Source organism: Schistocerca americana, chromosome 4, assembly GCF_021461395.2.
Source record: "Schistocerca americana isolate TAMUIC-IGC-003095 chromosome 4, iqSchAmer2.1, whole genome shotgun sequence".
Lineage (NCBI taxonomy): Eukaryota > Metazoa > Arthropoda > Insecta > Orthoptera > Acrididae > Schistocerca > Schistocerca americana.
Window position 1 is genome coordinate 547,086,236 of NC_060122.1, and position 72,089 is coordinate 547,158,324.

Consider the following 72,089-nt stretch of genomic DNA (forward strand, 5'->3'; position numbering starts at 1 on the left):
TACACAATATTTCAGAATATACATTATTATATTTTTTGGGTACTGTGTGGTAAGTTCGTGAAAGCGCTATATACAATGGACCTCGCCAAAAATTTGTGTAACTGCTGTTGTAGTTAAAACCGACTCTGTAGAAGAAAGCGAAACAACACATCATAGCACATCTACACCACGATTTATGTACGGTTCCGCGTCCAGTTGTTTTCTAGTAAAAATATAACTTAATGGCATGCAGTATAGTTTTAGTTTTTGCGATACTGTGTGGTACCAGTGACTGAAAGTTTACGTACAATTGACAGTAGTAAAAACAGTCAGTTACAACGTATCTGAATGTCCGATTTTGATCCTTCTTTATTGTTATTGTAACCTTGATTTGCTTAAAACGAATGAATAAATCGTTTGGGATCATTGGTATACAGGGTATGAGAAGACCTCTCCAGTTGCTGCATCTCTGAGGACAATCGCTTCGGCGATGTTATTTCGCATAGCAAACGGGTAACATTAAAAGTTTCGGATGATTCAAATTCAGCCCCTTATCTCCGATTCTTCCGAACCAGGGCAAACCCCTCCCCCTCCAAATCCCCTCGAGCCTTTGAAATAGGACGTCAAAAATAAATAAAAAATCATTTTTTGAAAAATGTTCATTTCTAGCGCACATCTTTCTGAAGAGTTTGATATATAAAACATGTGTGTTTGAGGAAATTTAAGACTTATTGTTTAATCTTAAGAGTGTCTAAGTGCAGTGCCAAGCCTCTTCACACAGCATTCTTCAATCGCCGTTCACTGTATTTCTCTCTGTGGAATTCAAACGTATGTGTTTTGTAATGGAAGCCATCAAGCCTATATTCAGGACATTCGAAATTAAAATGGCCTGTGGTGCCTCTCCTGTTCCAGTCTGTCGATTTGACGCCCCACTCCCCTTAAAAAAAAATCGTAATTAATACTGGGTGGGATTATTTGTAACCGGGAGAAGAGGAACTCTTCACAAAATTCGCACTCTTGATTGCCTATTAGCTAATAACTTTCTCTTTTGTGTAAAATAAAACTCATAAAATTAAATAATGGAAACGTAAAATCAGTAAAGACAAGAGAAAAGCAACACAGTACACATTTCTTCAATCCTTAGGTCCCAGCATTTTTTTCTATCTAATCTTGCTACAGCTTTACATGGAGTGCTTTCCGTTTTGCGAAAGAACGTGTTATCTCATCAAAGTGCGTCAAACTTTTTGCTACTTGAAAAATCAAAATGTCTTTGTCTAATACTGAAAAAGCTGTTAATTCGAATTGTACCCTAAACTGGTGTGATTCCTCGATCTGATTATGTCTATTTTGTCACAGTTTGCTAGATAAAACGAACAGGCCTTTCTAATATTGCAGCAATTGTAACATACGCCAAATAAACGAGATTGTTTTGGCACAAATAGTCATTTTTTTAATACGTGACTTACATAAATAACACGACAGAATATAATTTACGCAGTGCCAATATCAAATGTCTATTAGGCCTACTGCAAGCAGTATGTTTTATATTAAGAAATAGTTTCACATTTGATTCATACGCTCCAGTTTCTCAAGTATGAGATCGAAAAGTAGTAGTAGGAAATTTTTTTATGAAACTGGAGTCGTCATATTTTTCCATACAATTTGTGTGATGTCCCCGTTTCTTCTCCTTCCTTGTTCTAACCAACAATCTTGTTATCGGTAATTCTTGAACTACTGCTGCCATTGTCAAAACTTATTCTCCGGTTAACTTCATTATCCGTGCCAGAATCACGGCTTCAGTTATCCCGTGTTTATTCTCCGGTTAGGGGTTATTACGTTTTCGTACAACTTGTTTTCCGCGCTATTTCGAGAACAGAATTCAAGCGTCTGATAACCGGGGACTGTACAACTGGCCCTTAGTAATGTGGCCACCTGGCAAAAATGTTCTGCCAAAATGTAAATTTTTGGATACACCGAGAAGGTAATATGTGATATTTCTTACCAGTTATTCCTGTTAGTCGTTTATTTCGTAGCCTGAATTCGCTAATAATTATAACAATGCTGATCATGTGCACACCCAAATGGTTCAAATGGCTTTGAGCACTATGGGACTTAACATCTATGGTCATCAGTCCCCTAGAACTTGGAACTACTTAAACCTACCTAACCTAAGGACATCACAAAACACCCAGTCATCACGAGGCAGAGAAAATCCCTGACCCCGCCGGGAATCGAACTGTGCACACCCAGTCAACCACATAAACAAACAGCGATTGGCATTTACCCGTTCGGGTTTATTCGGCTCAGCCTGTAGAGTCCCGTACCCAGATGTCTACAGGAAAGTTAATTTCTAGGTGTGACGCGGATTCCCCTGGCACACACACGTCATGTACTATGCACGCATTTAAAAATCAACTTACGATTCGTTCAGAATTGTTCAAAAACAAACTGGGATACTTTTCAAAATCGTATGACTAATTGATAGACCAACTTACGCTGGATGCTAAGCGCTTTGTGAAACTACATATAGGTTTTCCGTTAAAATCGACTGTGATGGAGAAAAAGACACCGCACATTTTGAAAACACAGTATTTTTTTCTCGCAGTCGCTTTTAACAGAACATGTTATTTAAAAAAAAAAAAAAAAAAAAAGAAAGCTATGCCGAACTAACGTACGTGCATAATTTCCGTCCCTTTCATTTGCCTTATTTTGGCACCGTACACAAGGTAGTCGCTATCTTCAAACCCATTTGCCTTATTGTGGCAGCGTACACAAGGGAGTCGCTATCTTCATAATTTACGCCCCCTTACATTTGCCTTATTTTGGCAGCGCACACAAGGGAGTCGCTATCTGCTAACCCATTTGCTGTATTTTGGCAGCGTACACAAGGGAGTCGCTATCTTCAAACCTTGTTCCACGAAGTCTTTCAATTTCTCAGAGGTGATAGTCACATGTAGCCAGGTCAGGACTGTAAGGCGGGTGTTTCAGTGTTGTCCATCCGAGTTTTGTGATGGCCTCCATGGTTTTTTGACTGACATGTGGTCGTGCATTGTCGTGCAACAGCAAAACATCCTGCTTTTGCCGGTGTGACCGAGCACTACTTAGTCGAGCTCGAAGTTTCTTCAGGATCGTCACATATGCATCAGAATTTATGGTGGTTCCACTTGGCATGATGTCCGCAAGCAAGAGTTCTTCGGAATCGAAAAACACCGTAGCCATAACGTTTCCAGCAGTTGGTGTGGTTTTGAATCTTTTTTTTCTTGGGTGAATTTGCATGATGCCACTCCATTGATTGCCTCTTCGTCTCTGGTGAAAAATGATGGAGCCATGTTTCATCACCTGTCACAATTCTTCCAAGAAATTCAACTCCACCATTCTCGTACTGTTCCTAAAGTTCGCTGGATACCGTTTTTCTTGTTTCTCTGTGAGCCACTGTCAACATCCTGCGAACCCACCTGGCACAAACCTTTTTTAACGCCAACACTTTTCGTATTATGCAAACACTTCCTTCCCCTATCCCAACGTTGCGTGACAGTTCGTTCACTGTGATGCGTCTGTCAGCAGTCACCAATTCCTTAACTCGCTGCACATTGTCTGGAGTGTGTGCAGTACGAGGCCAGCCGCTGCGAGAACAATCCTCAATATTGCCGTGCCCGCTTTCATCACGTAACCTGCTTGCACACCGACTAACTGTACTGCGATCGACAGCAGCATCACCATACACCTTTTCAAACTCTTGTGGATGTTTCCCACTGTCTGGTTTTCACAGCACAGGAATTCTATGACAGCACGTTGCTTCTGACGAAGGTCAAGTGTAGCAGCCATCTTGAAGACATGCTGTGACGTCGCCACTCACAGGAACAGGTTGAACTAAGCTTGAAAACAAGCGGGAAGGATGTAACCACACACTGTAAAACTTTCACACATGCAGAATGAAAACTGCATGAAGGGTGCTGCTGAGGAAATGTATCAAGTCCTACTCCTGAAGGAAGTTTCGGCAGAAGACGACTTCATGAAATGGTGCCAGTATATTGAGACAATGCATCAAAAAAGAATTACACGCAAGAAGTTTGAACGGATTCCAAACGTCGTATCGATGTCTGTGACGGAGGAAGAAACAGATTTCACTTCGTCGTCAGATAGTGAGAGAGGAAGTTAGGAAGGCACTTGGATTTCACGACGAGCAGAAAACAGAGACATTTCAAGAGGTCATAAAGGAGGAACAGACATTGAACCCAATCTCTCGTCCTTCATTTCCCTTTAAAACGGTAAAAAAGTCGAGACACAGGCGAAGTTACGTTCCTACAATGCCGCATGAGGAACCTGTTTGGGCACCAAGGAAGACTGATGTCTGGAGAACCCAGGATAACCAACCAGTATGTTTCCACTGTGGACGACCGGGACATGTGGTGCGCTATTGTCGAGAAAGGCGGCGGATATTTGATGACGCCCGCGCCAGAAGGCAGCAGACCGATCTTAGCCGACGCCAACTCCGGGACGACGAAGACGAACTTAAAAGATGTAGGTGCAGGACGACGCAGGTCACCATCGCCGCAAGCTATCCGCTGGAGAGGACGCTCCCCAACACGCCGATCAAGGTCTCCATCGCCGTTTAGAAGCTCCAGCCGACCACCTAGCCGCCGCAACCTGGAAAACTGAAGGGTGCGACCTTCCTTGGAAGTGACGCCGCCGAAGAGAAAAATCCTCCGCCGTTGATCACTACAAAAATGATAGGAAACTACGTCGATATTCTCATGGATGGCCGACCAGCCCAAGCTCTTGTGGACTTTGGAGCACCATAGTTAGTCATTTCGGAGAAGTACCGTCGCTAGTTGCAGAAAACCGTATTCGTATACAGCAAAACATCTCTGCTGAAGGTGGCCAATGGGAAATATGTAAAACCTACAGTAGGATGTGTCATTCGTGTGGGTATAAGTGGCCATACACAGCCCCTAGAATTCATTGTCTTGCAAGAGTGTAGTCATGACGACATTCTCGGATGGAACTTTTTGAAAGCTTCTCAAGCAATTATAGACTGTGGTCCCTAGAAGATTATGCTAGACGAGATGAGGTACTGTGGACAGGAAGATGTGCATCCACGTGTGTGGAGACTATGTGTGCTGGATGAAGTGATCATTCCTGCAGTCAGCGTTAGAAAGGTAGCTGTCGTATGTCATGCCATGCATCAACCCACGGATCTTGTAGTGGAATGTAAGAGAAGCATACCACTGAAGAATAACTTGGTCATCCCAACCTCTGTAGTCTCGTTTAAGAACGGATTCGGTGAATTGTGGATCGATAACTGTCGCGAAGAACTGCAGATCCTTCCAAGACGCATGTACATAGAAACTGCTGAGCCGTTAACTGCAGAACAACTGAGCGTCATAGAAACCTCCCATGCCGAGTCTGTGGGCGAAATTAGCGCTAGCTCGACTATCGCCAGATCTCACTAAGGAACAACAGAAAAAGCTACTTGCCATTCTTCAAGAGTTCTCTGAATGCTTCAATCCACAGGTGAAGAGAAAATTAGACAAATCGACGTTGAAGCACTGGCTTAGCACTGGAGACAACCAACCAATAAGCCAGAGACTATACCGTGTGTCAGCAACGGAATGTTGAATAATTCGCGACGAGGTAGAGAAATGATGAAGAATGACATCATTCAGCCTTCGCAGAGCCCATGGTCGTCACCAGCAGTTCTCGTCAGGAAGAAGGATGGCAGTTGGCGCTTTTGTGTTGATTACAGGAAGCTTAATAAGGTAACTAAAAAGGACGTTTACCCTCTTCCACGAATTGACGATACACTACATTGTCTGAAAGGGGCTAATTTTTCTCAACTGTGGACATGTACTCGGGATACTTTCAAATCCAAGTAGATAAGGCTGATGGTGAGAAAACTGCATTCATCACTCCTGAGGGCCTGTATGAGGTAATGCCGTTTGGTTTGTGTAATGCACCAGCAACTTTTGAACGAATGATGGATAATCTTCTGTCACCTGAAGTGGACGATGTGTCTTTGTTATTTAGATCACATTATAGTGTTCTCAGAGACATTTGATGAACACATAAAAAGACTGAGGGCAGTTCTTAAGTGTCTCCAACAAGCCGGACTGAAACTTAATCCAAGAAATCATAATACTTGGGCACCTTGTGTCAAACGAAGGTGTGCGGCCAGACCCAGTAAAGGTGAGAGCTATAACGGAATTTCCTATTCCTAAAAGTATTAGAGATGTGAGAAGCTTCCTCGGATTGTGTTCTTACTACCGTCGTTTTATGAAAGACTTTTGTATCAAAGCAAGGCCACTCCAAGAGTTGTTAAAACCTGATGCTAAATTTATCTGGAGTGGTGCTCAACAAGATTCTTTCAATGAGCTGCGGAAAGCTCTGACAACTGACCCTGTACTTGGTCTGTATGATGAGCGAGCACTTACAGAATTACACACAGATGCCAGTGGGTAGGGATCGGCGCTGTTCTGGTGCAGATTTCGGATGGAAAAGAGAAGGTTATAGCCTATGCTTATAGGACACCTACAAAAGCTGAGAGAAACTACTCAACTACAGAAATAGAATGTCTTGCTGTGATCTGGACCATGTGCAGATTTCGACAGAATCTCTATGGGAGGCCATTCACAGTTGTTACAGACCATCATTTACTTCGTTGGTTGACAGGCCTTAAGGATCCAACAGGAAGACTCACCAAGTAGGCACTACATCTTCAAGAGTATGACATTACCATAGTGTACAAAAGTGGAAGAAAACACCAAGATGCTGACTGTCTCTCAAGAAACCCTGTGCAAGACCATCAAGACTCTGATGACGATAGTGACTGTCTCGTTGAATTCCAGCATCTCTCTGCTGAGCAGAAGGACGCCAAGGTATCTCAAATTATGCTTGCCTTAAATCGGTCCGAGGATGTGAAAGGACAATTTCAGGTAGTTAATGGATTACTTTGCAAGAAAAAATTTGATCCATTTGGAAAGAGGTGGCTACCAGTGATTCCTAAACACATGAGCTTAGATGTTCTACAGAAATTCCATGACACACCTGAGGCCGGATATTTAGGATTTATTTAGACATACGATAGAATTCGCAAGAGATTTTTCTGGCCAGGTTTATTTAGGAGTGTCCGTCACTATGTGTCGTACTGTCGAGAGTGCTAGAGGAGAAAGGCAGTTCCTCAGAAACCACCTGGCCGACTCATACCAATTCCACCAGCCGAAACGCCTTTCCAGCGTGTTGGGATTGACTTCCTTGGACGATTTCCAACGTCTGCTAGTGGCAATAGATGGATTATTATTTGCACTGATTATCTGACACGCTACGCCATTACAAAAGCCGTGAAAACAGCCGAAGAATTCGAGGTAGCGAAATTCATCGTAGAAGACGTTGTATTAAAACGCGGTGCCCCAAGGTTGTTAATTACGGATTGAGGGAACGTTTTTCAATCGAATCTTGTGACAGAGATAAACCGTCGATGCTACATTACTCATCACTCGACGACCGCCTACCATCCGCAAACTAACGGGCTTATTGAACGCCTTAATAAGACTTTGGCCGACATGCTATCAATGTTCGTCAATGTTGAGCAGAGCTAATGGCATGAGGTGCTACCTTTCGTGACGTTTTCCAACAACACCGACAAACAAGACACCACAGGATTTACGCCATTTTTCCTAGGGCATGGACGTGAGGTGACGACGACGATGGACACTATGTTTCCGTTACATCCTGATGACGTGGACGACGACTACATCGGCCAGGTGTTAACCAGAGTTGAGGAAGCTCGACAGTTAGCTCGACTCCGCACGCTGAAGGCTCAAGAAACCGATCGCCGAAGGTATGACGCAAGCCACGCAAGCCATCATCCTGTTGTCTACCAGCCCAGTGACCTCGTCTGAATCTTCACTCCTGTTCGGAAGGTTGGTCTCTCAGAGACGCTCCTCAGGCGCTACTTTGGACCTTCTAAGGTTGTAAGACAGTTGTCTGATGTTTCTTATGATGTTGAAGATTTCGACTCCGACACAAGACGACGAAAGATCAGAGATACGGTCCATGCCCTTCGAATGAAGCCCTTATAGGATCCTGCAACCCAGGGTAAATTCGAAGCTCCAGCGACAGGCAACAAGCGGAAAGGTGACGACGAACGTAGCGGCAAGGGAAGTTCTAAGAAGATCACCGCCAGGGCGGACTTCAGTCATCGGGAGTCAGAGTATGCAGGACCGATGTCTCGTTCCAGGGCTAGCAGGATGTAACACCGAGACGCTGTTCTCTTAAGGAGGGAGAAATGTCGCAGAAGAAGCCCAGTAGCGCAGTCGCTGTAGTATAGTGGTTATGATACTAAATTGTTGCATGGAGGGTCGTGCAAGTGCTGAATAAACCTTCGTTAAGTGAAGTTAGTGTTCGTCATTCATCTACTTACATCTTCCTCTTCGTGACAATATTACTCTATACTCATGTGGCCAGAAATCTACATCTACGTGAATACTCTGCAATTCACAATAAAATGCTTGGCAGAGGGTTCAATGAATGACCTTCAAGCTGTCTCTCCAACGTTCCACTCTCGAACGGCGCGCGGGAAAAACGAGCCCTTAAATTTTTCTATGCGAGCCATGATTTCTCTTATTTTATCGTGATGATCATGTCTCCCTTTCCAAGAGGATGTTTTCGCAATCGGAGGAGAAAACTGGTGATTGAAATTCCATGAGAAGATCCCGTCGCACCGAAAAAAGCCTTTGTTTTAATGATTGCCATTCCACTTATCATGTCTGTGGCACTATCTCCTATACTTCACGATAATACAAAACGAGCTGCCCTTCTTTGTACTTTTTTCGATGTCATCCGTCAGTCCCATCTGATGCGGATCCCACAGCGTACAGCAATACTCCAGAATAGGGCGGACAAGTGGGGTGTAAGCATTCTCTTTAGTAGATGTCTCTTGTCTTCTTTACATTTAACTTCACTATATTAGATTCAGCCTTTGCATTTCCCTTTTGAGATTTTCTAGCTTCAATGCCACGTTCAGGCTTCCAACATTCCACTCCCCGACTCGTAGAACGTAATCTTTTCGTTGATTATTCAATCTTTTTCTCATGGTCACCTCCCTCTTGGCAGTTCCCTCCAGGAGATGGAGAGATCATCGTGACACTTTTTCAATCACAGGTCACGAGTTCTGTAGATACACGTTATGTGTCTTTAATGCAGTGGTTTCCATTGTCTTCTGCATCCTTATGCCTTTGATCATAGCTGACTGTTCCACCTTTAGGGGCAGTTTCCCATCCCAGGGACAAGAGAGCGCCCTGAGTCTGCCCCTCCGCCCTATTTGACAAGGCCGTTGACAGAATGTGGGTGACTTCTTATGCCGGAAGTCTTCGGTCGCCAATGCGGATTATTAATCAAAATTTAGGCCGTGGCTGGTTTCAAATTTGTCGTAGATCGTTCAAGGACTCTTCGAAATTTTTGGAAACAACGTTTCCCCTTTATACCTGTATTAGTATAGATATCTCATTACTGAGACTGTCAAACACTGGTACGGTAGTATCCTCATGAGCGAACAAAATTTTAAATACGGGTTTCAGTATATTGTCTTTTGTACGTTGACTTCACTATCAACTCTAGATGGGTCACCGCGCTCTATATACGCTCAACACAGTCGCCCATACCAAGGTGTTCCCACAACACCTTATTTCTGACTCGCGCGAGTAAAAAGAATCTTGTCAGGATGCCTGAATCTACACGTCGAGATCTGAGGGCCAACTACGCTACACAGCTTTATTTTACTTAGCACTGCTAGGAGGTGTATACTCAGAATCTCTCGCTAGTACAAAATTGTTCATTGAAGGTTACTCCTGGAAATCATGAAGACCTCCTCAAGAACTGGCCACCATACGAAGGAAAAACACTGAACTGAACTGATTTCGAGACTGGGATTTGGTCTTCCCTAGGTCTATACTGGAATACATTGTTTCATCACTTAGGTGCTTTAGAAGGGCAAGTTTGCTCGTCTCTTTGTTACTGATACCATAAAAATTCGATATTATGATTTATGTGGAAGTTGCTACGATCAGAAGGTGAAACGCATTTTAAATAAACGAATATTCATTCACCTCGAATCTTCACTCTGCTACCACTATAAACTGTTTCCAGTAATAACATTCACAATCATTATTTCTGATGCTCACGAAGTAAAGTATCTTTTTTACTCTTGACTTTTCGACAGCCGGCCTGAGTGGCCGCGCGGTTCTAGGCGCTACAGTCTGGAGCCGAGCGACCGCTACGGTCGCAGGTTCGAATCCTGCCTCGGGTATGGATGTGTGTGACGTCCTTTAAGTTAGGTTTAATTAGTTCTAAGTTCTAGGCGACTGATGACCTGAGAAGTTAAGTCGCATAGTGCTCAGAGTCATTTGAACCATTTGAACTTTTCGACAGATTTGATATTAAACTTCTACTTCCCAGCTTGCGTTTCTTAATTCCTAGTGTTCTCACCTCTCATCTCTCCTGACATATCAAATACACTTTATTATTCCACGACTGTAATACCACGTCGGATATGGTCTAGCATCTGTTTGTCTGCGCAACACTAACTTTCTCTACTCCTTTCCCGATTTAAGTCATACGACTGTGGAATAAATTACCCAGTAACCTACGTTTTACCCAAAACCACTCTGCATTCCAGAGTAGAGTAAAGTTTTATCTTTTATCTTTGGGGAAGCTTCCCTCTCTATGCTTTTCCCTTTGTTTTCCATTGCTGTTTACTTCTTTGCATCTCATCTGCTAATCTTACTCTGTCATTACTCCTTTTACTCCTTCTTCATCTGACCAGTCAATTTTATTCTCCACATTGATCCATTCTGTACTCTCGTCATATGTGTCTACTCACTTTCAACAAGAACGTAATGAAAAAATTGCTTAATGTTAACACGACTGACAATCCTTAAATTACACATGTACATCACTATAAGTATTTTGTTTCCTTCTCGGATGCGCCACCTAAGGACCACGTTCCATTTTCAATTCTTTAGTCGTTGTTCTTTTCTTTCCTTCCAGCACTCTTTCATCTGCTCACTATGTTTTTTCTTCCTGTCTTCTGATCTCTTCGCAACAGGTTTTTTTCATTCTTCTACATTGGAATTCTTGATTATTTAATGGTTTTTCTCCAAACACATCTCTGTCAGTTGTTCCTTCAGATTTCGTATTATTTTTTGCACATCCTCTTTTCCTTCATGAATCCAAATTGTTGCTGACTTCATATTATTTTTATTATTTTTGTTATTGTGTTGCTCATGTTCATTATCATGTCACTCATTTCAATAATGAAGTTTATTCAATGAGGAAGTATGGTTAGATAAGTCTACCATGGACGGAGAAGCAGTATGGACGAAGCTGTGTAGGTTTTAGCCGTAGCGTGCGTCTCGTGGTTGTTTACTTTCACAGCGGTAATCGCAAGTGTTACAATGAACGATAATATGGACAACTCCATGGTAAAACCACATCGGATTTCGCCTTGAACGAATATCCGCTTCCGAAAGTATTCGCAGTCGATCAATTTCTACCTATCGAAGTGAAGATGCTCAATCGGAATACATCTGTCTATCGTTAGTAGTGTGGTTCACATCATACTGACAAACTGCGCAGCTTGTGGCACTATCTCAGAACGGACGAAAGATGGCCTCAAATGCCGGCATTCGGACAACCACATTGGCCCAAAAGTTGTTGAACATGCCGGTCTTGGATTACGCACGGTCCGTATCTTAGAACTTTCTTTCGAAATGCCGTTAGAAGACGTGATGGTGTAACCGTACCCTTATGGAACAATACACTGGAATGTAGCAGAGAAAGGGGCGCACTTCACTACACATCCAGTTTTGAACGGTGTGGGGCAAGATCCCATTGAGCTAAAAAGAGTATCCCACTTCTGGACGCGGTAAAGAAGAACATGTGCGAAACGAATGCAGAGGTCCTCAATGCAATGGTTGTACCTACATCCACCTTCGTTCCTGAACGTCGTGACTCAATCCTGTCGCCTGACTCGGAATAACATCCCCGTAAACAGAAGTCACCAAAACGACGCAACAAGATGAGGGTGACATCGGTCGCAGAGACGGAGTAATGCTTTCAGTGTGAATCCGTCATGCGCCCACCAGATGATCCCCAGAAATAGATCTCATGCACAGGTGACACTCACTCCCATCACAGGCAGAACAACTTGCGAATGACTCTGGAATACAGCAACGCCCTGAAGACCTCGATGGCCACGTTTCTGGCACCGCCAGCATGGCCCCTCTGATGACAACGGCTCTTGTTGCTCTGATCGGATCTGACTGCCCCGTTTTTTGGGCAGACAGCACAGTTACCGAACCCTAACCAGATGAAGAAATGCCACAGGCCGCCCCCGTGAGCCGGGCTTGATCAGGAGACAGACAATGCTTAAGAACCGACGACATTCGTTCTTACCAGTACGGGTCCGCACGGCAACGCGGTGCCGGTGCAGGCGTACGGAATTGCCATCGCCGGTGTGAAACTTCAATTCTTACCTGACGCGTTAGAACAATGGATGTTGGCATTGCCCTGTTTCAAGAGCTGCGGATGGAGACTTGGTCCGATTTTATGGTTATACTGTATGCATCGTGCCAGCTGCTAACGGAGATAGTGGAGCTACGATTATCGTGCACGATGGCACTGCACTTGAATACGTCACTTACTTGCAGTCAGCCCGAAGGCTAACACCAACAATACACATGATCAGACTAGTGAATATCTATGCGCCGCCCAGCATAGACCAACGACGAGAGCGCTTACAGTTTATTATGAAACAATACCGCCTCTTTTGCTGGGATGATATGAGCATGCCGTTGAGGGCGAAGATTCCAACCGTATTCTGTCCCAAATGCCGTTATTTAGTCTCAATCTTGTAGACACCTGGGAAGGTGCTCAGAGATGGCCTGAGATATACGTACGTCACGAGACACTCCTCCAGTCGATTGGATGGCGTCTACAAGATTTTCTCGCTCCCTTCTGACGTTCTATATGCGGAAAGATGGCTTCTGGCCTTCTCAGACCATAGCGTTTATCGTGCGTGATTAAATTCCAACGTCAAACTATACGGTTTAGTCGAGTTTAGTAGAAACTTAATGTTGGCTATTTACTGAACCGGAATGTCGCCTAATGGTCACGGACGCACGGGAATCATGTGAAAGACGCGTCACATATTACTCGTCCATACTTTGTGATGGATACAATGTGTAAAGCCAACCTCACACCATGCTCTGGGCCACAGTACTGACACACGACAGAATTTTCCTATGTGATTTCTTTGGAAGTTATGGAGCACCCGCAGTTCACGGAACGCCGGGTCGAGGTAAACGCGTCAAGTCTACGATTTTGTCCCTTACTTGGCGCATATTGGAAGGCGTAATTGAACGAGCGCGCTGCCAAGACAGCACAACGGGAAACGCCCTCAGTGTATGCCAATGGGGCTCTGAACCGATCGCCAGGACGAGACGGACTGCCGTTAGACTTGATGCTGCCGCGATGGAGGAAAAAGTACCAGGAGCTACTGTCACTTATAACGACGCCGCCACCACCGGAATTTCTGGAACGTCTAATTATTCCGATACCCGAACCCTCCGGACGCACACGACCTGACAGCTATCGATCTACCACTTTATTCATCTCAGATTTAGAGATTTTTACGTTCCTCCTCCCAATGCGTCTCAGACGAGATATCGTCCGTGCAAACGTTCTTGGATGGACATGTAATTAATAGTCTGCAATCAACGCTATGTGATCTTAGAGATGTCATCACCATTTCAACAGCATGTTTTTTGCAGGGAGCCATGATTTCCGTCGACTTCGATCACGCATTCGATCGCGTGACCCATATCCTCCTCGCGAATGTGTTGAAAAGATTGGCTTTCCCACCTCCTTCGTTGATTATGAGCCTACTACGTGACGCTTCGTCGAGGCTGGTGGTCAATGGACGGATGACGCGTATGATAAGTTGGGGCGAGATATTCTTACGATATTTCACTCATTAGTTTCCGACTTAGAAAAACGACAATATTGTGTTGATTCCCATCTGTATACTGAGAAACGACTGCCGTGATAAAATAAGGGAAATAAGAGCTTGCTCGGAATTATTTACCGTTAATTTTTCCCACGTGGTTTTTTTGAGAATGCAACGGTTGAGCAATGATCTGAAAGTAATTGTGTGAACGCTCTGTGAAACACTTAAGTGTGAACTGTAGAATAGTTACGCAGATGTAGATGGATGGAGAAGGAAATAAAATAGCTAATACTGCCAGTGTACAGTGGTTTGTGGAGCATGCGTGTAGATCCACACTGAGGTGACACCGATTATGGGATAGCGATTCCAGTATGTTAACCACTGCGCTACCTCGCTCGGTGCCAGCTCAGGACTGTAGCATAGGTGTTCCGAGCCCGCCCGGCTAGCCATTCGGTCTGACGCGCTGCTTCCAGAGTGGGAAGGCGTGCCGATCCCCGGCACGATTCCGCTCGGCGGATTAGTCTCGAGGCCCGGGGTGCCAGCCAACCTGTTGATGATTTTTAAGGCGATTTTCCATCTGCCACGGCGAATGTGGGCTGGTTCTCCTTATTCCGCCTCAATTACACTACGTCGGCGATTGCTTCCTAACACTGTCTCCACGTACGCATACACCATAATTACTCTACCACACAAACAATTGTGTGGGGGGGGGGGGGGGGATGGTCCACTGGGGGCCGAACCGCACATAACCCTGGGTTCGGTGTGGGACGGCGGTGGGGTGGGTGGATTGCTGTGGCCTGTTGTGGGGTTGTGAACCATTGAGGGCTATGGTGGGATAAAGCCTCTCTGTCGTTTCTAGGTCCCCGGTATAATACACACAATACACAATGGGTGTTTCAGTGCTGTCCATGCTTTGTGATCTCGGTGATATCTTTCTCACTGACATGCGGAAGGGCGTTACACAACAGTAGAACATTGCGTTTTTGCCGATAATGTTGTACACGAACCTTTAGAGCATGAAATTTTTTAAGGGTTGTTATATATGTACAAGAACTGGTAGTGGTTCCGTGTGACATAACGTCCACAAGCAATAGTCCTTCTGAATCAAGAAACACATTAGCCATAACTTTTCTGGCTGAAGGTGCGTTTTTGAATTTCTTCTCCTTCGGCGAGTTCGCATGATGCTATTCCGCTGATTGCCTTTTCGTCTCCGGTCTAAAGTGATGCCACCATGTTTCAGCTCCCGTCACAATTTTTGGAGTGAAGCCATTTCCGCACTATTTCAAAAGTTCGCTACGAACTGCCCTCCGATTCTTCTTCTTTTGTCAACATTCTCGGAATCCAACACACACAAAGTTGTTTCAAGTGTGTCAATATTCTGCACACATTCGCTTCTGCTACTACAACTGGAATTGACAGTTCGTTCGCTGTTATGTGACTGTCAGCTAAAACCACATTTTGAGCACGTTGCACATTACCAGCAGTGTGCGCGGGATATCCCGTGTATTGATATGCCAACATTCACCAGATAATCTACTTGTCCAACGGCTAATTGTACTGTGATGAAATACATCACCCCATACTCCTTCTTCAATCAGTTGTGAATGTTTGTCACTGTCTCGTTCTCACAGCGCAGACACTCTGTCAAGACGGGTCGTGAGTCGTGCTTGGGTAGCTCAGATGGTAGAGCACTTGCCAACGAAAGGCAAAGGTCCCGAGTTCGAGTCTCAGTCCGGCATACAGTTTTAAGCTACCAGGAAGTTTCATATCAACGCACACTCCGGTGCAGAGTGACAATCTCATTCTGGAAACATCCCATAGGGTGTGGCTAAGCCATATCTCCGAAATATCCTTTCTTCCAGGAGTGCTGGTTCTGCAAGGTTCGCAGAAGAGCTTCTGTGAAGTTTTGAAGGTAGGAGACGAGGTACTAGCAGAATTGAAGCTGTGAGGATGGGTCGTGAGTCGTGTTTGGGTAGCTCACATGGTAGAGCACTTGCCCGCGAAGGGCAAAGGTCCCGAGTTCGAGTCTCGGCCCGGCACATGGATTTGATATAACAGGAAGTTACAGAAACTCTGTAATAGCAAGTTGTTTCAGACGAATGTGAAGTGCAGCATGCTATGACAGTGCGACTTGTAGGAACAGGTTGAATTAAATACGAGTACAAGCGGGAAGAGTGTTTCTATGACCTCCGTAAATACCAACGATGTAGGTCAGACGTTGGATATTTGAGGACATGACGTGCATTTATTTAGGAGCGACCCTCGTAACTTCAGCAGTGGCCTCACCGGAGAGTATTTCAGTCTTGGATTGAAGACTTCCTAGAAAAGATGCCGTTTATACTGGAGAGGCCTCGCACGAGTGAAGGAAGAGCCTGGCGTACCTCAAGGCAGTATTGTAGGGCCGCTGATGTTGTCGATATGTGTAAATGAATTGGTGGACAAAGTCTGTCACTCATTAAGAGTGTTCGCCGACAACACAGATGTGTCCAGGGAGATGACAGCTTTAGAAACGTTTTACAAAGTACAGAAATCTTTGCAGATGATTATTCACTGAGTCAAATATTGGCAGCTAATCTTAAGCGCAAACAAACGCATTTCGCTTTAATACGGTGAAAGATCCAGTATCGCCTAACTACCTGAATGGCAACCAATCACTACATTCCGTCACAACCATCAAGTGTCAAAGAATTTCTACCCAGAGTAATTTAACATGGAACGACCATATAAATCTAGGCGTGAGTAAGGGAGATATTGGATTTATTTGGAGAATTTTATGGAAGTTGTAATTAAAGCATAAAGGAGGATGCTTACGAACCCTCATTCGACCAGTTCTTGAGTACTGTTCGTCGGTCTGAGACCGTTACCAAGTTCGACTGATGTAAAAGACAGAATAGATTTAAAGAAGAGGTGCACGAGTATTCACTGGTTAGTTTAATGAGTGTGTGTCACAAACGTCCTTAAGGGACCGCAGTTGGAAACGTTACGTGAAGTAGGTTGCGTATCACAGAAAATGTTACGAAATGAGGTGAGAGACGTAAGACTTCCTCTAACGTCTATTTCTCGCAATGACGACAAAGACACAGTGAGGGAAGTTCTGACTCAAACGGACGGATACCAACAGTCTCTTTGTATGTTCATCCGTGAGTGGCCTAGGAAACGGGGGGGGGGGGGGCGGGGACAGCACAGAGTGTGCCCTTTCCCACACACCATACAGAGGAGGTCTGAAGTGTACTGAAGTTGATTTGGAATTGCCATTGTGTGTGTTGTGTCGTATGCGCTTTATTGAAATGAATCCCTTACAGCACTTTTTCATCTGGGTAAAACTGGTTAAGTGACGTTCAGTAATCTGTGATATCGATGAATGAGACTAATCTTTAGTATTATATTGCTCGGTTTCCCCACATGCTTTTTTATATTACCATATTTTAAATGCCATAAAAGCACGAAATAATTAATAACCCACCTTCCTGCACTACAGCTGATAACTTGGTAATCAGTTGATGAAGGGGGGAGGGGTGGGGAAAAGAAGTACGTGCAATTTTCAGACCTCACTTCTAGAAATTTGACGAACGTCATGAAAGTCAGAACCATAATGTTCAAGACTGAGAGAATAAGGGCAAATATGAAAAGCTCGCTTCATGATAATTAATAAGAGTATTTATTTTCGAAACCTTGTCTATTGTGGTAAAACAATTCTCAGTATATTGCTGTGCCGTAGTACAAAATGTATATAACGATCTGCAAAGATATTACTCGGGTCAATTTCGTATGAAGAAAATGATCGCATGCAGTATACTTTTTGCCGTGTAAAGGGAGTGAGGCTGTGCTTAGTACTGTTTTAGCAACACGTAATATCGTCATCACAGCTGATTTACTTAAAATGTCCCTCATATCGTGTGGTTAGTGGGCAACAGAAATCGACAGCGGAGACTGCAGTTCTGGGAGATAGTTACATGAACATGGAGCAAATTCATTTTTAGAAGATCAGAGGTTAGTCGTGGTGTAAGGTATGTAGGCTACCTTAAGGATGGAGACTGTAAAGGACACACTACTGTTGTTAATGTCAGATCGTATGGGGACACTCCGACATAAAAGCTTGAATGTGTTGGACATGTACGAAAAAGGAATGGGAGCTCGGCTGAGAAAATTATGTAAAGACTTCAGTGGAAAAAAACTGTCAGACGAAAAACACATAGGTGGTCGAGGTCGTCTTACAAAAAGTTAAATTGGTTCTTTGACTCAATATTATGGACTAGCAATAAGGAGAAATTTAGGAGGTTTGGAGAACATGAGACGAGCTGTTTGAGTAACGTGGTTTCCCGAGTGTGTCAACAGATGAAACCCGACATCATGGTTTGTGCCCAAAAGGGGAAGATTTGTGGTGCAAGTACTGGTTGAGCAATGCTACAGGTATACAATATACCCACAAGCATTCCTTACGGCTCGCTGTAATGGAGACAATTAGGCCTCTATATAGGGATCTGCTAAATAAAAATCTACTTTGGAAATAATGCATGGTCTTTCTCAGAATGCAAATGAAAGCCTCAACAGCTGTATATGGGAGAGAATACCCAAAACTTTATTTGCTGGTCTGACAGTGCTCAAGACTGGTGTAATGGATGCAATAATAACATTCAATGATGATGCAACTTCAATGATCAATGTTATGAAGTAACTGAACATCCAGTCTGGAGGGAATATGACTTCAGATCTGATATAGATAAGAGGTGAGTAACTGAAGCAGAGATAGCTGCAGAAGCTGCAACCAAGGAGTCAAGGATAAAGAAAAGAATGAAGGGAAAGAGTATGGACGATAAGGAAACAGGAGAACAACTGGAGTATGCAGCTTGAATGTTCTAAACGAGCATAGTGGTAAGTTAATAAATCTGTAAATCTTCTTTTGCTATTTACCGAAAACTTGAATTTTCATCGTTTAGGTGCAGCTTTCTCCTTAATGACCTAAGTTAATGTCACAAAAAAAAATGGTACAAATATTTAGAATAACCTCCTTTATATCCACTGACTATTATTTCCTGAAAAATTTATAACATGATTGTTGTATCGACAGACCCAACCAACCAACCAACTGACCGTGACATCGCTGGCCACAGTTCCTGTCGCGGCCGTCGGCGTCTCAGGGCGTTACCGCCGACGGAAGAGGTCGCGCCATGGCTGAGCTCGGGTCCGCAGCGCCCTCTGCCTTTTGCATATAAGGAGGAGCGCTGGCCCCGAGACGGACAGTCTATTGTCGACGATTGTCTATTGCTAGCCTTTCGTGGAGTTTATAGCGGAGCCATTGCAGTTTGATATTTGCTATTGTATTCGACTAGGCTCGGTACACGGATTACTCTTGGATATTACATGGACTTGTATTGCTGGTGCACGTTTCGTCAGAAATAAAGATAAGTTATCTCTTCATTCTACACTCCTGGAAATGGAAAAAAGAACACATTGACACCGGTGTGTCAGACCCACCATACTTGCTCCGGACACTGCGAGAGGGCTGTACAAGCAATGATCACACGCACGGCACAGCGGACACACCAGGAACCGCGGTGTTGGCCGTCGAATGGCGCTAGCTGCGCAGCATTTGTGCACCGCCGCTGTCAGTGTCAGCCAGTTTGCCGTGGCATACGGAGCTCCATCGCAGTCTTTAACACTGGTAGCATTCCGCCACAGCGTGGACGTGAACCGTATGTGCAGTTGACGGACTTTGAGCGAGGGCGTATAGTGGGCATGCGGGAGGCCGGGTGGACGTACCGCCGAATTGCTCAACACGTGGGGCGTGAGGTCTCCACAGTACATCGATGTTGTCGCCAGTGGTCGGCGGAAGGTGCACGTGCCCGTCGACCTGGGACCGGACCGCAGCGACGCACGGATGCACGCCAAGACCGTAGGATCCTACGCAGTGCCGTAGGGGACCGCACCGCCACTTCCCAGCAAATTAGGGACACTGTTGCTCCTGGGGTATCGGCGAGGACCATTCGCAACCGTCACCATGAAGCTGGGCTACGGTCCCGCACACCGTTAGGCCGTCTTCCGCTCACGCCCCAACATCGTGCAGCCCGCCTCCAGTGGTGTCGCGACAGGCGTGAATGGAGGGACGAATGGAGACGTGTCGTCTTCAGCGATGAGAGTCGCTTCTGCCTTGGTGCCAATGATGGTCGTATGCGTGTTTGGCGCCGTGCAGGCGAGCGCCACAATCAGGACTGCATACGACCGAGGCACACAGGGCCAACACCCGGCATCATGGTGTGGGGAGCGATCTCCTACACTGGGCGTACACCACTGGTGATCGTCGAGGGGACACTGAATAGTGCACGGTACATCCAAACCGTCATCGAACCCATCGTTCTACCATTCCTAGACCGGCAAGGGAACTTGCTGTTCCAACAGGACAATGCACGTCCGCATGTATCCCGTGCCACCCAACGTGCTCTAGAAAGTGTAAGTCAACTACCCTGGCCAGCAAGATCTCCGGATCTGTCCCCCATTGAGCATGTTTGGGACTGGATGAAGCGTCGTCTCACGCCGTCTGCACGTCCAGCACGAACGCTGGTCCAACTGAGGCGCCAGGTGGAAATGGCATGGCAAGCCGTTCCACAGGACTACATCCAGCATCTCTACGATCGTCTCCATGGGAGAATAGCAGCCTGCATTGCTGCGAAAGGTGGATATACACTGTACTAGTGCCGACATTGTGCATGCTCTGTTGCCTGTGTCTATGTGCCTGTGGTTCTGTCAGTGTGATCATGTGATGTATCTGACCCCAGGAATGTGTCAATAAAGTTTCCCCTTCCTGGGACAATGAATTCACGGTGTTCTTATTTCAATTTCCAAGGGTGTAGCTGGCGCAATTCTTGTCATTAATTATTTTTCGGTCAACAGACATAGCTACATCCTGGTCACTACCCACGCTTTATACAATCTGTGGTGGCTGCCGCAAAAGTACCGCCGAGGACCTTGGGTTTGGGAGCCGTCACAAAAATGATTATGATGTCGGTGATAGTTGAGCTACATCTTTAAATATTTTTGTTGCAGTAAAATAAATTACTTGTCTTTTTCACAGATCAGCATCAGGGAAAGGAATTGGGGGCATAAAACACTCACGTGAATGTTGTCTGTACTCTAACTCTTTTTCCAATCTGTGCGGTCAGTGGTTACAAAGAAAATGGTATCGCAGTGAAATAGTGTTCCGTTTTTATACTATTAAAATATTGTTTTCAGTAACAAAATATAATAAAATCTCAATGATTTTTTGGGAAAAGCTTTGACCAATGACCCCAATTGTGAGTAAGAATTTTGAGCTATCTCTCATTTATAAATAAATTGCACTATGAGGGTGAAGATAATGCTAAAAATGCTGCCCTTTCAGGGGTGTGTCCCCTTAAGGGACACAAGTTTAAAATATCTAAACTGTAGCCAAACGACTGCGTGAAGTTTTAACGACCTGTATAAAATACTGTGAAAAGTTTGTCCGTTTAGTTTTCCTCGTGGTCTATTCATAACGCGGCAGCTGGCGCCGCGCGCACATGTTACGTGTAGCCGGCGTGAACTCGCGAACTGAATTCAGTTCACGTCTATTTTGTGATTTACTACTATACAGAGAAAAAAAAACTGAGACGCGAACAATTTCGTAAACATTTAGCGTTTTTATTTATGGCTTCCTGAAGTTTCATTACTGTTACAAGGTTAGTGTGTTTTGATCGTCGCTTTTCATTGTATCCTGCGAATTGTCTTTATAGTTTTCGGATCATTCTACTGTTTCTTAAATTAATTGATTCCCGTATGGTTGAAGCACCAAATAAGCTTTGTATAAAAAAATTTAGACAAGTAAAGACCCTGTAAGAGAAGAAATTTCTGCAATTATCTTGTTATATCTTGCAGCCATACACTATCTGATCAAAAGTATGCGGACACATGTTAACTGACATTATTATCGGATTTGTTCACCCTTCGCCTTTATAACGGCTCGTACTCTGCTGGATATCCTGTTACTGAGATGGCTGCCCTCTCTTCCTGCAGAGCCTAAACTGGAGAAGGTAATGATGTTGGACACAAAGATCTGGAGCAAAGTAGACGTTCTGACTCAAACCCTAAGGTGTTCCATTGTGTTCAGATCGGGACTCTGGGCAGGCCACTCCATTTCAGGAATGTTACTGTCAACAAACCATTGCCTCAAAGAGGGTGCTTAATGAAATGGTGCACTGTCATGCTCTGACAAACAGTCATCGTCTCCGAACTGTTACTCGGCTGCAAGTAGTGCACTATGCTGCAAAATGTGTTCATATCCTTCCGCATTTAGTGTCTTCTTAGGCACAGTAAGAGGGGCACGCCCCAACTTCGAGAAACACCACCACAATATGACAATAACACTACCGGCTGCGTACTTCACTGTTGGTATTGCATATGAATATAGGTAACGTTCTCAAGGTATTCGCCTAACCCAAACCCCTCCATCTATGGCCACAGGGTATAGCGTGATTCATCACTTCAAACCTCTCGTTTCCAGTCACTGTCCAATGGCGTCACTCTCCACAACATCTCAATCACCGATTAGCATTGAGTACAAAGATGTTTGGCTTATGAAGATCTGCTCGACCCTCGTACCCACTCTTTTAAACTTGCTGCACATAGTCACTGTGCTAGCTGGATTGCCAGTGGTACTGTGGTTCTCACTAGTGATTCCCTCTGCTAATTTTACGAGATTCTTTTTTATATCGACGCTACGCAATGATCGATAGTCGTTGTCCGTCAGCACTTGAGGGTCTGCCTGGCCTTGGTTTAAATGTGTTGTTCCTTCTACCTCAAAACTCACGTAATCAGCAGTCCATTTGGGCAGCTTTCAAATCAAGCAAATCGGCGAACGAGGACCCTGTAGACCATGCTCTGGGCAGCTTTAAAAAGGGTAAAAGTCAGGTGAAGTCTAATGAAATTCTTCCAATCCATCTGTGGCACGAATCAGCAAACCAGTGTTTAATAGTATTAGTTGAAAACAGTCTTGGTTGCAATTTTAGTTTTTTTATTTATCAACTACGCGTTTCACCTTATTTAGGTATCTTCTGGCTGATATTAATTTGGTAATTCTTAGGACGATCCATTAGACAGTGTAGCTAAAGGTCATCGTCGAGTACATTAGGCCGACATCGCCTTCGTTAACGTCAGTAAATACTTTCTATATGGATGCGAGTGACTCCAAGACCTGCATAACGCGTTCACGTTCACCGGAGCAAATTTTTATTTTATTTGCTCCTGTGAACGTGAACGCGCTATGCAGGTCTTGGAGTCACTCACGTCCATCTGGAAAGTATTTACTGAGGTTAATGAAGGCGATGTTGGCCTGATGTACTTGACGATGCCCTTTACTTACACTCTCTAATGGATGTCCTAAGAAATACCAAATTAAGATCAGCCTGAAGATGCCTAAATAAGGTGAAACGTATAGTTGATAAATAAAAAAGCTAAAATTTCAACCAAGACTTTTCAAATAATACTAATGATATCTAATGACTTGTCCACGTTCAAAATCAATTACCTATCGTGATCGATCCATTTTAGTGTTATTGCTTCTGTGCTGACAGCAGACACTCCCCGCTTCCTTTTATGCTAGCGGCTCCACCTCACGTGATATCTAGTGGTCAGTTCCGAGGTGGCCACGAAGTATTGTTCAGATAATGTATCTAATTTGAGAAATTAGAGAAACGAACCGCCTGCTAATTGCTATGCCCCTTCAGGAATGATTCATTTGATAAGACATGTGGACTTTCATACTCAGATTACAGAAATCCTACATGTATGAGATCTGAAACGTCGGAAATAGATTGCGGAATCTGCAGTTTTCTTAATATGGGTGAAATATCTAGCATGGTTCGTTGTATGTGTTCATATTATTCAGACGCTGCCCATGTTTAAGATCCAGTACTAGTATTTGCTCAGGAGATATAAAAATTACAAGTGAGACTGAGTATTTCCAAATGTTTTCTCTAATTATACATGTTTTCGCTTTTCATTTCGTGATAAGGAAATGGAGTGGGCTGTTTCTGACGTCAGATCACTGCAGTGGTCTACTTTCCTCAGCGAGATCTCCAGTTCTAGCATTTGCCTTTCAATCAATGGCAGCCTCCCGAAATCTTGGTCGGAACTGGAGGATAGAAGGAATGTCACCTATCTAATACTTTTCATCTACATTTAATGATATATCGGCCTGTTTTAATTCTGACACGTTGTACGAGGGTTAGACGTAAGGTTTTAGTTATTACTTCGAAAAATCGAGCTTCAACCGGGTAACTCGCTAATTTGTTGGTCCTTTACGTATTCACCCCCCCCCCCCTCCCCCCAGTACGACACATTCGTTCCGATGCATTACTTGCTGGAGAGCTTGGTTGTAAAAGTTTGCATTTTGGCTGTTCAGGAAACATTTCAATTCAAAAATCACTTTGTCGTCATTCAAAAAAAGGCCTGTCACTCTATGATTTCTTCAACTGAGGAGAGAGAATATCATGAGAATACAGAGAGTGAGGCAAAATTTGATATTCGAAAGAAGCAACATGGATGACGATATCGTATGGTGACTGACTGGTTGGTTGGTTGATTTGGAAGAGGGAACCAAACATAAGGTCATCAGTCCCATCGGGTAAAGGAAGGATGCGGAAGCAAGTTGGCCGTGCCCTTTCAAAGGAACCACCCCGGGAGCTACCTGAAGCAATTTGGGGGAATGACGGAAACCTAAATCAGGATGGCCGGACGCGGACTTGAAGCGTCGTCTTCTCGAATGCGAGTCCAGTGTGCTAACTACTGCGCCACCTCGTTCGGTATGGTGAATGAGCCGGGGCGTTGTGGAGTAATACATACACTGGACACCTTTTCGGGACACTTCATTTTGACAATAATCTATGCGTTCGTCAGGAGTTTTCGTTATTATGCTCCTCTGATATTTTCACAAGCTGTTAGCACCATGCTGGCCAGTGTGGCTGAACGGTTCTAGGCGCTATAGTCTGGAACCGCGCGACCGCTACGGTCGCAGTATCAAATCCTGCCTAGGGCATGGATGTGTGTGAAGGTTCGTTAGGTTTAAGTAGTTCTAAGTTCTAGGGGACTGATGACTTCAGATGTTAAGTCCCATAGTGCTCAGAGCCATTTTTTTTGTTAGCACCACCTCACAGCAGTCCCAAAAAAATACTCACCAACACCTTGCCCGATAATCATTGGGTCATCGTCTTTTCCACCGACGGCGAATCCTCAGGTTTCCACTGTCTCCTTTTCTCCTTTGTAGCGAGGTAATAGTGATACACCCAGCGTTCGTCGATATTCGCATCATTTTTCCCGATGATCGTTGGGTCGTCGCCTTTTCCAGCAGTATTGAATCATCATGTTTCCAATATTTGATTTTCTCCTTTGTAGCGAGGTAATAGTGATAAACCCAGCACTCGTCGATACTCAGCATCACTCTTCCCGATGGTCGTTGAGTTACCGCCTTTTCCAGCGATGGTGAATCCTCATGTTCCCGCTATTTGATTTTCTCCTTTGTAGCGAGGTAATATTGATAAACCCAGCACTCGTCGATACTCAGCATCACTCTTCCCGATGATCGTTGGGTAGTCACCTTTTCCAGATATGGTGAATCCTCATGTAGCCACTATTTGATTTCCTCCTTTGTACAGAGGTAATAGTGATAAACCCAGCACTCGTCAATACTCCTTATCACTCTTCCCGATGATCGATTGGTCGTCGCCATTTCCAGCGATGGTGTATCCTCATGTTTTCACTATTTGATTTTCTCCTTTGTAGCGAGGTAATATTGATAAACCCAGCACTCGTCGATACTCAGCATCACTCTTTCCGATGATCGTTGGGTCACCGCTTTTCCAGCGATGGTGAATCCTCATGTTTCCACTATTTGATTTTCTCCGTTGTAGCGAGGTAATATTGATAAACCCAGCACTCGTCGATACTCAGCATCACTCTTCCCGATGATCGTTGGGTAGTCACCTTTTCCAGATATGGTGAATCCTCATGTAGCCACTATTTGATTTTCTCCTTTGTACAGAGGTAATAGTGATAAACCCAGCACTCGTCGATACTCCTTATCACTCTTTCCGATGATCGTTAGGTCACCGCCTTTTCCAGCGTTGGTGAATCTTTATGTTCCCACTATTTGATTTTCTCCTTTGTGGCGAGGTAATAGTGATAAACCCACCGAGCGAGGTGGCACAGTGGTTAGCACACTGGACTCGCATTCGGGAGGACGACGGTTCAATCCCGTCTCCAGCCATCCTGATTTAGGTTTTCCGTGATTTCCCTAAATCGATTCAGGCAAATGCTGGGATGGTTCCTTTGAAAGAGCATGGCCGATTTCCTTCCCCATCCTTCCCTAACCCGAGCTTGCGCTCCGTCTCTAATGACCTCGTTGTCAACGGGATGTTAAACACCACTAACCTAACCTAAGTGATAAACCCAGGACTCGGCGATACTGAGCATCACTCTTCCCGATGATCGATGGGTCGTCGCCTTCTCCAGCGATGGTGAATCATCAAGTTTCCACTATTTGATTTTCTCCTTTGTAGTGAAGTAATAGTGATAAACCCAGCACTCGGCGATACTGAGCATCACTCTTCCCAATGATCATTGGGTCACCGCGTTTTCCAGCGACGGTGAATCTTCATGTTCCCACTATTTGCTTTTCTCCTTTGTGGTGAAATACTAGTGATACACCCAGCACTCGTCGATACTCACCATCACTCTTTCCGATGATCGTTGGGTCGTCGCCTTTTGCAGCGATGGTGGATCCTCATGTTCCCACTATTTGATTTCCTCCTTTGTAGCGAGGTAATAGTGATGAACCCAGCACTCATCGATACTCAGCATTACTCTTCCCCCCCCCCCTTCCCAGGGGGTCCTCAACTCTTTTGTGGATATGTGCGTAGCAAGCACGGGACCCCGAGCTATTGTGGCCCTCCTTCCTTTCGGGGCTGCATACCTTCCTTTTCTGCATCCTTCCCTATCCCCCGTATTCGCCCCTTCACCCCTCACCTCTGGTTCTTTCCTTCCCTTTCCCCCCCGTCTGGGAGTAATGTTTGTGCCCATGTCCGGAGACGGACGCTCGTAAATGTAACGCATTCTTCGCCTTCTCTGCATGTGTGTCTTCATCCTTCCTTTGTCCTTCTCTTTTCCTTACCTCTTCTCTTTACCCTTTTCTCCGATGCGGCGTTTGAGACCTCTCTTCTTTCCTTTCCCTTTCTTTGTTTTTCCCTTTCTCCTTCTTCCTCCGTGTGCGCGTCTGAAGGCCGACCCACGCATTTTCGTGCGTAGCCGGTGATGGGGTAACGCGTAATTCCCCGCCCCGAGTAGACAGGTAGGACACGTACGTATCCCCTGGTAATGGCCAGGCCTGGGGAGGGGTGATTACCCGAGCTGATACCTTCCGAAAGTGCCGATTGGTCCCTCCGTCCGTTTCTCGGGAAGCGTGACCTGAGGTGTGAACAATCACCTAAGGCGGGAGTGCCCTCAGTGAGGGCCCCACAAGGGAGGAGTGCGCCATCGGAGACGCCGGTGATCATGGGGGATTCTTCCGCAATGGTTTCCTCACCTTCCACTATGTCTGCTCACAACTGTAAGTTCACTGAGTCTCAGCCACAGACAGTTCTTCCATTGTTGCCACAGTTCCTTGTTGTTTCTTGGTCTGATGAAGGTCACGACTTCTCCATGGTCAACTCTTTCATTATTCAGAAAGGTGTCGACGCAATTGCAGGTCCTGGAAAGTTTTGTTACAGATTACGGAATGGCACCTTGTTGTTAGAAACAGTCAGTGCCCTCCAAGCACAAAAATTTCTGCGTTCTTCACTTCTCCACACCTTCCCTGTCCGGGTGGAACCGCACCGTACTTTAAATTCCTCGCGTGGAGTCGTTTATACACGCTCCCTCGATGGATTGTCTGACGACGAAATTCAGCACTACCTGTCTGACCAGGGCGTAACGGCTGTTCATAGAGTTATGAAAAGGGTTGACATGAACATCATTCCAACCCGCACTGTCTTCTTGACATTTGACAAAGTTCAACTCCCATCCAAAATCAAAGCAGGCTATGAGATAATTTCTGTTCGCCCTTACATCCCAAACCCTACGCATTGCTATTGGTGTCAGCGGTTCAATCACACCAGCCAGTCCTATTCCAATCCGGCCAAATATGTTACGTGTGGCAAGGATGCCCATGAGGGTGCTTGTCCACCTCCATCCCCTCGCTTCATCAACTGTATGGGGGACCACGCTGCTTCCTCTCGAGATTGCCCCATTTTTAAAGACGAAAAGCTCATCCAGGAAATCAGAGTGAAGGAAAAGGTGTCGACCTTTGCTGCTCGAAAATTATTCGCCAGTCGACAGCCCACCGTGCCTCAGGCAGGAAAATACAGCACTGTCCTTGCTTCTCCTCGACCAACAAAGGAGGCGGCCATGTAGACTTGCGACCTCACCTTTAGTGCCACGGTCGTCAGATCGGCCAGCGCAAAGATCGCCCGTTCAACCTCACCAATTTTGCCTGCCCACTCTACGGCTCACCCTCCATCGGGGTCTGCTAAATCTCGAGCCCAAAAGTCAGACACCAAGACTTCGGAAAAAGAGCATACTCGTGAAGATTTTTTACGTACCCCAACTTCACAACCATCGGTTCCTCCTTAATCTAAACATCATATTTCCAAGAAGGCTAATAAGAAACCCAGTTCATCTCCTTCTCCGCCAAGGCGTGACTCATCTACAGCACCACCTTTCGGAAATCGCCCTCGGTCGTCTTCTGTGTCGCCGAGGCGCACTGCTGGCGGCCGATCAACCGGCCGATCGCTGGTGGCAGGAGCTGCTCCTCAACAACCTATGGATCAGGACCTTCTGCCTTCGGCTGATTGCCATTCCCTGCTGTCGGTCGCAAGCTCTGAGCAGTCGTTGAGTTGACGGCAAACTTGGTCACATTCCTTCATTTTCTGTTCACCCTATGTCCATTATCCACTGGAATATCCGCGGCATTCGAGCCAATCGGGATGAATTGTCGATCCTCTTACGATCCTACTCGCCGGTCATCTTCTGTCTTCAGGAAACAAAGCTGCGTCCCCATGACCGCTTTGTTCTCCCCCATTTTTAGTCTGTCCAATTTGATCTCCCCTCTGTTGAAGGCACTCCAGCCCATGGAGGACTCATGATTCTTCTCCATGATACTCTCCATTATCACCCAATCCACTTAAACACTTCCTTCCAAGCTGTCGCTGTCCGTCTTTCCCTTTCTGGATATACCTTTTCTCTTTGTACTGTATACATTCCATCGTCCACACCAATGGCACGAGCTGATCTCCTTCATCTTCTTGGTCAGCTTCCACCCCCCTATTTGCTGGTTGGGGACTTCAATGCCCACCACCCGCTTTGTGGATCTCCACATCCTTGTCCACGTGGCTCACTATTGCTAGACGTCTTCCACCAAGCGGATCTAGTTTGCCTCGACACTGTGGTCCCTACATTTTTGTCTACCTCCACGACACGTTTCTCTCATTTGGACCTTTCGGTCGGTACTGTTCCGCAAGCTCGGCGCTTCGAATGGTTCGCCCTTTATGATACACACTCGAGTGATCACTTTCCATGTGTCCTTAGACTGCAGCCTCAACTGCCCTATATGCGCCTGAGACGCTGGAAGTTTGCCCAAGCCGATTGGACACTTTTTTCGTCTCTAGCGACATTCGATGACCGTCACTTTCCTAGCGTCGACGATGAGGTCACACATATTACCGACGTTATTCTTACAGCTGCGGAACGTTCAATACCACGCGCCTCCGAATTGCCCCGGCGCCCCCCCAGTTCCTTGGTGGAACGAGGCATGCCGTGACGCAATACGTGAGCGGCGACGTGCTCTTCGCGTTTTCCGCCACCATGCTACTTTGGCCAACTATCCGCTATAAGCAGTTCCGTGCGCGATGCCGTCGCGTCATCCGCGATAGCAAGAAGGCAAGCTGGAAATTCTTTATTAGCTCATTTAACATCTTCACTCCCTCCTCGGAAGTTTGGAGTCGGATTCGACGGTTATCAGGCGCGCCTAGTTTCTCCCCGGTCTCTGGGCTCACTGTCGCGCGTGATACGTCAGTGGACCCCGTCGCAATTTCTAACACCTTGGGTAAACACTTTGCTGAGATTTCGAGCTCTTCAAATTACCCGCCAGCGTTTCTCCCGAAGAAACGTGCAGCGGAAGTGCAACCTCTTGCTTTCTTCTCTCAAAATCGCGAAAGCTATATTACTGTTTTCTCCATGCGGGAGCTCCAACATGCACTCTCTTCTTCTCGCTCCTCCACCCCAGGACCGGATGGTATCCACATCCAAATGTTGCTGCATTTATCAACCCATAGTCTGCGTTACCTCCTTCGCATTTATAATCGAATTTGGACCGACAGTACATTTCCCAGACGATGGCGGGATGCTATCGTCGTTCCTGTTCCGATACCTGGAAAGGACAAACATCTCCCCTCTAGCTATCGCCCCATTTCTCTCACGAGTAGTGTATGTAAGGTTTTGGAGCGTATGGTGAATTGCCGTTTAGCTTGGTGGCTGGAGTCCCGCAGTCTTTTAACACCTGCCCAATGCGGTTTCCGAAAGCATCGTTCTGCAGTTAACCATCTTGTTTCTCTCTCCACTTATATAATGAACAATTTTCTCCGGAAACGCCAAACAGTAGCAGTATTTTTTGATCTGGAGAGAGCATACGATACCTATTGGAGGACAGGCATCCTCCGCACACTGTTCTCTTGGGGCTTTCGAGGTCGGCTGCCCCTTTTTCTTCGCGAATTTATGGCAGAGCGCACATTTAGAATGCGGGTGAACACTACTCTCTCCCGTACTTTCTCCCAAGAAAACGGGGTACCCCAGGGCTCCGTGCTAAGTGTTGTACTGTTTGCTATTGCCATAAATCCAATTATGGATTGTCTCCTTCCTGATATCTCAGGCTCCCTCTTTGTGGACGATTTTGCGATCTACTACAGCTGTCAACGGACCAGCCTTCTTGAACGACGTCTTCAAGGATGTATCGATCGCCTCTACTCTTGGAGCACCGAAACCGGCTTCCGTTTTTCTCCCAGTAAGACCGTTTGTGTTAATTTTTGGCGACTTGAGGAGTTCCTCCCACCCTCCTTACATCTAGGACCTGTCAACCTTCCGTTTTCGGACGTCGCTAAATTCTTGGGTCTTATGTTTGACAGAAAACTGTGCTGGTCCTCCCACGTTTCCTATCTTTCGGCTCGCTGTCTGCGATCGCTCAACACCCTCCGTGTCCTGAATGGTACCTCCTGGGGAGCGGACCGAGTTGTCCTTCTCCGCCTCTATCGCGCCTTAGTGCGCTCGAAATTGGACTATGGAAGCATAGTCTACTCCTCTGCTCGTCCGTCTATTCTTCGTCGTCTCGACTCTATCCACCACCGTGGATTACGTTTAGTGTCTGGAGCTTTTTACACCAGCCCTGTGGAAAGCCTTTACGCTGACTGCTGAACCCCCGCTGTCCAATCGGCGAGCAGTCCTTCTGAGTCGTTACGCTAGCCATCTGTCTTCCATGCCTGCCAATCCAGCCCATGTTTTTTTTTTCCACGTCTCCTTTGATGTAGGGTATGCAGGCCGCCCCTCCTCCCTACTACCACCGGGAGTCCGCTTCCGTCAACTGCTCCATTCTCTTTCCTTCCGCTTTCCTAAAACCTTCTTGACAACTTGGGGTACAGCACCGCCTCAGCTCCGTCCCCAGATCTGCCTGCTCCGTGACCTTTGTCGATTTTCCAAGGATGGTACCCCTTCACTTGTTCATCGTCGGGCATTTGCTGCTCTATGTGCACAAATGAAGGAAGCCACATTTATTTACACTGATGGCTCAAAAACATCGTTAGGTGTAGGGAGTGCCTATATTGTTGGCGACACCCCAAATCACTTTCGGCTTCCCGACCAGTGTTCGGTTTATACTGAGGAGCTTTACGCTGTTCTCTAGGCTGTCCACTACATCCGCCGCCATCAGCGGATATAGTACGTTATCTGCTCAGATTCTCTCAGCTCTCTCCTCAGGCTCCAAGCTCTTTACCCTGTGCACCCTCTGGTCCACCGGATTCAGGACTGTCTGCGCTTGCTCCACCTGGGGGGCGTCTAGGTGCCGTTCCTCTGGCTCCCGGGACACGTTGGTATCCGTGGAAATGAGTCGGCTGATATTGCAGCCAAGGCTGCAGTCTCTCTTCTTCGGCCAGCTATTCAATCGATTTCCTTCGCCGATCTACGGAGCGTTTTATGTCGCCGTGTCGTTCTTTTATGGCATGCACAGTGGTCGACACTTCCCCATAGTAAATTGCGGGACGTGAAAGCTCTTCCTTGTGCTTGGACCTCTTCCTCCCGAACGCGTCGTCGGGAGGACGTAATTTTAACTAGACTCCGGATAGGGCACTGTCTTTTTAGCCATCGACATCTTTTAAGCGGCGATCCTCCCCTACTCTGTCCCCACTGCTCTCAGCTGTGGACGGTAAGACGCCTTTTAATTGAGTGCCCCTATTTTACTCCGTTACGCGCCCGTCTACAGCTGTCGCCTGATATATCGTCAATTTTCGCAGATGAAACGCGCTCGGCCGATCGCGTTCTCGAGTTAATTAGTGCCAGTGAAATGACGTCAGTCATTTGAAGTTTTTTTTGGGGGGACAACCAACCCCTTTCTGTAGTGGATTTTAAGCCTTCCTTCTGCTTTTAGTTTCTCCAATTTTTTGAGTTTCGTTCCCATTGCTGCTGGTTTCCATTTTCGGTTTTTACTGTTTCCTAAGTCACTGACTGGGCGCTAATGACCATAGCAGTTTTGCGCCCTAAAACAAAAAACAAAAAAATCACTCTTTCCGATGATTGTTGGGTCGTCGCCTTTTCCAGCGATGGTGAATACTCATGTTCCCACTGTTTGATTTCCTCCTTTGTGGCGAGATAATAGTGATAAACCCAACACTCGTCGATACTTTGCATCACTCTTGCCGATGATCGTTGGGTCGTCGCCTTTTCCAGCGATGGTGAATCCTCATGTAGCCACTATTTGATTTTCTCCTTTGTAGCGAGGTAATAGTGATAAACCCAACACTCATCGATACACAGCATCACTCTTTCCGATGATCGTTGAGTCGTCGCCTTTTCCAGCGATGGTTAATCCTCATGTTCCCACTATTTGATTTTCTCCTTTGTGGTGAAATACTTAGTGATAAACCCAGCACTCGTCGATACTCACCATCACTCTTCCCATTGATCGTTGGGTCGTCGCCTTTTCCAGCGGTGGTGAATACTCATGTTCCCACTATTTGATTTTCTCCTTTGTAGCGAGGTAATAGTGGTAAACCCTACACTCGTCGATACTCAGCATCATTCTTTGCGATGATCGTTGGGTCACCGCCTTTTCCAGCGATGGTGAATCCTCATGTTCCCACTATTTTGATTTTCTCCTTTGTAGCGAGGTAATAGTGGTAAACCCTGCACTCGGCGATACTGAGCATCACTCTTCCCGATGATCGTTGGGTCACCGCCTGTTCCAGCGATGGTGAATCCTCATGTTCCCAGTGTTTGATTTTCTCCTTTGTAGCGAGGTAATAGTGATAAACCCAGCACTCGTCGATACTCAGCATCATTCTTTGCGATGATCGTTGGGTCACCGCCTTTTCCAGCGATGATGAATCCTCATGTAGCCACTATTTAATTTTCTCCTTTGTAGGGAGGTAATAGTGATAAACCCAGCACTCGTCGATACTCAGCATCATTCTTTGCGATGATCGTTGGGTCACCGCCTTTTCCAGCGATGATGAATCCTCATGTTCCCACTATTTGATTTTCTCCTTTGTAGCGAGGTAATAGTGATAAACCCAGCACTTATCGATACACAGCATCACTCTTTCCGATGATCGTTGGGTCGTCGCCTTTTCCAGCGATGGTGAATCCTCATGTTCCCACTATTTGATTTTCTCCTTTGTAGCGAGGTAATAGTGATAAACCCAGCACTTATCGATACACAGCATCACTCTTTCCGATGATCGTTGGGTCGTCGCCTTTTCCAGCGATGGTGAATCCTCATGTTCCCACTATTTGATTTTCTCCTTTGTAGCGAGGTAATAGTGATAAACCCAGCACTCGTCGATACTGAGCATCACTCTTCCCGATGATCGTTGGGTCATCGCCTTTTCCACCAGCGATGGTGAATCCTCATGTAGCCACTATTTGCTTTGCTTATTTGTATCGACGTAATAGTGATACCTCCAGCACTCATAGACGGTGATTATGACTAGAATGATGTGACACATCTGCAACGTTTCCGTTGCTGCTGTAGGTCGTGGAATTTTTGAATGGGTGCGAGCAGTCGCAGGGCCCAGTTGGCGGCGACAGTGGTCATGTTTAAAATGCGGTCTACCTCCGGCGGGATTTGCCGCGTAATACGTGTCATGGCGCCTCAAACCGTGCGGTTACTCCGCGCGGCACACGTGTTCTGTCCAAGGGGCAGGGAAGGGTGAAGAGCAGCGGGGTGGCGACAGGAAGGGCATCCGTCCACCCCTTAAACTAACCATGGCAAATCCGTTAATAGCCATGCGTATACTGCGACAATATCTTACAAAGAAGAAGAAACTTTTTGACTACCACTCGTATAACTAACGTCCTTGCAGCTCATTATCAGGCGACATAGGAGACGGAAGCCAGTTTAGTAGTCTAGCATTTGTCTTACAATTTAAAAAACGGGGGGGATGGGACTTATTATTTTAATGCAATTTTGGGCCAAACATACCAGATAAACATGAAAGCATAATACGCTGCTCTGCAAAAGTTAAGGACGAGCCAGATAAGATAACATAACGTATTAATAACTCATTGGAAACGCATGAAAGTGTGTTTGCATGTTACCAGAAGCCTCCCAGCTGTGCACAGAAAGCTGGACGTCACATAGTGTGAGATCACCGTGAGTATGGTGCCAAATGAAGCTGGTCCCGCAAGACAAGACTGTGTCAATCAGTGAGCAGTTACGGAGCATTATGGTAATCTTCCTCAGTACAACATAGACCAGAGACAACACTTAGATGACTTCACAAAGGAATAATGATCGGGAAACTGATGACGAAATGTAAAGAGCGTAGCCCAGGAATTTGGTATTGCTCACAACATTGTTTTACGGTCATGGGGGCGCGGGGGGGGGGGGGGGGGGGGAGGACGGTGGGGCGTTCGGAACCACAGGCACTGCTGCCCAAGGAGAGGAGGTGATCGACCAAGGTCAACTACAGCAGGGTATGACCACGACTTTGTGCAACAGGTAAAAAGGGTCCCATGTTAACCAAATGGTGCAGTTACAAACACATTTAATAGGACTACAAGGCACACGATCTCTCATTCCATAGTGTTATAGCGATGATAAAGTCTTCACCCAAAGACCAGCACGTTGTGTTCTGTTGACACTCAGATATCGACGGCACCGTTTACGGTGGTTGCAAAAGCATGGGGACTGTACCAACGAGGAATTGGGTCGTGTGCTCTTCTTGGGTGAGAATAAGGTTCAGTCTAAGTAGCGATCTTGTACGAACTCTTTAATGGCGTGAGGTGGGAACACATAATGCACCTAAGAATGTTGTCGTCCATGAACTTTTCGCTGGTCTGGTTGTTACGATATGGGAAGTACATATTTTCTTGGGTGTACTTTGAACGCTGTACACTCAGCAGTCAACGTTGTTTTGGCACAGTACTCTTTCCCCATATGCGTCTTTTCAGGGGTACATTTGGCCTTAACGTCGTTTTTATGGATGATAATGAGCGATTGATCGAACAGTGCAGGCGGAGCAGCTATTCGACGAATGGATTGTCCTGCTTGTTCCCCTATTAAAATCTCATCAATGAGTGTGGCATGCCTCACGGAGACGTATTGCAGTAATTCCACACGCACCAACGACCGTCCGACAGTTGTGAACCGCACTGCTTTAGGAACAGAACGCCCTACTACAAGAACTTCCAGCCTTGTGGCCAGCATGGGGGCGCAGAGCATGCACTGCCGTCCGTGGTGATCACACAGCCTGTTAAGAAAAACGTAACCGCCATCCGTAACGTCCAGATGACAACCATAATTCGCCATGGCTTCAGCGTAATTGGCATTGAATGAAGTGTCATTCCTGTTCACAACTGCATATTTCCGTACTATGCTACAGCAAGTCTTTCTACGTATGCCTCACGTTTCACCAAGCTGTCACACATAGTTGTGACACATCATGCAAAAATTACTTTACTGTGTATATTTGTCTACTGTATGCTGAACTGCTCGAACGTATAGTGCGCATACACTGTGACAGAAGTCATGTGATACCTCCTAATACCGTGTCGGACCTCCTTTTGTCCGGCATAATGAAGCAACTCGACGTGGCATGGACTCAACATGTCGTTGGAATTTTTTCTGCAGAAATACTGAGGAATGCTGTCTTCTGCAGACGTCCATAATTGCGAAAGTGCTTCCGGTGCAGGATTTTGAGGACGAACTGACCTGTCGATTACCTCCTACAAAAGTTGGACAATCTGCGTGATCAAATAGCTCACTCGAATTGTCGAGAATGTCCTTCATGCCAAACGTGAACAATTGTGATCCATTGGCATATTCATAAAAAGTCCTTCGTTGTTTTAGAACATGAAGTTCATGAATGGCTGCAGATTGTCTCCAAGTAACTGAACATAGCCATTTCCGGTGAACGATCGGTTCAGTTCGACCAGAGGATCCAATCCATTCCACGTAAGTGCAGCCGACACCACTGAGGAGCCACAATCAGCTTGCACACTGCTTTGTTGACAACTTGGGTCCATGGATTCGTGGGGTCTACACCGCACTCGAACCTTACTATCAACTCTTACCAACTGAAATAGGCACTCATGTGACCAACCGATATGGTCACGAGCCCCGAGAGGCGCTGCAGGCGACGTCATGCTGTTAGCAAAGGTACTCGTGTCGCCCGTCTGCTACCGTAGTCCACTAACCCCAAATTTCTTCGCACTGTCCTAACAGATACGTTCTTCGTACGTCCCACATTGATATCCCCGGTTATAGCACGCAGTGTTGTTTGTCTGTTAGCAATGACAACTCTCCGCAAACGGTGTTACTCTCGGTCGTTAAGTGAAGGCCGTCGGCCACTGCGTTGCCCATGTTGAGGGATAACGCCTGAAACTTGGTATTCTCGTCACAGTCTTGACATGGTGGATCTCGGAATATTGAATTACTTAACGATTTCCGAGATGGGATGTCCCATACGTCTAGCTCCAACTACTGTTCCACGTTAAAAGTCTGTTAATTCCCGTCGTGCTGTTGTAATGACGTCGTAAACCTTTTCACGCGAATCACCTGAGTACAAATGACAGTTACGCCACTGCACTGCCCTTTTATATCTTCCGCTACGCGATACTACCGCCGTCTGTATATCTCCGGATCGCTGTCTTGTTTCTTTTGTCACCTCATTGCAGTCAATCGCAGGCGATGGGATTTACGGAGACTGACGGATATGGTGATGTCACTTTTTTTGTTTTGCACCGTTCATTCTCTAGTCGAAGGAGAACAACCGGCTGTTTTTACACAAGACCTATTATAGAGCTGTGGTTATTTTCTGACAGTTAGCAGGCAAGCGGGTAGAGGGTATCAGTTAAGAGTATCTAAATGAGAGGAGCTTACCAGTTCCGGCGTTCACCTAACACCCAAGGGAAACCTCTCAGAGACCTTGGCAGAAAGTGGAACTTTACATTAATCTATATCGGAGACAATGATCGTCATTGTTCCAGACAAAAATTAAAATTTTGTGAGTGTTTAAGTTTGCGCATGTGCTTACATCGATACCAAGAGTGATTCTCAGTTTTATTGGTGAAGTACAAGATTCAGCCACGAGAAAGACAGAAGTAATTTGTCTGGCTGAAAGTGCAGCTGTAGGTATCCAATTTACACCTCGTAGGAGTCTCCGTCTGAATTTTGGGTGAAAAAAAGTTGACACTATTGGATATTAAATGTTGCGGCAGGCTATCTGAGACTACTCGTACCAGAGCTACTTCAACGGAGTGAAAGTCTCGAAGAAAAAAATTATTTATCTGTAGATGTGAATATGAACAACAACAGGAAAATGGTCACAGAATTTGTGTATTATTTCCCTAACGGCCTCTTTCAACTCGACGAATTGCAGAAATTAAGAATAATTAGAAAGGGACAGAAGGCCTATTAAGAAATACGGAGCCAAGTCGGTCCATTAGCTGTTCTCGGTCAGGGATTTAGACACTCCTAGTGCACTAAAATATCACGTCACCACTTCCTGTATCCGCCCCTGGTAGCTGAGCGGTCAGTGCGACAGAATGCCAATCCTAAGGGCCCGGGTTCGATTCCCGGGTCGGTCGGAAATTTGCTCCTCTCAGGGACTAGGTGTTGTGTTGTCCTAATCGTCATCGTTTCATCCCCATCGACGCGTAAGTCTCCGAAGTGGCGTCAAATCGAAAGACTTGCACCCGCCCAACGGTCTACTCTACGGGAGGCCCTACTCACACGACATTTATTTTTTTACCACTTCCAGTAATTCTCGATTGGGTTGATGTCGAGCAAACGTGATGGGCTGGTCGCTGTAATCTATACAGCGCAACGCACTTACAGGATCACTTTTTCGAAAGCCCTTTGGGACACATAAGTTTGCAATTTGGCTCAGAACTGGCTACAGCTCTGCAATGGTGCAGAAGCGTGGCGCCCTGCGACATTACCACAGGGCTGGGCGACCCTTCAAACAGCAGCATTCGCTGTGGCACTTGCCTTTTTCCTGTTGCAGTCGCGATTGTTTCTCGGGAAGAACGATTGCATGTAAGTCTCTGTGGGCTCGAATCTCTCTCATATTATCTTCATGGTCTTTTCGCGAGACATACGTAGGAGCAAGCAATATACTGGTGGCCTCTTCTAAGAACGTAAGCTCCCGGAATTTTAGCGGCAGACCACAGGGTGATGCGGAACATCTGTCTTGCAGCATCTGCCACTTGAGTAGACTGAGCACCAACGTGATGCGTCCTGAATGAGCCTGTAACGAAACGTGGTCCTATCTACTTCCTCTGTCAGTCCTATCTGGTACGGATTACAGGCTGACTGGGTTCTTACTTTCCCAGGTTCAGACGTCTTGCCATGAGCAAATGCACCTTATTGCTTCAAAGACGCTTTATGAAGAAGTGACGGTACATACGAGGTCATTACAAATTACAGTGCAATTTCAGTTCACTGTATTTGTAAAAACACTAAATTTGACCGAATAGGATCCTACCGCCATTTAAAAGAAGAAAGTATTTAGGTCTGATAAGGACTTTTGATTGCATGTATAATTGATGGGATAAGTGTAAATTGTTAACTTTTCGCAATTTGACGTCGTAACTAGAGAATGAATAAAAAGCTATGCTCAAATCAAAGGCACCATTATTTTCTCGTGCAATTAACTACCTTTTTCATAAGTCACAGCCGGCCGGTGTGGCCGCGTGGTTCTAGGCGCTTCAGTCTGGAACCGCGCGACCGCTACGGTCGCAGGTTTGAATCCTGCCTCGGGCATGGATGTGTGTGATGTCCTTAGGTTAGTTAGGTTTAAGTAGTTCTAAGTCTAGGGGACTGATGACCTCAGATGTTAAGTCCCATAGTGCTTAGAGCCATTTGAACTATAAGTCACATGCTGTTCTTTCCATTTGAAAATTACGTGTTGCATCCAAGATGTCGGTTTCCGAAATGGCCGGAACGTTAGTAACATAGTCTCATATTTACCCCCTCTTCCATTCCGTACTACTTGACATTTTAGAAGCGTGATTCCGCACCTATGATCTACTCTGTATTTTAAGTAATTTGCAATCTTTTGTGTAGTTGAAACGTTTCAACAAGTTATTTTGTTTCCTATAGATCACTTTTATGAAGTTTCTTGTGTGTTAACATTCAGACAGCCGTACCTCGACACACGCTCAAAATTGGACGTACTTCAGACCTATACCAATGTTTTAACCAGTAATCCGCTGTGCAATCGCCTCTTCCACTACTCCTGAAACATCCAGTCATTGCGGGTGCCACTTCAGCCTGGCAGTTTTATATGTTTTATATTGTTAAATTAGTTTTTGAAACTTGTAGAGCACAACAAAATGAGAATGCTGCTGCTACGTACCATCATTCATCTTTTTACATGATACTACCCACACTAGGCGGAAATCTCACAGAAGTGGTTACACCCCTAGGGCATTGATAACTTCCGACACAGGAAATCCTTGTACCAAACAAAACAGTAGTTAATTTCTTACTTGTTCCACAGTTCACATTCATGATAAACGTTACATTAGGGTGAAGGAAAACTCCTCACATATTGGCAATAAAAAAAATATCCATCACAAAATTTCGTCCTGCGCATATTTAGGGCAGTAAATGGACGTTAAAGATCGGAAAGATGGCAACACTATAACCACATGTACGGTAACTATCTCTGTCAGGACAAAGCAGTACTGCTGTTTAGTTGTTGCTGTGGATAGTATTTTGGATTAACATGCAAGAGGTCGAGGGTTCGATTCTGGGTCGTGGTCTGTTTGCTTACATTTGCTAAAAGAAGACTGTGTGGTACGGTATCTGGCGTCTTAGAGCTCATACAGTGATTACAGCGGGTCTTCTACAAAAATTTGCATTTAGGTATTACGAACACAGAAATGGAAATACCATCATTTCATTGGTCAGCTTTTAAAGAAACCTTTTGCACGTCTTGGATACGAACTGTTTCGCACCACTGCATCTACTAGATTCCAAAGCTGTTTTCTGAGTACTCTCCCCCAATGGTACCATCCATTAATACCAACTGTTGTTCTTGCCACGTTCAGGTCCATTACAATCCGTTAGGACTTACGTCACCAGCAGGGGTAACAACGTGCTTTGCGAATAATTTCGATGGGACCATTGGGGGAGGGTACATAGACAACAGATCTGGAATCTAGTAGAGGCAGTTCGCGTCCACGAAGTGCAAAAGGTTTCTTTAAAAGCCGACCAACGTAAACGATTGTGCTTCCCTTTCTGTGTTCGTAGTACGTATCTGCAAGCGTCTTGTAGAAGGCTCACTGTAATCGCTGTTTGACTATTAAGAAGCCAGATACCGTACCCGACAGACTACTTTTAGCAAATAAAAACGTGTATGCCTCGCCCCAGAATCGAACTCTCGACCTCCTGCATGCCAAGCCAAAATATTATCCACTGCAGGAACTACACAGTAGTGCTCTAGCTGTTGACAGACGAGTTACCGTACATGTTATACTGTTGCCAGATTGCCAATCTTTAACGTCTATTTACTGCCCAAATTACTCGCAGGACGACATTTTGTGACAGACATTTTTGTGTTGCCAGTACGTGAGGAATCACACTGCGAACTCAGAGTGCATGAATTTCTATTCGACCTGTATATAAGGTGAATCACCTAAAACTAGCACCGCACATGTTGAGGGAATGGAAAGTGCTGTTGATGTGCGGTTTGCACAGAATAGATTGACAGTCAGAGGCTCGTACTGTTAGCCAATCAAATGTTTGTAATAATATTTAGAAAGTGTATTTTTTGTGCAAACCTGAAACATACACTTATTAAGGGGGACAGTGTCTATTAACATTAACAAACTAAAAGTTGGGTAAATCAGAATGTCAGTAGTGTTTGATTCTACGGCGTGTCGTTTACGAGACATTGCATTCTGAAAAGTTCAAACACCATTAGTTGTGCAATACTTGTGGTAGCACACACTAAAGAATGCATACTCTAGTTATGTATATTCTAACCAGTAACGAGACAATTGACCATCACATACTGTGCTGAAAATGACCACCGGCAGCGGCAGTACGCGCTTCCGGTCTGTTATGTAACAACTGATGGACACGTGGTAGCATTTCAGCGGAGATGTCCAAACAGACTGCAATTATAAGTCGCTGCATATCATTGGGTGTAGTTGGTAGCTTCTTGTAGACATCGTTTTTCAGCTTTTCTCACAGAAAAATGTCTACGTGCTTCAAGTCCGGGTAACGGGCCGGCCAAGGTACAGGTCTACTGCGTCCGTTTCAACGATCTGGAAACAATTCGTGAAGACATGCTGTAGTGTTTCGTGGACTGTTGACTGGACTACTATCATGTTGGTACCACAGGTTCCTTCTACTCTGTACAGGAACGTCTTCTAGCGCCCGTGGAAGATAGTCTGTTAGGAGACTGCGATACTTGCGCGCGTTCAGTGTTCCGTCTATGAAAAATTGGCCGGGTAGTTGATGGTTCACTGTCCCAATCTGTACGTTTACACTCCATGGACGCTGACGTTCCGCCTGATGATGCCAATCGGGATTGTCAACAGATCAATAGTGCATGTTTCGTCGGTTTACCTGGCCATAATAGGTAAATGTGGCTTTATCACTAAACAAGGTACATGATACATCTGAAGTACGCTACCTTAATGCCCATGTACAGAAGTTAATACGATTCCCGTAATGGTTTCCATGCAGCTCTTCATGGAGAGAGATGTGGCAGGGATGGAACCCATGTCGATGGAGAATGCGTAGGGCACTTACTTGACTCACGCCATTTCCTCGTGCAATTCCACGGATGCTAACGTGCGGATCAACTGCAACAGCAGCAAGAACATTAATTTCCCCGTCTTCTATCGTCACTTGTTTCTTTCTGTTACGTTTCCTGGGTGTTTTACTACAACTTCCACGTAACTGGTTGAAGTGTTTTTTTTTTAACTTTATTGATACAATAACATTATAAAACAATCGAAAAGAGGGTATTGTGATACAAATTATTTATAAACAACAAACATTGTATGATACACACTAACCCACCACCTTACGTAATTAGTGGGTCCAATTATTATACTTGAAAAACAAGCAGCTTATACTACTTAATTAATGGCACTTACCATGGACAGGGTTAATCTAAGTACTTGACTACTCTGGTTATTCTAAGTCTAGCTACTCTGCAGCGTTACAGGTGTGCAAGACGAAATACAAACCTACTAAAACGGCCTGCTCACTGAGCTAATCCCAGTGAGCGTGCCCCTGGCACTGGGCTGGCCTACTACTTTTGGAATCGCTGCAGTCCCTACCTATGTTAGTAATGTTAGTATTCTAATTTTTACGTTATTCTAGTGTAACTACTTCCTATCAAATCTTAGTGCATATGTCAAGTCCGGGAATGGTGCTCCTGCTCCCCTGATCCGACAGCGCGGCGGATTCCAGTTGTGAAGCAACCGGCCAGTACCGCGCTCGGCGGAAATTGCAGGTGCACGTAAGTCTTCATCGGGTTATATTTTTTGATCTCTAACCGTGTTGGTTACTAATAAAATCCCTCAAGACCTTTTGGGATATTTCATTTGCCAAATTGTTGAGGACATTGAAGGTCTCGGCACGTCGCAGTAGTGTGTATATGTCTCTGGTTGGTAACTGATTCCTAAGTTCGAGCGCCACATCGTCATATAACGTGCAGTCATAGACGACATGTTCGGGTGTTCCATCCGGTGCGCCGGCCGAAGTGGCCGTGCGGTTAAAGGGGCTGCAACCTGGAACCGCAAGACCGCTACGGTCGCAGGTTCGAATCCTGCCTCGGGCATGGATGTTTGTGATGTCCTTAGGTTGGTTAGGCTTAACTAGTTCTAAGTTCTAGGGGACTAATGACCTCAGCAGTTGAGTCCCATAGTGCTCAGAGCCATCCATCCGGAGCACCACAGTCGCACGCTGGTGTCGCCCGTTTTCCAAATCGACATAGATATGTCGGATATGGCCCGTGACCTGTAAGAAACTGCAGCAGACCTCTGCTCGGCTCAAAGTGGCTCATTTGAAGCCTTTCTCTGATGTTCGGTAGTAGCTGGAATACCCTTCTTCCCGTTTCCTCAGTTTCCCATTGCTGTTGCAATAACTCTTCGCCCCTTCTCTTTATTGCATATCTATCCCCTACTTGTACCCCCATGATTTCCCTGGCCTTATCTATCTTTCCTTTGGAGACCCAGTACCACGCTCCCTGATCTCTAATTTTTATGTCTAAGGGACATAATCCTATTATTGTCAGTAGGGCCCCCCCAGGTGTTGTTCGGTATGCCCCGACTGAACGCAACAGCATGTTCCGCTGCACCCTTCTCACGGTCACTGCGGGCACCACCCTCGTGAGCCTGTGTGCTCAAACCCCGCTCGCATATCCTACTAAGGATGTTAGGATACTGTTGTGATAAAGTTTGATCAAGTTGGGAGGTAGGTGGAATCTTCTATGGCCTATACTGATAAGATTATTTAGAACTTCCAATGCTCGCTGCGTAATGTTTTCTATATGAGTATTGTAATTCCATTTTTCGTCTATTGTGACTCCTAGGTATCTAGCCTCTCGACGCTGAAGAACTGGAGTTCCCTCAATTCTGACGGTTGGATTTCTGACGAGACTGCCTTTCATTAATAGATATGTGGATTTGTGCGGTGCAACTTTCATTTTTGCTTCTTGGCACCATTTCTGAAGCACTATCATAGCTTGCTCTACCTTAGGCTCTAGTTCCTCTCGGCTGCGGCCGCCTACCAGCAGGAGGAGGTCGTCAGCATAAGCTATCACGTCTAGCACGTCCTCACTTAGTTGTAATTTCTCTAGGAGAGGTTCTATGTTTATATCCCAAAAGAGTGGCCCCAGAACTGATCCCTGGGGACACCCCTTTGTGATGGTTTTACTTGTTCTTCCGCTAGGCGACGATAGCCATACCTCCCTGTCCATGCAATAGCTCCTCAGACAGCCATAGAGGGGCCCTGGGCACTCCTTCTCACGCAAGCGGGAGAAGAGCGAGGGCCACCACAGGTTGTCGAAGGCGCCACTGATGTCCAACATGATGCCTACCACATACTTGTGCGGGGTTGAGCTGCAGACCTCAGCTGCCAGGGCAATTGCGTCAGACGCCGATCGCCCCGGCCTAAAGCCGAACTGCCTGTCGCTCATCCCGCGCAGTATCCTGTGCACCGTCAGTCTGTCAGCCAGTAGCTTCTCCAACAGTTTTCCTAGATTGTCTAGGAGACAGATTGGCCTGTAGGATTTGGGTTCTGTGGGGTCTTTATCCTTCCCTTTTTTAATGATTATTACGTTGGCCCTTTTCCAGATTTTAGGGAATCTCCCTGTTCTTAGACACTCATTGAACAGTCCCGTGAGAGACGCCACTAGCTGGGGGGCAAGGAACTGCACCACCTCCGCGATTATGCCGTCTGGCCCCGGTGCTTTGCCCTTTTTTAGTGATTTGATTTGTGCAGCCACTTCTTCCTCTGTGAAGGGGTACACCATGGTGTTGTTGGTGTATTCATTTAGATCCTCCCTGCGAATTTGTTGTTGGAGGTCATCCTCCTCATTTGCCTCGTCATCTGGCAGCAGAGTGCGCAGGAGAACTTCAGCGGTTTCCTGCCACGACTCTGTCATTCTGTCTCCGTCTCTGATTGTTGAGAGAACCGCAGGGGACCTGATTTTTTCCCTGACCAGTTTGTATGGTATTCCCCACGGATCTGTGGCTAGCTGGCTCAGAACATACCTCTCCCAACTTTTCATTCTTACTTGTTTTAATTCTTTTTGGAATCGTTCTTTTTCTTCCCTGTACTGCTGCAGCCATAACTGTTTTTCTTGCCAGACGGCACTTCGCTGGTAGTACCTCCTCGCCCGTCTCACAGACTGACGCATACGTTCAAGATCGGCAGACCATGGCGATGGGGAAGCCGCCACGGCTCTCCTCCTGGTTGGCACAGCGGCCTTGACCGCGCTGACTATCGACCCTACCAGCTCTTCGGCGTACCTATCTATGTCCAGGTCACCTTCCGGCAATGGCGGAATGTCACACTCCCGAGCCAGGCGGTCTCAATCGGTTTTATTGTAATTTAGTTGGATTTCCCATCCTAGGTCCCAGCGGCACCCTTCTTCTCTGAGGCAGAAGGTAATTAAGTTGTGATCACTTGTAGTGGCGTGTTCAATAACTTTCCAGCCTTCAATGATGCTGATGACGTTAGCAGTTGCCAGGGTGACATCGATGTTTGTCCCCTGCCCTCCACCTCTACTGTAGGTGGGGGGATTACCAGGTTTATTTGCCACTACAAGTTGGGAAGCCATGATTAATTCTTCAGCCTTCTCACCATTAGCATCCCTTGTGCCACTGTACCACATAGGGGACTTGGCATTGATGTCTGCTGTAACAATAACCCTACGCCCGCGTAGTGTCGTGATGATTCTCGCAAGGTGGTCTGAGAAATCTTCAAAATTTCCTCCATATTGGAAATACATGTTCACGAGGTGTATTAATCCTACTGGTGTTTGTAATTCTACTACATTACAATGACTGTTTGATAGCTGTGTTAGTGTAGTGGCCCTTAGGGCCTTATTTGTGACTATTAAGACTGCCTTCGGCTCTTCTTCGGTAGAGATAGTCTGCCAAGTGGTAGACATGAAGGAGATCTGCCCCGCCCTGGAGTATGGCTCCTGCAGACAGACTACATCCAGTCTCCTCTCCTCCACTACCTTGCGAAGTTCCTGCATGACCAGCCGACTGTTATGGGTGTTTATTTGTCCTATTAGAATTTCAGATGTTATGGGAAGTAGGTGTGGAAATAGCAATCAGGCCGTGGTTTGTTGTAATCTGAAGCAATTCGGCCATTTGCAAGGACAGATTGCACATAGATCTCTTGCATGTTGAATTCCTCACCTCTTCTCTCGAAAACCCTTCTGAGCAAGTCACGCAGAGCTCTGAAATCTGTGGGAAGATTCATTGACTTTAACTGTATCCTATCCACAGCCTCCATTGTCGAGAAGGTGACCTTTCTGCCATATTTATGCCCTATACGTACGACGTGCCTGAGTGCTGTGGTAAGGACAGTCGGCTGCTCCAAGCGTGAAAGTTGCATAGCAAGCTCCAGGTTCGGGTAGATCCTTCTAGGATCCGGATCTGGGGCTCTCGGAAATACTTCCATATGCATTGTACTTGTGATTGTATTATCTTGTACGATAGTTTGGAGAGATCCTTCTTGAAGCGGAACAATGCTATTACATTCTACCGGTCGCAGTCTGTCTTCTGTTTCCTCTTCTGGCTCCGTCTGTATGCATAGGTCAACCATGATTGTCTGTTTTGGGCTTGTTTTTTCATGATTGGTGATGAAGCTTTCTGCCTCTGGGTTGAGTGTCTAGTTGACACTCAAATGATCCAGAGTCCTGGCTCTGTCAAAGTATCTGAGTCAGCCGTTTCTTCTATTTCTTCAATTTCTATTTCTGATTCGGTTTGGGTGCTTGAATCAACCAAAGTTATCTCCTTTTTCTTTGTCTCCTGGAGAGATTTCAGAAATTCTTTGAATTTCTCTGCTCTTTCTGCGTCCCTTCTCTTCTTACTTGGAGACTTTCTTTTATTGTATGATCTGGTTTTGTTGTTGCCATCAGCCATAATCTGTTCTGGAGATTAGGCATTGTTCGAGTAATTTATATGTTGGGCAATTCCTTCCAGTTGTGCCGCACATCTTTTTGCCCCTTCGTATACATGGTATGCATACAGCGGATTTCCTACAATCTTTTCTTACATGATCGTCCTCTCCGCATCTGGAGCAGGCCGGCTTCCTACTGCAATATTTATGAATATGATCAATGTCCCCACAATTGTAACAACGGGGTACGATTAGGCAGTCTTTCACGTTTATGGCGTGAAAACCTATGTACACCCTGCCCATAGCTGTCAGTGTTCTCCATAGTCCCCCTGTAACTTCAGCAACATGGTGAACTACGTCTCTGTCCCTAGGTCCTGTCTTGAATCTGAGTTTAAAATCTTTTAGAAAGGTTTCCATACTTATATTTGAATCGTCAAGGTTTTGTTGATACAGGGTCTCACATAGGTCCTCATCCGTCATTGATTTTGGGACGTCATACAGAATGACCAGTGGATTTCGCTTTCGGGTGGGTTCACATTTCACTGAATTACGTAATTTTTGGTTTTCTAAAAGCTTATTTTTATCTTCCTCTGAAGCTACATCTACAATAACTACATTTTTTGTTACCTTTACCTTGTTAATCCTGATCTTTTCTCTTACGGGGTTTACTGTAGTAGCAAAAACTTCCTGCACCTTCTTAATGTCCTGGCCGGGTAATGGTCTTAAGAAGACTGCTGTATCTGGTCGTTTAGAGACTTTTGCAATGGTCTCTTTTGTTGTTTGGGCCTTTGGCGCAGCTTGTGCTGCGACGCCGGCCCATGTCTTCCCTGGTTGTTTCCTGAGACGTTCGTTTTCCCTTTCCAGCTCTTCAATTCTCCCTTCTAGTTTTGCATTGGCTATAGCCCATGCCGCCAGTTCATTTTTAATTGCCTGCACTGCGGCCTGACTAATTTTCCCATTTTTAATGTTTTGATCTAAAGGGTGTGTAATCCTCACATGTCTCTCTAGATTGCTTTTTTCTGTGGTCTGGCCCAGGCCATCCTGTGGCGAGGGATCAGATAGTATCGAAGCCCTCATGGGCGCACTTAAGTCGCTTGTCTCTTCAGTGGCCATCATTGTTAGACAAGCGAAAAAGGGTTGGAAGCCCGTCTCTTACCCCGGACCGGCTCCTCTGGCATGTGGGGGGGGGGGGGGGGGGAGACTAAGATGCAGCTCGCCCACCAACCTCGTCCCTAGGTCAAGGGCATCCCTGAGCCGCTGAGTTCAGTACACCGTTGCCAGTGTCCTGGTCCCCTTCAGTGGCCTCGTCACCGACTATTTCTCCCAGTGTTTATCGGCAAGTGCACCCCGCACTCCGGAGAAGCGGATGCACTTCTCGTCCTTCGCCGCCTACTAGCCCGAGCTCCCACCTTACAGGCCAGGGACCCGCTCCTACTCAGGTGGCGGGCCGGTCACCCAGTCGTTCGACGGTGTGGACCCAGCTAACCTGGCCCAGGCGATGTCACCACCCCCTGGGTTTGGCAGAACACGCCCCGGTTACCCACGGGCGCGGCGAAGCGCACTTGCCGACTCGCGCCGAGGTCCCACGCCGACAAACGAGGTCGCCGGCATGCAGAGCACCAGCTGGTATTGTGCCCTGCGAAAATAAGGGAGGGACAGATGGATAGTCCCTCAGACACAGCTCCTCCTGTGCCATGCACCCTTCGCTTTCGCCTTGGGTTGGGGGCGTTTAACGTCCTACCTTCACGGGAGTTTAACGTCCTTCCTTGACACAACGACAACCCTCACCGTTCCACAGCCCGGAGGTGTTATGAGAGTGATGATGTGATATAAATGATGATACGGCCCGGGTCTTATATTGTGGAGTTTGACATCATCGAGATGGTGCGGCACTCAAACCCGAGTTACGTTCCCCGGAGGGCCTCCACACATACTGGGGGATCATGGCCAACCATGTCTCACCCACCGCTTTTGATAATTCACGGTGGGCCAGTGCAGTTCTGTGAGGATTGCACCCAGTTAAGGGCTAGCCTTTTAACGTCATTCATGGACGGCCCTTCCCGTGTTAGCTTCACCCCATCTAAGGGGATTACTGAGCGCCGGGGCCACGTCAAGGCCACGGGATAGGACATTACGGTCCCCGCCCCACTCAGGTTCCTCTGAGCCACAGAGCACTTCAGACATTCTGAAGGTTTCCGGGAATCAGAGGGTCTCCTGGCGGTTTTAACCCAGTTTCGGAAGGCAACACACCTTCCCCAGGTGGCGCCACGCAGACCGCTTTCCCGTGCGTGGTTGAAGAGCTTGCTAAATAACTGCCTAGATGAAACTTCCTGGCAGATTAAAACTGTGTGCCGGATCGAGACTCGAACTCGGAACATTTGCCTTTCGCAGGCAAGTGCTCTATTTTCTGAGCTACCCAACCACGACTCACGCCCCGACCTCACAGCTTTACTTCTGCCAGTACCTCGTCTCCTACCTTTCAAACTCTTCATATCAGCGCACACTCCGCTGCAGAGTGAATATCTCAATCTGCCTAGATGGTCTACTGGATTATCTTGGGGCATACACCGTACAAGAACGAACTGCATTCTTCCTGCACTCTCCATACATGATGAGCAAGTCACACATTAGCTGCCTAGCAAGTCGCAATGCACTCAAGGAATACACAAGCACACTGTAAACCAACATAACAAATCGTACTTAGCAACTATGCAGGCTGCTTGTCACAAACGAGTAGCGGTAGAATTTTTTTTTTTTCAAATGGTACCATGCATGATACCTCAAGACTTACGCACAACAATCATACACACAACTCTGCAGCTTCATTTTGCTGTATTACAAAAAAATACCGTCATATACATTATCCATATTCCTCATATTTGCTGTTGATTTCAAGATAGGTCAAAATACACACTTGGTGTCAAAACTCTCAACAATTTAAAGTAAATAATTAAAAATATTTAAACAACATTACCGTGGCAATATTTTGCGAAGTGTTGTTGCTTTTCTTGATATTGCTACATGGATCAGTACTAAGTTAACAATTTTATTTTTTATGGAATGTGTTAAAGCAATTCCTCTCAACAGTGAAGCAAAGGGGCACTTTGCATGCTCACGCTGTACAAAGGAAAGGCTTCTGCTGCCTTTTGCCCGACATTTTGATCTGTTCTTCTGAATATGGCAGTCAGACCTGAGAATCAATCAACGAAAACCCACTTCCACTGACATAAACAAAGTCAGCATAGAGTCCCGAGCATATTTGATACCTAAAAATTTAAGCTTATAAATTTGTTTTAACATTAATTTGTAGGTAGCTATTAACTGAAATGTGAGTACAGCTTTAATGAGCTATTAAAGCATGTGGAAATACTTGTAATTAATAAAGGAGAAGTCTTTACGTTTATTTTGCCGCGACAGTTGCAGTGCAGTGCAGTTGGAGAATCAGGAATTTGTAATCAGTGCTGCCACCTCGTGGCACTTGGTAGACGGACGAACAAGTGTGCTGTAGGAAGCACTATGTGTATTGTATACTTGATACCACAGGCCAGAAACGGTTCAGCTGCGTATGCTCCCGAGAAGACGATAAAACCTGGAGGTATCTTGCATAATACCTCAGGAACAAAGAGGATAGAGAGGCGTAGCAAAGGCACGTTTCAGTCTGCTTGAGAAAGCACCGAATTAATGATAAATGTTAGCCTGACGTTTCCATGCAGCGACAAATTTTTTCACTTTTCCCATGTAGCGATCACCTGTTAAAATAAAAATGCTTAAATTTTCTTTACTTATGTGTTAAATTCTGAAAGTGACTTGAAAATATTTTAAAAGAAAGTCTAGTACTTTTAGGTGGAATTCATCGCTCTCACCTTTCCTCCCGTGAATAACACTGTGACGTTTTACTGTAAATGTGCATGGATACTCAGGTAATCTTGTCTGAATCCTCAGAAACTGAATTCGAAATGCGTCTTTAATCCTCTAAATGCACACATACATAATCTTCTCTTTGACCGACAAAAGCGCAAAGTGGCTTTGTAATACTGCTTAACGAGTCATGTGCGAAAATGTATATTTCCCTAATACTAAAAATGAATGTGCATTACATGGCCGTGACTTACATTTTCTTTCAGAATATACGAATACGATCACAAACATATTATTATTTTTCTTAGTTCTGGTCAAATTAGACACATTAAGACTGTACAGCGCAGATGAAATTTGATTTAATGAACACACGTAAAAACTGAAACATGTAATTAAAAATTTATGCTGTCAAGAGACAGTTGTCAGATTTAGACAAAATCGTTCCCCTATACAAGGTGAATATAATAATTCCAATCCCAAAGAAAGCAGGTATTGACAGATGTGAAAATTACCGAACTATAAGTTTAATAAGTCACAGCTGCAAAATACTAACACGAATACTTTACAGACGAATGGAAAAACTGGTAGAAGCCGACCTCGGGGAAGATCAGTTTGGATTCCGCAGAAATGTTGGAACACGTGAGGCAATACTGACCCTACGACTTATCTTAGAAGAAATATTAAGGAAAGGCAAACCTACGTTTCTAGCATTTGTAGACTTAGAGAAAGCTTTTGACAATGTTGACTGGAATACTCTCTTTCAAATTCTGAAGGTGGCAGGGGTAAAATACAGGGAGCGAAAGGCTATTTACAATTTGTATAGAAAGCAGATGGCAGTTAGAAGAGTCGAGGGACATGAAAGGGAAGCAGTGGTTGGGAAGGGAGTGAGACAGGGTTGTAGCCTCTCCCAGATGCTATTCAATCTGTATATTGAGCAAGCAGTAAAGGAAACAAAAGAAAAGTTCGGGGTAGGAATTAAAATCCATGGAGAAGAAATAAAAACTTTGAAGTTCGCCGATGACATTGTAATTCTGTCAGAGACAGCAATGGACTTGGAAGAGCAGTTGAACAGAATGGACAGTGTCTTGAAAGGAGGGTATAAGATGACCATCAACAAAAGCAAAACGAGGATAATCGAATGTAGTCGAATTAAGTCGGGTGATGCTGAGGGAATTACATTAAGAAATCAGACACTTAGTAGTGAAGGAGTTTTGCTATTTGGGGAGCAAAATAACTGATGATGGTCGAAGTAGAGAGGATATAAAATGTAGACTGGCAATGGCAAGGAAAGCGTTTCTGAAGAAGAGAAATTTGTTAACATCGAGTATTGATTTAAGTGTCAGGAAGTCATTTCTGCAAGTATTTGTATGGAGTGTAGCCATGTTTGGAAGTGAAACATGGACGATAAATAGTTTAGACAAGAAGAGAATAGAAGCTTTTGAAATGTGGTGCTACAGAAGAATGCTGAAGATTAGATGAGTAGATCACATAACTAATGAGGAGGTATTGACTAGAATTGGGGAGAAGAGGAGTTTGTGGCACAACTTGACTAGAAGAAGGGATCGGTTGGTAGGATATGTTCTGAGGCATCAAGGGATCACCAATTTAGTACTGGAGGGCAGCGTGGAGGGTAAAAATCGTAGAGGGAGACCAAGAGATGAATACACTAAGCAGATTCAGAAGGATATAGGCTGCAGTAGGTACTGGGAGATGAAAACCTTGCACAGGATAGAGTAACATGGAGAGCTGCATCAAACCAGTCTCAGGACTGAAGACCACAACAACAACAACAATACAAGGTAATGATGAGGCCATGGCAAACTTCCTCTCCTCTTCCCACCATTCCACCTGTTCCACCTGTTCCAAACCGAGAGAGACCTCAGCGTCGGCGAGAAACTTTCTGTCCTGTTTCTCTTATCTTTTAACAGTTAGTGTCGTGTAAATGGCGTAAGTTTGATCCAAGAACCTTTTGGTGTGATGGATATGCAGGGATAGTGTTTGTTTTTCTTGAACAGTGTTTGCGATAAACACTAATTAGCTGGAACAAGGCAGATGGTGAAACAGCGCAAAATTGTGATAGAATGACGTTGTATTTCTACATATATATAAGAATACATTATAAATTATTTCGGTAATTACACTCAAATACCTTCCCCATAATGTAAGTGATAGTGAGAGGCGCGATGATTCTTGTATTCTACCAAGTCATAGCTACTACAAACAAGCAAGCAGCGCACACAGAATCGAAATTTATGATGGCCCATCATTTTAAAGGAACAAAAAATGGTTCAAATGGCTCTGAGCACTATGGGACTCAACTTCTGAGGTCATTAGTCCCCTAGAACTTAGAACTAGTTAAACCTAACTAACCTAAGGACATCACACACATCCATGCCCAAGGCAGGATTCGAACCTGCGACCGTAGCGGTCTCGCGGCTCCAGACTGCAGCGCCTAGAACCGCACGGCCACTTAAGACGTTTTTCTAAAAGTTCCGTTGGTGATTCCAGATATAGATCCATAATTTACATTGTCTATCGTGGATAATGATGTGCAACTTACGACACAATGAAGAATTTCGATGTTGATAAAATCACTGAACTTTATTATTTAATTTCTTTATTTCAGCAACTTGAAGGGTTTGGACGCCTGAATGGCTCAAACAAAGGTTGGGAAGCTGTCGTAGTGAATGCCACCGATACAAAGAGCCTGTGCAACATGCAGCACTTTCGAGAGCCGTCCATTTCCGTGAGACGGTCAGATATCGATTGCCAGACAATAATGACAGACCACTTTGCATTGGAGATGTTCTTACCTCATTCCTACTTCCATACGTTCCGAAATTAATATCCTCTGCTGCCGACGACCTGGTTGTTATTGACTGGTTGATTGCCGGCATTGTCTCTCTTGCCCTAACCTAACATAATTTTTGTCGTGTCAATATTTTAAAATACATAATGAAAAGGAAAAATTTATATTCGCACCTGCTGTCTGCCACCCTTCCCAGGGTGTGCACCTCTTTCCTAAAATGTAAACTGTCAGTTATTTAACTTACTGGTAACAATTTCTCGAATGAGCAGATTCCATTCCGAAAATGTGGTTTTGGTACGCTGCAAAATATTCACCTAGGTGTGACGATCGTATATACACATGAGTCGTAACAGCCTGAAAAACAGTGAAGTATCCAGAAGACGAGGTCTGATGTCAATGTAACTTCCTACACGTAAACGGCATCAACAGATGTGCAAATGGTTAGATTCGCAATTCTCCGTGACAGTCAGAAAACAGAGTGCATTACTGTTATTCAAGTTTAGTTTTGCTTTCGATCCTGGTGCGGTGTACAGAGTGTACCATAATTCGTGGTAAACGCAAACAGTCGAAAGTAGACGATACTAGAAGCAAAAAGCCTCGGTAAACAAAGGCCCCGTAAACGAACCGTTTGCGAGATAATTGTGACTTGTCCTTACCACCTATCATTGTCTTAATTGTGTGCAAACGTCCGCCTGCTTAGCTGAATGGTCAGTTGGCCTTTGTCCGCAGCTCGTGGTCGTGCGGTAGCGTTCTCGCTTCCCACGCCCGGGTTCCCGGGTTCGATTCCCGGCGGGGTCAGGGATTTTCTCTGCCTCGTGATGACTGGGTGTTGTGTGCTGTCCTTAGGTTAGTTAAGTTTAAGTAGTTCTAAGTTATAGGGGACTGATGACCATAGATGTTAAGTCCCATAGTGCTCAGAGCCATTTGAACCATTTTTTGATTTTCAGTTGGCCTTTGGCAGTGCCGCGGTGAGGGCGCGTTGTTTGTGTTCCTGCCGCGGAGCGAGCGCTCGTGTTGTTTACATCGTACTCAGCCGTTCCGCGCGTGCCGTACTCAGCATATATTTCACAATGGTACACCAATACAGAAAGTCGACGCTCAAATTTACGTTCCGCAACGAATTTGCACGACCCAAAGCACTGGAAGTCGAACGAATCCTACGAGAAGAGGCAAAAATCCCGGCGACCGTCATTCTTGGCATTCAATTGTCCCTTGTGAGTAGCATCGTATACCCTATGTCAAGATCATCAACGACGCAACATGTGAACGGATCCTTCGGGAGACGGAACTGGGCCTTCGTTTCTGGCATACTGATGGCAATGTGGGGATTGTGCACGTCGATTATTCTGGCATGGGACGATCAGACTTTTCGAACTTCCATTAGAACTACCGGCGAAGGAAGTCGTGGCAGCGCTGCGCCCCTACGGCATGGTGCATAATCATATTGCGGAAAAATGGACGCTATTCCAGACATATCCTGTACTGAATGGAGTCCGCCAGGTCCGAATAGAACTTAAAAGTCATGTACCTTCAAATCTGAATATCGGTGGTTGCCGTGCTATTGTCATCTACGACGGGCAACCGAAGACTTGCTCTGGTTGTCAGTAGGACGGACACCTCAGATCCCAATGTATCCAACGTCGAATCAATCAACTGCCGCCGGCAGACGCGGAACCGCCATCGCAGCCGACGCTGCTTCCTGTGACTTATGTAGCTGTCCTCAGGATCGCTACCACTTCACCATGACTGCCAATATCCACTGTTGAGTCGCCGCTGCGTCCTCCAATACAGGGCGATGACGACACATCCGTTCTACATGTTACGGATTCAACTCCAATGGCGCCACCCCCGTCGATGGGTGACGCGACACATGACGCTAGCATGGCAGCAGACTCGCTTATTGTGTCAACGGCGGCCTTTGTGCCGGAGCGTCGTGAGTCGTTGCCATCGTCTGACACAGAAGGACACACTAAGGAAGGGGTACCCTTCATAATCAAAACGTCTTAGGTCCCGGGTTCTATCCCCGCCACTGCCTAAATTTTGATAAATAATCAGCATTGGCGGCCGAAGACATCCGGCATAAGAAGTCAGCCTCATTCTGCCAACGGCCTTCTCAAAGAGGGCGGAGGAGCGGATAGAGGTTCAGGGGACTCTCTTGTCCTAGGGGTGGGAAATTGCCCCTAAAGGCGGAAGAATCAGCAATGATCAACGACATGAGGATGCAGAAGGCAATGGAAACCACTGAATTAAAGACACGTAACGTGTATCCACAGGACATGTGGCCTGTAATTGAAGAAGTGTCATGATGATCTCTCCATTGGCAAAAGATTCCGGAATAGTCCCCCATTCGGATCTCCGGGAGGGGACTGCCAAGCGGGAGGTTACCATGAGAAAAAGATTGAATAATCTGCGAAAGGATAACGTTCTACGAGTCGGGGCGTGGAATGTCAGAAGCTTGAACGTGGTAGGGAAACTAGAAAATCTGAAAAGGGAATTGCAAAGGCTCAATCTAGATATAGTAGGGGTCAGTGAAGTGAAGTGGAAGGAAGACAAGGATTTCTGGTCAGATGAGTATCGGGTAATATCAACAGCAGCAGAAAATGGTATAACAGGTGTAGGATTCGTTATGAAGAGGAGGGTAGGGCAGAGGGTGTGTTACTGTGAACAGTTCAGTGACCGGATTGTTCTAATCAGAATCGACAGCAGACCAACACCGACAACGATAGTTCAAGTATACATGCCGACGTCGCAAGCTGAAGATGAACAGGTAGAGAAAGTGTATGAGGATATTGAAAGGGTAATGCAGTATGTAAAGGGGGACGAAAATCTAATAGTCATGGGCGACTGGAATGCAGTTGTATGGGAAGGAGTAGAAGAAAAGGTTACAGGATAATATGGGCTTGAGACAAGGAATGAAAGAGGAGAAAGACTAATTGAGTTCTGTAACAAGTTTCAGCTAGTAATAGCGAATACCCTGTTCAAGAATCACAAGAGGAGGAGGTATACTTGGAAAAGGCCGGGAGATACGGGAAGATTTCAATTAGATTACATCATGGTCAGACAGAGATTCCGAAATCAGATACTGGATTGTAAGGCGTACCCAGGAACAGATATAGACTCAGATCACAATATAGTAGTGATGAAGAGTAGGCTGAAGTTCAAGACATTAGTCAGGAAGAATCAATACGCAAAGAAGTGGGATACGGAAGTACTAAGGAATGATGAGATACGTTTGAAGTTCTCTAACGCTATAGATACAGCAATAAGGAACAGCGCAGTAGGCAGTACAGTTGAAGAGGAATGGACATCTCTAAAAAGGGCCATCACAGAAGTTGGGAAGGAAAACATAGGTACAAAGAAGGTAGCTGCGAAGAAACCATGGGTAACAGAAGAAATACTTCAGTTGATTGATGAAAGGAGGAAGTACAAACATGTTCCGGGAAAATCAGGAATACAGAAATACAAGTCGCTGAGGAATGAAATAAATAGGAAGTGCAGGGAAGCTAAGACGAAATGGCTGCAGGAAAAATGTGAAGACATCGCAAAAGATATGATTGTCGGAAGGACAGACTCAGCATACAGGAAAGTCAAAACAACCTTTGGTGACATTAAAAGCAACGGTGGTAACATTAAGAGTGCAACGGGAATTCCACTGTTGAATACAGAGGAGAGAGCAGATAGGTGGAAAGAATACATTGAAAGGCTCTATGAGGGTGAAGATTTGTCTGATGTGATAGAGGAAGAAACAGGAGTCGATTTAGAAGAGATAGGGGATCCTGTATTAGAATCGGAATTTAAAAGAGCTTTGGAGGACTTACGCTCAAATAAGTCAGAAGGGATAGATAACATTCCATCAGAATTTCTAAAATCATTGGGGGAAGTGGCAACAAAACGACTATTCACGTTTGTGTGTAGAATATATGAGTATGGCGATATACCATCTGACTTTCGGAAAAGTATCATCCACACAATTCCGAAGACGGCAAGAGCTGACAAGTGCGAGAATTATCGCACAATCAGCTTAACAGCTCATGCATCGAAGCTGCTTTCAAGAATAATATACAGAAGAATGGAAAAGAAAATTGAGAATGCGCTAGGTGACGATCAGCTTGGCTTTAGGAAAAGTAAAGGGACGAGAGAGGCAATTCTGACGTTACGGCTAATAATGGAAGCAAGGGTAAAGAAAAATCAAGACACTTTCATAGGATTTGTCGACCTGGAAAAAGCGTTCGACAATATAAAATGGTGCAAGCTGTTCGAGATTCTGAAAAACGTAGGGGTAAGCTATAGGGGGAGACGGGTCATATACAATATGTACAACAACCAAGAGGGAATAATAAGAGTGGACGATCAAGAACGAAGTGCTCGTATTAAGAAGGGTGTAAAACAAGGCTGTAGCCTTTCGCCCCTACTCTTCAATCTGTACATCGAGGAAGCAATGATGGAAATAAAAGAAAGGTTCAGGAGTGGAACTAAAATACAAGGTGAAAGGATATCAATGACACGATTCGCTGATGACATTGCTATCCTGAGTGACAGTGAAGAAGAATTAAATGATCTGCTGAACGGAATGAACAGTCTAATGAGTACACAGTATGGTTTGAGAGTAAATCGGAGTAAGACGAAGGTAATGAGAAGTAGTAGAAATGAGAACAGCGAGAAAAACAACAGGATTGATGGTCACGAAGTCAATGAAGTTAAGGAATTCTGCTGCCTAGGCAGTAAAATAACCAATGACGGACGGAGCAAGGAGGACATCAAAAGCAGACTCGCTATGGCAAAAAAGGCATTTCTGGCCAAGAGAAGTCTACTAATATCAAATACCGGTCTTAATTTGAGGAAGAAATTTCTGAGGATGTTCGTCTGGAGTACAGCATTGTATGGTAGTGAAACATGGAGTGTGGGAAAACCGGAAGAGAAGAGAATCGAAGCATTTGAGATGTGGTGCTATTGACGAATGTTGAAAATTAGGTGGACTGATAAGGTAAGGAATGAGGAGGTTCTACGCAGAATCGGAGAGGAAAGGAATATGTGGAGAACACGTTTAAGGAGAAGGGACAGGATGATAGGGCATCTGCTAAGACATTAGGGAATGACTTTCATGGTTCTAGAGGGAGCTGTAGAGGGCAAAAACTGTAGAGGAAGACAGAGATTGGAATACGTCAAGCAAATAATTAAGGACGTAGGTTGCAAGTGCTACTCTGAGATGAAGAGGTTAGCACAGGAAAGGTATTCGTGGCGGGCCGCATCAAACAGTCAGTAGACTGATGACCAAAAAAAAAAAAAAAAAAAAAAAAAAAAAAAAAAAAAAAAGGAAGGAACGCCCTCCGAAGCGACGGAAACAGAGAACGGAGGCGTAGAGCAACTTCCGAACGGGATGCGACACAGCCTCCAGAGGACGACGACTCCACCTTCAATGACGACGCTACTACCACTGAGGCAGTCGCCATTTGCTGCAGGGTGGCACCACCGAACGGAAATTAGGACAAATCACACATATCCTCAGTGGCGCAATCGGATGCCGGTATGCAGGACAGATGCAGCCCACCACATTCTGGAGTGCAGGCACCCATGCCGTGTCCTGAGAAAGCTAGGGAGGCCGATCTTGTTCCGAGTTCCCCGGCGTGGGCGGATGACCACGACGACGATGGCACCGTGCAAGTTCGCCAACGGAGCCCGTGCCATTGGCGCCGGCTCTCTAGAAACGACTGCAGGTGTATGGGGGGATGCGGAGGTGCCCATACAATCGGAAGCTCCATAGACAATTGCAGTCTCAATGGATAACGTAGCAGCTGTGATTCGACAACAAGCGTATCGTATCGCCACCATTAACCTCAATACGATAAGAACGGCAGTGAAGGTCCAGTTGCTGCGTGAGATGCTTCGTTCTTCGGACGTTCACATTGCTTTGTTGCAAGAAGTGTATATAGCGGCCCTCCCTGTTTTCTACGGTTATGTGACATATATGTCACCGGTGGACCGAAATGGCAGCGGTACGGCAATGTGCAGGACAGAATTGCCATCGAAGAAGTGACTTACCTTCCTCCGTCAGGCAGGGGGCTGGCGATCACAGCGCTCGGCAGGCACATCATTAACATTTACTCTCCATCAGGAACTGACCAACGCCGCGAGCGAACGCAGTTCTACTCGGAGGATATCGCCCCCCTCTTTATTAGTCGCTTCGATCAATGTATCTTCGGCGACGACTTTAACTGTGTGCTCCAACCCAAAGACCAAGTCCCACATTTCTCGACTCGTCAAGAACTTAGGCTAATGGTTCGATATCTGCTTCTTACCGACACTTGGGAGAAAATGCATGGTGACCGCCCCGGACCCACATACCTTACTAGTCGCTCAGCCAGTCGCCTAGAGCGCATTTATGTCTCACGAGCTCTAGCGCCGGGAGTTTTGGACGCCAAGCGTTGGCCGTTTGCCTTCTCCGATCATAGCGCTTTCATATGCACGGTCACTCAACAGCAGCAGCGGATATGGCGCAGTCGTGGACCCTGGAAGCTGAATGAGGCACACCTTCAAGACCCGGAATGCTGTCAGATTATCGCCAGCACATGGATGGGTTGCGAACGTCGTCTTCCCCGATATCATCATGGTGGATGGAATCTGTAAAACCAGCGTTTCGGCGTGTGCTAACACAATATGGAAAAGACATCGCAGCGTGGCATCGTCACACATTGGACTTTTATTACACAATGCTCCGCGAACTCGCCACCCTACCACCGTCAGCAGACCGACAAATGGAAAGCCGCCGAATTAAAGGTAGAATATTGTCTCTTACGAGACAACGTTTGGAGGGGGCCGTCGTGCGGTCGTGACGTCAAGACCGAGCAGGAGGTGAAAACCCGTCGCCGGCCGGGGTGGCCGAGAGGTTCTAGGCGCTACAGTCTGGAATCGCGCGACCGCTACGGCCACAGGTTCGAATCCTGCCTCGGGCATGGATGTTTGTGATGTCCTTAGGTTAGTTAGGTTTAAGTAGTTCTAAGTTCTAGGGGACTGATGACCTCAGCAGTTAAGTCCCATAGTGCTCAGAGCCATTTGAACCATTTTTTTGAAAACCCGTCTATGAACCACATCGTGCTCGACAGCTGTCGAAACCGTCAGCAGCTGATCACGGACCTCATTTTGCCCGATGGTAGGGTCGTAATGACTCAGGCGGAGGTTGCAGAAGCCTTTGCAGATCACTGTCGCCGGTTTTACGAAGAGGCGACTACGGAGGAGGGGACGATCACGACATACTGCAGCACGTGTCGCACACCCTCGACGATGCAGCAACGACGTCGCTTTTAGCTGGACTTACACGGGACGACATCGAGGACGCGCTTAACAATGGAGCACTCAACAAGGCGCCAGACGGACTGCCGCTCCTGTTTTATCGGACTTACCGCGATAGTATGATGCCCCGATGGATCACAATGTAGCAAGAACTGATGACCTCCGGTTCACACGTGCCATCTGCATTCGTGGAAGGTCTCCTCATACCGATCCACAAGCCTTCCAGAGGTAGGACGGTCGAGGACTACAGGCCATTACAATGCTAAACTCGGACTATAAAATCTTCGCCCGACTACTCGCCAGCCGCATAAAGAAGGTTCTGCCACTATTCTTATCCATCGAGCAAACGACACAGGGAGGAGCGACCAACATGCAAACGGCAACCAGCGAATGCAGGGATTTATAGCCATCGCCACATCCTGTCGCCTTCGAGCTGCTCTGATCTCCATTGATTTCGAACACGCCTTCGACAGAGTTCACCACAAGTTCCTTCTGTCTGTTATGGCCTGCGTGGGCTTCCCGCCTGACTTCCTCGACATCTTTCAGCGCCTTTTCCGCGGAGCTGCATCCCATGTACTAGTGAATGGACGGATTGTGGATCCTTTGCCTATCCGACGGTCAGTTCCCCAAGGATGCCCACTCTCCATGATCCTTTAAGCGATCGCACTAGAACAACTTGTCGGAGGGTTGAAAAACAGGCTCGCGGGCATGTCATTGAGGGATCACACCTTTCACTGCAGGATATATGCTTATGACCTTCTAATACTTGTCCAATCTGGTGAGGAGGTACGCTCGGTGATACAATGGATCAATCGATACGGATTGGCAGCTGATAGCCTTATGAATGTGGCCAAGTCGGCAACGATGCCTATTGGGAGAGGTCTACAGGGGGGCGCTTTAGCCCACTCCTACTAGCCAACAAGATCCGGTTCTTGGGCATAACATTTACACAGGATGTGCGCCGCACAGGTGCCATGAACTATAAACCACTACTACAGGCGATACGCACAGAAGTTCGCCGGAACCTATTTCGACGGATGGACCTCCTACAGCGTGTGGAATACCTCACCCTTCGCGTGGCGACTAAGATGATGCACATGGCTCAGGTTCTACCAATATCGACAGCCATGGCACACAGACTGCAAACAGCGTTTGGATATTATCTTCCCGCCGGACTCCTATTCAAAGTCCGCTACGAAACCCTCACCCTCCCTCCGCGTGAAGGCAGACTGTAACTTATAAATGTACGAGCGAGAGCTACGGCGTTATACTTGTGCACAATGATGAAATTGTGGACCCATCAAGATGCTTCCCTTACGGGACGTCTGTTAGAGGAATTGCTGCCGGCGTCTTTCCTGCCACCTGTCACGATTGCGCACATTACTCCCTCACTCTCACACCTCTCGGCATTTATTCTTGAGTATAGTTACGTACACCCAGACCTTCCCAACACTCGACCTCCGAAGGCATGAGACATGTACAGTTTGCTGCTAAGGTCCATCCCCCACAATGTGATTGAGAGGAAAAGCCCGACCACCCTATGGCCTGCAGTGTGGAGAGCGGTCGAGAAGCCGTTCCTCCCCACGCGGGTACGAGCCACGTGGTACCAGGATGTGAACTGGGAAGTTGTAACACGACAAAGGCTGCATGCTATTGGGGTGACGGATTCCCCCCTTTGCCCACGTTGCAACCTCGTGGATACTGACGAACACCGCTTAACACGTAGATCGGCGTTAGAGGTATGGCTGCTAGTGCAGCAGAACCTTGTCTGCTACCTACGTATGGGGCCTCGCAGAGTTGAGCTCCTCCTTTGTCCGCAGGATACTTATTACCCGCCTGCGAAGACTCACGCTCTCACATTGGTTAAAGGCATGTCCATATACTACCTCTTTCGAGATGATGAGAAGATGGCACTTGATTACTGACAATTTCTCTAGGGCAGTCACAGCACGCTTGAGCGTACACCCCGATACCAACAGCTATTTGCGAACTATTTGCGCAGTGTCTTCGATAATACCCTCACAGTGGGGGGGTACCGGGCAGAGGATGGCCGCCGTTATGGAGCTCCACACGCTGCGAAATGTTTATCAACTTGGAACAGGGCCTCTGTACGCAGATGGGTCATGCACATGGAATGGCGTGCAAGACTTACTTACATTTTTCTTTCTCTATTATCTATCATTATACTGTTAGTTTTCAAATTCCATTTCACAGTTTCGAAGGTACTCTTGTTCTGTAGTTTCTTTGGATGTAAACCCTAATTTTGCTTGTCGTAACTGACAGACGCCTTTTTCATTAAAAAAAGTCGTTAGAGGTCTTTCTCACGAAAAAAAGAAAAAAATGTCGGATAGAGCGTCTGTTCAAAAATTAATTTAAAAAAAAGTGGTTACATGCTTACCTCCCATGCAGTGGGCTGGGTTCGATTCCCGGACGGGTTGAAGATTTTTCCCGCTCGTGGATTGGGTGTTGTATTGTCATCATCATCATTTCATCCCCTTCACCTTAGAAAAAGATAATAATACTGCAGAACATTAAGAAAAGCCGTAGAGATACCTTGGTAGAAGTGCAGGTGTTTTGAATAAACACGACAGTTACATTACTATATTCGTAGTTAAAGGAGATGTTCAAAGTGTCGTCATTGTTCCCGAATAATGGCCTGTACCCGTGACCACAGTGAGTTTCGAATCCTTTCAAACACTCCTGGATCATTCTAAAATTCTTCACAAGCACTGGAAAATCTCTGTTGCAATTCTTCAACTGTGTTAACCGGAATGGCGTACACTACACCTTTAAGGTGGCCTCTTAGGGTCCAGATGAGGTGATTTTGGAGGCCACAGTACAGTTTCTCCTCGCCCAATCTATCTTTGTGCCATATCGGCGCGTTACATGTCGTCTCACCATAATAAAAAAAGGTTGTTGGAGAGTGGGTTGGTTCAAATGGCTCTGAGCACTATGGGACTCAGCTGCTGAGGTCATCAGTCCACTAGAACTTAGAACTACTTAAACCTAGCTAAACTAAGGACATCACACACATCCATGCCTGAGACAGGATTCGAACCTGCAACCGTAGCGGTCTCGCGGTTCCAGACTGTAGCGCCTAGAACCGCACGGCCACTCCGGCCGGCTGGAAAGTGGGAGTAAGTTCCTATAGGACGAAACTGTGAAAGTCCTTGGTCCCTAGACTTACGCACTACTTATACAAACGACAACATACACTCCCATACCTCAGGGAGGACTCGAACCTCCGATGGGGTAAGCCTCATGAACCGTGGCAAAGCGCCTTAGACGGCACGGCTACGCCGCGGAGCTAACAAAAGGTACCCGTACTTCATCAAGCAAGTTGTATGTCCTGTGCCGTTACTATGGGGAACAACCTCAAGCAATCCTTTAAGGTGATACCGCAGAAACCGAAGGTAATTTCGTCAACTGGATTTGTTTGGTAGCACGTACGGCCCTATAAGACGATCACCTAATACCAATAACCACTCATTCAAAACGTCGCTGATGTGAAGACTTGCGCACAACATGTAGATTGGAGTCTAGAGGTACTAAACGCGAGAATTGCGTTAATTAAACACGCCATCAAGAGTTAACCTTGTATCGTCTCTAAATAATAAGTTATTGTCAAACGTAGGGTTGCCCACAGCTTGCTGTTGCATTCACTGACAGAACTTTAGTCTAGGACTAAAGTTCGCCTCACAAAGACATGAACACTTTGCAGGTGGTACAGGCACATTGTACTGCGATACATAATTCTCCAAACACTACTGTGGCCTCTTTCAGGAATTTGTGAGGCAACTGTCCTTCGTAGGATTCCTGGAGAGTGCTCGACTGTTGCCGGCCACTGTGGCCGAGCGGTTCTAGGTGCTTGAGTCCGGAACCGCGCTGCTGCTACGGTCGCAGGTTCGAATCCTGTCTCGGGAGTGGATGTGTGTGATGTCCTTACGTTAGTTAAGTTTAAGTAGTTCTAAGTTCTAGGGGACTGATGATCTCAGATGTTAAGTCCCATAGTGCTCAGAACCATTTGAACAATTTTTGGATCTCGACTGTTTCCAGCACCACATCCCCAAGCATAGGTGTAATTCGTGCAGACATGTGCAAAGTTCCCAATTCCTCGGAGGCGTTGAGGCAAACTGCTCGACTTTTGGGTGCTTTCATGCAGGGTATGCTCCTTGGTACAAGTGTGCAGCCTCCCGTGCGGTGCCATTAGACCTACCACACGTGAAAGGCATACCCGCACACTCCTGGTTACTGTAATGTTCCATGTTACTGCCAACAGTTATACAACACAACTGACACCCCGCAAACAACTACACGAGAGGCACTCCGGCTGTGTACTGCACTGTCGCATCCATTCTATTTACAACTTCACATCTCGAAAATTCAAACACAGACCATACCGTGGACCGGCACGAGGTGTATACACAGAATCAAACCAGTAGTGGCCGGTAACCACAAAGCTGCAATTATGTCGCAAACCGTTTATTTGTGGACCTATATTTACTGAGACATTTTTGCTTCTTGTATCATGTACTTTCAACTGCAATCGTTTACCCCATTAATTGTGATACACCCTTATAAGGGGTGAGAATAGCCCTCAGTTCTGAGTAATCATTGTGAAAGACGCAGAGATTCCTCGTACCCATACTAGACAGCGTTATCAGCATTTGACAAAATTAGAAAAGGGCATTACTGTGGGTCTCCATTTTGCAATATCCAGGTTTGTGGAAATTTCCCGATGTGATAGTGGCGCTATGTTGCACTACATCAGAAGGTGAGGCAGCCATATTCGTCATAAATATTTCGGTCGACAACGTATAACTGCCACAAGCGAGGATCACCGTATTCTGCACCAAGCACATCGTAACCCGTTCATATCTCCGCTTGCCACACGAGAACAAGTAATGTACTCCCTGAAACATTCTATGTCGTACTCCATCAGTTGCCAGACTGGGAAATTCTCGTATCATGCGTAGGCTGCCGCTAACACCACAAAAAATGTTCAAATGTGCGTGAAAACTTATGGGACTTAACTGCTAAGGTCATCAGTCCCTAAGCTTACACATTACTTATCGTAAATTATCCTAAGGACAAACACACACACCCATGCCCGAGGGAGGACTCGAACCTTCGAGGGGACCAACCGCACAGTCCATGACTGCAGCGCCTTGGACCGCTCAGCTAATCCCGCGCGGCCTAACACCACAACGCCAACAGTTGCGTTTGGAGTGGTGCCATGACTGACAAAGGAAACTCCCCATCGCACCCCCCTCGGAGTTAGCGGGAAGATGGCCCCGTACTGAGCCCGTCGAAAACTGAATACAGATAAAGCATCATCAGGAAGAAGGTGTACTGAACTGTGGAAAAAGGAGCAAAATAGAAACAGTGAACGATTCAAGCTCAAGATGTCCAGCATCGAGAGGCTTGCAAAAACGACGTCGTGGTTGTGTGGTCACGGTGTTGGACTATGAAGGGTGAGATCCCTCTTAAGATCCCCCTAATGCCCACCTTTTTCTTTCAAGTGTGTGTGTGTGTGTGTGTGTGTGTGTGTGTGTGTGTGTGTGTGTGTGGATCTTATGGGCACCCAAAGGCTACGTCATCATCGCCCTTACGAGTATAAACGAATGTGGGTAGAAACTAAAATAGATGTACATGCATGCATTAGAAATGAGCACAAAGTCACTCTATCTCTCTTGCCCTAAAACCAGTTAGTAGCTATACATGAAATTAAAATACAGAGAAAATAAAACACAGACGAGCTTCCAGAATGAGATTTTCACTCTGCAGCGGAGTGTGCACTGATATGAAACTTCCTGGCAGAGTAAAACTGTGTGCCCGACCGAGACTCGAACTCGGGACCTTTGCCTTTCGCGGGCAAGTGCTCTACCATGTGAGCTACCGAAGCACGACCCACCGCCGGTCTTCACAGCTCTACTTCTGCCCGCGAAAGGCAAAGGTCCCGAGTTCGAGTCTCGGTCGGTCACACAGTTTTAATCTGCCAGGAAGTTTCATATCAGCACACACTCCGGTGCAGAGTGAAAATCTCATTCTGGAAACATCCCCCAGGCTGTGGCTAAGCCATGTCTCCGCAGTATCCTTTCATTCAGGAGGGCTAGTTCTGCATGGTTCGCAGGAGAGCTTCTGTAAAGTTTGGAAGGTAGGAGACGAGATACTGGAAGAAGTAGAGCTGTGAAGACCGGCGGTGAGTCGTGTTTCGGTAGCTCAGATGGTAGAGCACTTGCCCGCGAAATGCAAAGGTCCCGAGTTCGAGTCTCGGTCGGGCACACAGTTTTAATCTGCCAGGAAGTTTCATACACAGACGAGCTGTCCGCCCCCATTAGCTGAGTGGTCAGCGTGGCGGAATGCCACGCCAAGGGGCCCGGGTTAGATTCCCAGCTGGAGCAGGAGATTTTCTCCGCTCAGGGTCTGGGTGTTGTGTAGTCCTCATCATCATTTCATCCCCATCTCCGAAGCGCAAGTTGCCCAATATGGCGTCGAATGCAATAAGTATTTGCCCTTGGCGGCCGTGCTTCTCGGAATGGGGGACTCCAGGTCCACAATGCCTTACGCTCATTTCCACAGAAGAGCTAAGACATAACCACAGGAAAATTTGAGTGGCTGATGACTTACAAAACCTTGGGTGAGCCAGCAACCCTGGTGACACATTAAAAACATCTCTCTAAAAATCTTGTTAAAAATGTTGGACGATTCACAAAACTTTAAAACTTGAACCGCATGCCTTTGAACATTGGTTAAAATAGACGGCAGATCGGTTGGCAAATCCTCTGCAGTCTGCTGGACGGAAAATAAAACGAAAATAATGGAGGGCATCCTGGATATCCTGGATGACTCCATCTACCGGGTACAAACGTTGTAGAGAGAAAAGAACGTTCAGAGAATCTGAAGAGACAAGAAATTTGGCACTGGAAGAATGTCTCATCTGATCTAGTGGCCGAAAGATGGCATATAATTCTGCGTAGAAGATAAAAAATTCTTGAGGCAGTCGGACCTGGAGGACACGATGCGAGAAAACGACAGAGCAACCAATAGAGTCCCTCTGCTTAGACCCATCATGAAAAACAGCGACATAGTTCTGGTGTCCGTATAAAATGTCTGAAAATATGGCATTAGAAACGGAAGGAGGATTGCAACCTCTCCTATGCTGCAGTAAATATAAAATGACACTGGGCCTCTGGAGTAACCAGGACGGCAGACAGTTAAAACCCTACATCTGGGGTTGTACTTGCTCAACTACGAGTGACACCAGCACACGCTGCCCATGTATCCCAAATGGCATTGTGGCTCGTGGACGATTGGAGAAGAGGCGTTCCAAAGGTGGACGAGCAACGATATGGTGTGTGGGTGAAGTCGGAGCTGGAAGAATCTTACACGCGTCATGCACCATGAGGACTACCGCTGGATGGTAAGTGGCGGTTCCCCAGCCTCAGCACAAGGCTGGGTATGGAACTGGTCATGTAAGAACGCATGGCCAGCCAAATCCCCTCCTGGTGGACAGTATTAAAGACGGAGGCCTCGCTGATCCATACACCGTGCTCCAATATTCCAGCTGCAAACGAACGAAACCCATATAAAACTGGATGAGATGCCCTCTGACTGCTCACCAAGACCTGTGGCTGAGGCACTTTCAGATATTCAATGCCTTCAAGATTCGGGCTTTCAGGTATCTCAGATGTGGCAACCACGACAATTTCGAGACAAAAATAAGGCGCAGAAACCTCACTGAGGCTCTAAAATGTAGGATGGTGTTTCCTATACGCAAAGCAGGAAAATTAAAAATACAACGATAACGATTACAATGAACACACAAACACTTATCCATAGAAAACTGAAAACTTGTCTTTGCAGCCCATTCCTCTGACCTTCGCAATGTAAGTTGCAACTGATATCTCACTGTTGCCACACTGGAGGAGGAACAGAAAACAGCAAAGTCTTCCACAAATAAGGAGCACTGTACGGGAGTCCTTACTGCAGACGTAATACTGTATATGGCTATGGCAAAGAGGGTAACACTTAAAACACTACCCTTAGGCACACCAATCTCCTGTTCAAAACTACCTGACAGCGAGGTGCCAAAGCGGGTCCTAAAAAACCAGTGAGACAGGAAAGATCGTATGAAGATGCGGAGGTGGCCACAAAAGACCCATTGATGCAGTTATGCAAGAATGCAGTGTCTTAAAGTAGTATCATATCCGTCACTGATTGATATCAAGGAATATACCGGTTCAGTGATGGTTGTGTAGGAAAGACTGCTGAATAGCCACCTCTAACAGTACAAGATTGTCGACAGTGGACCGAAATCTCCGGAAACCACACTGAGAGCGGCTAAGGAGTTGTCTGCTATCTAACAACCAGACCAGACGGCGATAACCGTTCGCTTCAAGGTCTTTGCTACACAGCTCGTTAATGCGATACGCCTGCACTGGTAGATGTAGACTAACTCTCTGAACCACTCGCTACACCCTAGAAGTTCGCAAAACTATTACTACATGCTACAGATTCGTGACACCTCTGAAAATTGCGAAGTCAAACCATCCACACAATCAAGCTCCGTAGCACTAGTGCCTGCTCTCCCAGTGCAGTTCCTGGTTTCAGGAGAGGTATCAGAACCGCCTCTCTCCACGGGTTCCAGACATTGCCTGTCTGCCATATAAGACTAAAACATTAGAGGAGGATTTCCTTTGACGCCGCTGGCAATTGGCGAAGCAAGCAGTAGCGGATTTGGTAGTGACTGGGTGCAGTATTACTAGTCCTAGACAGTGCCAATTAGAGCTCGCACATGGAGAGTGGAGAGTTGTAGACCTCATAACAGTTGGACCTGGCTTGCATCGGCTGTAGTATTTGCAAAATGTTGGGACAGCATCTGAGTGATGTCTCTGGGCGTCGTTTGGAGACGCCCCATTTCAGCACTGCTGCTATTGGTAAACGATTGTGTTTACTGGATATCCTCCGGATGGCTTCCTATGCAACAGGTGATGGAGCTCAGGAACTCTTGCCATGACTGCTTCTTACTCTCCTTAATGAGGAGCCTTGGCTCTCGCGATTCGAGGGGCTGTGAGGTTGTCTGTTATTGGGCAGCATTTAAACTGTCAAAGAGCCGCACGCCTGTCCCTGATGGCTGAATGGCACTCTTCCATCTGCCAAGGTACAGGTCACCTCCTAAGAGGACCGAATGTCTTTGGTATGGATAGGTCAGCAGCATGATGGATCATGCGAGTAATGTGGTGCACCCATTCCTGGACGCTGTCACAGTGTTCAAACACAGCCAACTGGCTCAACAGCGCCCAGTTAGCCCTGCCACTCATCCATGTTGGGAGCTTCTGTTCCAGCAATCCACCGTCCAGTAGAAGAATACAGATTGGGAAGTGGTCACTGGAATGAAGGTCGTTAATGACCTCACAGTGAACAGAGTCAGCCAGGGCTGGAGAGCAAAGAGAGAGTTTGATGACCAAGAAAGACCCAGTAGCAGCACAGAAATGAATTGGAATACCAGTGTTTAGGGTGCACAGATCTTGAGATGACAGGAGGTTCTCCAAAACTCAACCCTGGGGGCAAGTAGAGGTGGAGCCCCACAGGATATTCTGGTATTGAAGTCTCCCATGAGGAGAAATTGTTGGAGTAGTTGTTCTGTAAGATCTGTGAGAGCCTCAGAGTCTACTGCATCCAGCACAGATAAACAAAGAGAGCAAACTGTAGTCCTCTGATGTGCATGAATTTCAACTGCAACAGCTTGCAGGTCAGTATCCAGGGAGAGAGTTGAGGAGTGGTGCCCACTATTGACAAACATGGCAATCATTCCTTTGACCCTTTCCCCAGTCAGGTCATCCTAGCGATATAGCATAAACCCCGTAGTACAGGGCCATCAGATGCTTTGAAATGGGTTTCCTATAAACACAAGCACAGGGGGCGTTGCTGTGATAGGAGTTTCAGTTCTTCCAGGGAGGGGATCTCACAATGGGTGGAGGCTCAGTTTTGGGGCGAGATGATTGCTCCAGTCCGACATCAACCTTCATCGCCTCTGAAGAAGGTTCGAGAGAGATGTCAAATAGGATGAAATTGAAATCATCAGACTGCGTACCTCCTGTCTCCTCCAGTGGGCGATTCTTTGCCTTTGATTTCGACTTTTTGGTCTGAGGCGGCTTTGGAGTCACAACTTCAGAAGTGGTAGCGGGGTAGGAGGCCTGGGACGGTGCACAAGACACGACCTGTGGAGGGGCAGGGAGGCCCACAACGTCAGCAACCACGGCCTTTTCTAAAGTTCTGGGGGGAGGGGCAGGCTTCAAAGGAACTGCAGCTTGACACATGCTTTGACAAACGCAGTGCTAGTGCTGACAGTAGCAACCTCCGTTTGTGTAGCGGCATCAGTTTTCAGGACTGGTTGTTTCAGAACGGAAGAAAATGAGCCCGCTCCCGGTGTTGGACGATGGAGGGGGACGGAATTGGCCACAAGGATCGCCCGCGAAAGCTGAAGATATCAATCCACGAGCAAGTGCATGCACAATCGATGTTGGTCCCGTTGCGCTACCTTCGCACACGGTAGCAATTCGTTGTGAAACAAAGCATCACTCATATAAAAAGCGATGTATCCAACCCATGATAAATTACTTGACAGATTGCTCCAAAATACATTTTCTGAAATAAGCAAAGATGCTCTTACGAAGAATCCACGATGGAGTGTTTGCAAGGGTACGCTGGCGCCCGCTCTCGGTGCTGGACGATGGAGGGGGGAC